The sequence below is a fragment of the Corapipo altera genome, unplaced genomic scaffold (assembly GCF_003945725.1).
Source record: "Corapipo altera isolate COAL_440 unplaced genomic scaffold, ASM394572v1 104, whole genome shotgun sequence".
NCBI classification, from domain to species: domain Eukaryota; kingdom Metazoa; phylum Chordata; class Aves; order Passeriformes; family Pipridae; genus Corapipo; species Corapipo altera.
Genome location: NW_020884920.1, coordinates 1101712 through 1173800, shown reverse-complemented (window position 1 = coordinate 1173800; position 72089 = coordinate 1101712). Strand labels below are relative to the sequence as shown.

The 72089-nt window shown below is 41.3% G+C and overlaps 1 long non-coding RNA gene across 1 annotated transcript; it reads left to right on the top strand.

Annotated features, from left to right (window-relative positions):
- Positions 1-15154: 15154 nt before the first annotated feature.
- On the top strand, positions 15155-67726 carry LOC113953484. The gene is made up of 3 exons (XR_003529890.1): positions 15155-15297; positions 32438-32577; positions 67023-67726. It is a non-coding gene; the product is annotated as an uncharacterized LOC113953484 (long non-coding RNA).
- The last annotated feature ends 4363 nt before the right edge of the window (positions 67727-72089 follow it).

Sequence of the window (72089 nt, the reverse complement as noted above, 5' to 3'; positions counted from 1 at the left end):
GGCAAATATGAAAATATTCTGTATTTGCAAAACAGTGATTCGATGCCAGTTACCCATCAGATATGATCCACATCACATGGAAAGTCAGGCCATCATAAACATCATAATATTACATAAACATTAACAAGAAATAAATAGCTATCAAATTATATACAAACCTCTGCTTACAGATCCATACCCTGACACCTCTAAATAGTTTCACAGTTTTGCACTCTAACCTTATATTTGAATTGCAAACATTGGTAAATGTTGATGTCTCAATAGTTATAATGCAATTTAACACCTCACTATAGGAGCATACACACATTTTCAAAGGTAGTTGTGGGGTTTTTTAAATCTCCTGGGCAAATGTTCTCCCCCAGATTGTCTTACCATCAAATAATTTTATACCCACGAGATCATTTTTGTTCCCCTTTGCCCACACAGGGAAAGATTGTGTTTTAAGTGAAAGATCACCCAGGGAATTGCCTCTATCTGATTCCTTCTGGAAATGGATATGAAAAGGGAAATTCTTCAGTTTTGCAGATACTCTTGTCCCATTTCTCAGTATCAGGGCAGACTTTTCTTTTGCCCAAACTGCTACAGCCCTGCTCTACAGTGCAGATATAGATGAGGAAGAGAGTGGCATTTTTGTATCTGAAGACAAAACAGGAAATCATTGGCTTTGTTGCTGCAGTCTTTGGTGGAAACCATAAAGGTTGCATTTGTTTCTTGAGACTTCTTTGTTCCAGACCCATTTAATGAATAAACTCTTTTGCTTGTAGTCTGAGCAAAATAAGCAAATCAGCTAAAAATACCTTTTACTTGCCTGTGATCTAATGGCACAGAGCCTTAAGATTTATATATACTTAGAAGATGAATCAAAACTCTGTTTTCCTGTATCTCTAATTTGTATGAAAATATATAATTTCTATAGAAAAATGCAAGTCTTGCTCTTACAGTCTGATTCCCCAAGCTCAGCTCTGCTGTAGGCTACACTCAACCTTGAATCGATTGCTGAAATAGAAAGGTCCTAAAACCCATCAAAGTAACAAGTTATATTTTGCAAAAATGACAAATAACTTTGTCCTCACAGAACATGGAAACAACTTTACAAGCAAAGCAATAAAAAAATGCATTGTTATTGCTTGAGTATATTATAACCCTCATTTGAATAGAATCTCAGTCTGGTTTGAAATCACTCTGTGCATATGTTATGGAAAGTCTAGAAACATTTTGTTCTTTATTAATGAAGCATGAAGAAAATGATACTGAGCATATTTTGTGAGAAGTTTCAGCTTCCTTATGCATGCTATACATTAAGTCTTCCCTAATTAGATTTTTGTAGGTTTAGAAGCTCAAGAAGGACAAGTACACATGACTATTACTATAATCACATTGGTTTTGCCCCCTAAGACATTTTCTGTTCTTTGGCACACTTCATTTTATGATAACTTTTCTGACAGCTGAATAGAGACGGGGAAGAACAATTAATCTTTTTTTTGCTTGCAAATATGGAAAGAATAATTGAAAGCATGAGGGTTCTGGGGCTAAAAAAGGTGGCTTCTTGCTTAGCCCTGTTTATAAAAGTGTGATGTGAAGAGGAGTGTGGGACCCCTTAGAGAGTACAAATTTGTGATGTGTGTCAGTAAGGATGCTTGAGGCTCTCTACTTCACCCTCCTGCAAGTCCAGAGAAGCTGTGGATGCCCCATCCCTGGAAGTGTTCGAGGCCAGGTTGGACAGGGCTTGGAGCAACCTGGTTTAATGAGAGGTGTCCCTGCCTATGACTGAAGGTTGGAACGAGATGGTTTTTAACATTCTCTCCAACCCAAACCATTCTGTGATTCTAAGACAACCCCCCTTCAGCATCACAGCAGGGAGAGCTTGCCATGGTGGTGAGTCTCTGTTGACATCCTCTTTTGTTTTTCCCAAACTATCAGCTCGTCAAGATGATCTCTGTACTCTCTGGCAGGGCTGGTAGTGCATTGCTGAGCCCCTTGAGACCTCTCCTTTGCTAAAGTGCCCATTGGCCAAATACTGAGGCTTTGACCCCAAGAGAGAAACCTAACTCAAGAGAAAGCCGGCAGCTTTTCCCCTGAAGAAGCCAGAACATTTCTCCTGTTACTCCTAATGGTTTTTTGTGGTGTAATACTAAAATAACAGGAGCTTTGATGTGATACAGGCCAGGCCTGGTATTATTGTCAGCAGTTAAAATTTGGCAAAAAGAAAACTCTGCAGTGTGGTTGTTCCAGACCCCGTTTCAAGCCTTTAGAAACATTTGGGGGGTGAAAAGTTTTAATTTAGTCTTCTCAAGAAGGAGAAACTTTTCTGCTGCACAAGGACCAGGACAGTGAACTCTGTGCAGTGACAGAAACCAGCAGCCGTGTTGGGGCCAGTGGCCAACTTCTGCAAGAGCCCTGCTGTCCCCTCTCACTGGGCATGGACAGTTTGGAATTGCCATGTATGGTTTGTGTGCCTTTCTGTTTAACATGTAATCCCCAGAAACTTACGGCTGTGTTTGTAATTCAAACTATAATGAAAAAGGAAATTAAAGCCTTTCTAATTTATCAAAAGAATGAAAATTGCATTGAGAAAGAAGGGGGGAAAAAGAGTTTTCACTCTTTTGGGATTTGAGAAAATTAGCCCTGCAGTATTTTTTTTCCTGAAGAAAAGGAGTATTAGATATATTAACTTTATTCTTTTGTCCTTTCCTCTTCAGTGTTCTAAATTCTTTGTATTTAGGGGGAAAAAAATGCTGCCATCCAACTCTTAAACTTTATTTCTCACTTTATAGTATTTTAATGCATATTCTTTGTTCTGCAGAGTATTTTCTCAATAAGTGAAGCAGGTTTCTTATAGATAAAAATAATTGTTCTATAAAAAGCAACAGAACTAACACACAATTGACCTGTGTGAAAAACCTTCTCATGTGTGACAGGCAGGGGTGTGCATATGTGCATATTTTTGTATATGAGCTATGTTTTAACACTCTAATTAAGCTAGTACTTAGCATTGGTATCTGCAAACTTTTATCAGATTTGTTGGCTGATAAAAATTTAAAATTATCCCCTGAAAAGAGTGGAGGTTCAGATCCTTGAGTGCTGAGTAATAAAAATGACAAGAGAATTTTAGGACTGTGAGTTTTAAAATTGGTTATTCCCCTTCATTGTATGTTTTCTAGCTCTTTCATTCAGGCAGGTTTATGGTTTCTTATGTAGAAAATATGGGAATACAATATTTGGCTTTGCAAGAATGGGATGCTCTTGCTCCTGAAGCTTCTGGGCTGCTGCTGCCCCCGGCTCGGGCACCTCTGTGTGCAATGGTCCCGGGGAGCTAAAACCTGCATTTACAGGGGAGTGGGAAAAACAATTGCTATCCCCACTCAGCTGTCAGCAAATGGACACTGACAAATTAAAGGGCTCTCCCAAAAGAAATTTGTAGAAAAACTGAAGCTGGAAGTTGGTCTTCCTGAAGCCAGAATTGATGTCTCTGCCACAGGGACGATCAGCGACCATCAGGAGCAGTGTGACATGTAAATAATTCTTGTATTTATATCCTCAGTGAACTGGACCTGGAGAAACCTTTCTCCTCAAGTACCCTACACCTGCTCTATTTTGTTGTGCTGAGATCTTTGGAAGGTGAGGAGAAGTGAGGAAGGGCAGTTAAGTAGTTGGTGTAGTTGGTAGAGGTGTTAAGGGGGCCAGGCGAATGAACGACCTTAATAAAGCAACAGAAAGCCTCTTCAGGTTGAACACAAAGAAGGTGACATGTCCTGTAGCCAGACTCTAAGAGGTTTCTGTGGATGCCTTCAAAATTATGACTGCTGAAGGAAATAATAGAGACTGTGGGTGCCTCAGTGACTGAGGGGACTTTACTGGAGGAGAACAGGTCACAAAATAAAAAGGGTATGACTGCTAGAGAAGAACTTGGCTGTTTGACATGACAGTGGGGTGGTCTGAGGCAGGACAGAGCCAGGGCATTGGGCTGGGTGTTGCTACAGGTCCTGTCACCAAAAAGGTATTGAGCCAAATCAGCACGTCTTGGAGATAATACACCAGACTTGATTGGGCCACTATTTTTATGAGACAGTTTTCAGGAAACAGGTCCCAGTGATAGGAAAGAGATGAAGTGTATCATAGAAATTTAGTGCATATAATCAAAACTTTTATTTCCTCATTTTGGAGCTGGGAATTTATGACCAGAGCTGCCAGGAGGAGGACAGCAGCTCTGCACATGAAGTGACCTTTGCAAACCTGGCTTTGAAAGTTTGCTTTTAGAGGGTATGGAAGAAATTTCTGTTTTCCACTGCTGGAAGGAGGGAGGAGTGTTCTCTGATTGGTACTGTTTTATCAAGAGGCTCCTTTCCTTAGTGCCACGTTGGTATTTAGCAACTTGTTTCTCTAGCCTGTCTCACCACAGGACAGCAGGAGCGGTTGGGCATTGAGGAACTAAACAGTGGGACTGGCACCCTTTGATTGGCACGAGCAGGACTGTCACAATTCCTCTGATCACCGCCTGGGTCCCTTCATGACACTCTATGTAAATGCTGGATCTTTCCTTCGTGTTCCTTGCTGTGCTGTGCAAGCTTCCTACCCCGATATGAATATTGAAATACAATAATTCCAGTGTGAGCTGCAATATATGTTGGGAATGCTGAAAGGTGGGTTAGGAGTTTGGCTATGAGGGAAAACCTGAGCAGCAAGGTGATGCTGAAGTAACTGAGAGCGAAGATGGTGTGCAAGCCTGTGAGAGCAATGTCTGCAGAGAGAAGGTTTAGACAGTGCAATCTCTGAAAAGCCAGAGCAGGCAGCTGAGGGAGGTCTGTGAGGTGACGGGTATCACCTGCTCTGGATAAACTCAATCTCAGTGCTAGTACTCTACTTTTAAATGCTTGCTACTTCTGTACAGAGTTTAAAAGACAAATGAGCACCACCAACAAAAAAAGCACAAACTGTAGAAACACTTGCATCTGCATTTAAAAATGTGTTGCAGTATGCCCAGGGAGGCAGCACAGTGAAGGTGGCAGTGTGTGGCTGAGCGTAGGATGGCAGCTGAATCCTGGCAGCAGGGCACAGCACAGAGCCTGGGTCTTTGTGGGAGATGCATGTGGAGATGGGAGTGTGTGCACTGAGGGAAAGTGCACCTGCAGGAATGAAACCATCTGAATAAAGCTGTTAACTTACAAACAAATGGAATATCGAACTAACCTAAAAGTGACATAATAGAAAACAGTCAGGGACCATAGCACCATTCAAGTGGCTATTTTTAGCTTGTATTTACTAATTGCAAAGGAGTAAGAAAAGGAGGTGTAATTACAAAGACAAATGTTCTTGATAAGTGGAATAAGCTTTTTTCTGCCTGGTATCTCCTTCAGAGGAACTCATACATTTATTTCTAGTGTTTTTCTAAGGGTAAAAGAGCAAGCTTACTAAATAGATAGTAATTGGTATGAAATGGGCAGCCAGTTAAAGCTGAAAGCACTTGTACCCACTTCCCTCTTCATTATGTTTTTTGTGTCATGTAGATGGCAGAAGTGCAGTAGCCTGACAATTTACTTGATTAAAAGTGACATTGTAAATATAGTCAAAGGCAATTCATATTAGAAACTATTTTTGACAAGAAGGTTGTCCTCTGTCGTGTTATCAGCCTTCACGAGATGAAAGACAATGAAAGCCTAATTTGCATATAATTCCTCTTAGTATTTTTTAATAAGGTTTTGTGTATTATCCAGCCATGGGTTTTGATTTGCACAGATGGAATGAAGTGCTGGAACATTTTCAAAAAACGTAAATGGAAGGTTTGTATTTCGGTTTCACTTTTCATTTCAGCAGCGGTCGTGCAGGCAGGGTGAAGTAAAGAGGAGGTCAAGAAAATATCCATGAGCTGTACAATGCCCTCAGACCATGCTCAGGTCTCCCACTGATTTCATTGTCTGTCTCCTGGCACAGGAATTACTGAGCCAAAACGCAGAATTTATATTGCTGTCCCCAAGGCTGTGTTCTTATCAATCTTTTTGGGTTTGTTTTTTGTTGTTGTTGTTTGTCTGGTTTGGGTTTTGTTGTTGTTGTTGTTTTGGGGGGGGTTGTGGTGTTTTTTGTTTGTTTGTGTTTTTTGGGTTTTTTTGTTGTTGTTTGGTTGGGTTTTTTGGTTGGTTGGTTGGTTGATTCTTTTTTTCTCTTTTTTAAAAAAAAAGCAAACCAGAACGCCCTTGATCCCCCTCAAAAAAACCAAAACCGATTAACCAAATGCAAATTCCCATGCATGCTTCAGAGGCTCAGCTATTCCAGACAGTCCAGCTTCCCAGGATCATCACGAAGAACTAAATATTAATCATATTTCATGTACTATTATAGAGACTGAAACAAGTAATATCATTGTCTCTGGAAATGGTGTTTGTGAGGCCACGCAGCGTCTCTTATGCTCTCTTCTAGAATTTGCTGTTTATTAGTCCAAGGACAGATTTCCCCACTGCCAGCACTTCTAATCAAATTGGGAAATTTTAAAATAAGATAATGGATGTGAAGTTGGAATTCACGTTAGAGAGAGGCACTGCAAAATCTCTTTCTTTCTTCCATGTTGACTTGGCAGAGATAAAAGGCATAAAACCTTTGTGCCACCAGGAATATCAGATAATTCTCTTCCAGTTTTAAACTCTGGAAGTGCACAACATATGTATATATACTCAAGACTTTTAGCAAAGAAAGAACAAATCAAATTTTCCATGACATAGCAGGTTACTCACTCTGCAACAACTTATTGAATGGACTCACTCTGTTTCTCTACTCCCCACAAACCAGTCAGGGAAATTAATTCTATACAAATCTACAACCAAAATACAAGAGAAAACAACCAAACAAAAGGAGATCCATTTTGATGTTTGAATGGATAAGCCAACATAAAAAAAGATGCTCAAAGCAGCAGGTCTACCTAGTAAATGAGGACCACTGTTACACCTTTCCTGGCTTTAATCACACTTCAGAAGAGGCTGTTTCTCTTTCCTTTAAGGGGTCCCTGCCTCTCATGACTGGCAAAATTTAGGTATGAGTTTGGTGGGAAACAGGGGAATGGCAAAGTCAGCAAAGAAGGATTAAACAAAATATGAGCAAATGCAGAAGGCAGACTGCAAGGGCAGTAGTGCCTCATGCTAACTGCATTAAAATGAGTGGGGGAAAATATAAGTATTCCTGAACAGCTGCTGCTGGACGACAAATACAACGTCCTGTGAGAACAGCAATGCACCTCTTCAGTGCACAGTTCCAACACCACCACCTGCTGTGGTCAGGGAGGTTGAATTAAAACCTGAACAAGAGGAAAAATGACTATTTAGTATGCCCAGATTTCAAGGCATTGAGGAAGGATAATACCCAAGTCGTATCTGTTGGGCAGAGACCAGGGAAGGGAGTTTGTTGGCAAGACAGCATTAGTTCCTCACTTACCATCCCACAGGAGATGCTTCCAGCCTTTTGGTTGAGCACAGCAGCCTCAAAATGTCATTGCCCATGATTCCTAAAACAATGATGGTTTCACAAGCCATTCCCTGAACTTCTTCCCTATTTTTATTTGGGCTGCTTGCTTCCTACCCCGATATGAATATTGAAACACCATAATTCCAGTGTGAGCTGCAATATATGTTGGGAATGCTGAAAGGTGGGTTAGGAGTTTGGCTGTGAGGGAAAACCTGAGCAGCAAGGTGATGCTGAAGTAACTGGGAGTGAAGATGGTGATAAAAAGGAAACCAAAGAGGAAATTCAGGCTGTTCATACCTAGAAAATCTGATTGACAGCAAAGAGGATGGCACAGTATGAATTTATAATGGAAGACCACTGAGGGACGGGACTAAAGACTGAGCAAAATGGCTTATTTTGGGATTGTCACAAACACAAGAGTATGGAAATATTTATCAATCAATGTATTATTTTGAGAAATTGTGAGGGAAAATGATAGGCCATGGGAGGAAAACTGGTTAGATGGGGCTGGAGAAGAGGAAGAATTGCAGTGGAAGATGCTGAAAAATCTAAAACACTGAGGATGGTGTGCTCCAGAGTTTGTCAGAGTAGGACTCGACTTCTGCAAGGAAAGACTTCTTGCATTTCCACAATTCCCAGTTTGTATTTGCGGGCAATGGTACCAGGCATCTGGATCTCAGATCTTTGCGGAGCCAGAAACTTTGAAGGCACTGAATTACTTCCTATCTGCTGGAAAATCATGCCCATTCTCACTTCATGAATCTACAACAGACAGTGAGCTCCTTTATGGCATTTCTGTTTACTCCAAATATAATGAGGCTCTGTTGATTTTTTAAGCTCCCGTTTATGAAGCCAGAGCATAACAAGATCTTACTTGTAAGCTTAGATCCTCCCTCTCAAAGGGAGCGTGTCATTTGAACAGGAAACTCTGCAAAAGGGAAATAAGTGTTTCCCAAATGAGTACCTGTGGAGAGGGAAGTGCGAATCCCCTCCATCAGCTCTGCAGCCCCAGCCAAACACTAAGTGTGTGCGACACAGACGTGAGGGTGGTTTGGGCTGATGGGGGGTTTTGTGGTTTGGGTGGGTTTTTTCTTCTTCTGTCAGCACAACTATCCTTCCATACAGGGTACGAAGTGGCACAGAGTAAATTTTATCCAATAGTAGCAGACATTAAATAAAATGAAGAGAAAAATCAAGAAACACAAGCTTAACACAGACCAGGGGGAACACATGTGGTGGATCTTTACATTTAGACCTTCTCAGTTATTAAATCACCCTCTTTGTTGTCATAATGAAGATTCAGTTCTGAGAGTTAATGTACAGTTCATGCTGTACACCCAGATGGAAATGCAATACATTTTGATAACCATATGGTACAACATGAAAGATAGTCAAGTATAAAGATTATAACAACCCTGAAATTAATTTAGTGTTGAGCTTGATCTAGATCCCACTAAAACCCAGTGTAAACTCTTTCAATGACATTTGGGTCAGGTCTTTCAGATCTTTCTGTGCTCTTTGTGTGTGACTTAAGATTGTATGTCAAAGGTCAGAATAGCTGAGCATAAATAATAGATAGCTTGAAGCATTCGCTCTCTTTAAATCTGCTCAGAAATCACCTTTTGGGATTTCAAGAGGTTTTTTACTGGTTTGCTCTCCCTGAAACAATAATTAGATAATGTTCTGCTTGCAGTTGTAACTTGTGCTGGCAGTAATAAACAGCCAAGTGTTCTTTCATGAATGACCAGGTGAGACTGATGTGAAAATATAGCATTTAAATATAAGATAAAGTACAGCAGATTATAGACTTGCTGTGATCCTAGAGTAGTCTGTATTCCTTTCAACCAGGAAAATAGCACTGGTTATCTAGAAAGCAGGCAATTTTTCCGTAGGTTTTGGAATACCAGTCATTTTCAAAAGACCTTGGATCCTTTCTAAGAGCAAATTGTGGTGACAAAAACACAGGCCTTTAGAAACAAAAGACAGGAAAATTGTACAAGTGAAAGTGATTGCCAATAAAGAGACATTAGCTGAGTAAATATTACCACCAAGCTCCACTTAATTAAATGGTTTGCTAAACACATGCAAGTACTTTTATAGACACCAAATGTACAGGGGAATGCCAACTGACTTACTGGATTCTTGTTTAGTATTTCCTGTTTTCTGGGCTGAAGCGTCTGAACAGAGCTGCTTTGTTGCACTTCCTTGAGATCTGCTGAATGCCAACGTTCATGGGCCACAGTGTCAGTACCAAGCAGACGTGAAAAGCACAGCAATCCTGGAGCAAAATGTGGTTTTGCTCTCCACAAGGCCCTCAGCAACACCTTCTACAGAGTCACACAGATGGAAACACTCCTTCTATGCATGCTTCTGCATTATTCTGAGGTCAAAGCTATGGATGTCTGCCAGGTCCTCCATCTCTAACACAACAGCTCCTGTTAATAGTCTGTATCTCTCTACTTAGCAGTTCGTCCTCTCTGAGTGTTGCAGAGCAGCAGCCTGTCCCTTGAAGAGGAACGTCCATTTGGTCCTGCCATGTCTGGGGACCACCATTCCTGCATAGGTTGCAATGATCATGACAATTCTTTTTACCTGAAATATCTCCTGGACAGAGGTTCCCCCTTTGTTTTTGCCTCCTGTCTGTTTTTTAGCCTGTCTCACCCTGTCTTCCCAGCCTTCTCTGACCAGTGTAGCTGCTTGTTCAGAAGCAGCTGCCTTGGACAGAAGCCAAATTTTTGACTAAGAAAGATCAATTTAAATGGATGTTCATCAGGGTTTAATGATCCTTGTTAGCTCTGCGCCAGGGGCAAGATTGTCTCCTGACACCTCTGTGGGTATTATCGCTATGCAGAGGTAAAAGACAGTAGGAGAGATCTTCATCCAAAATGGAGTTTGCAGGTTGACACAGAGTCCCTGCTAATCACATCTTACCCAGCTGCCTGCAGACAGATTGCCACCTTCCACATATTTCTATCACAAGGTGTTGAAGGTCATTGCTTATTCTCATCCCTAAAGGGGATTCAAGTTGTATTATGGGCATTTATTGTTCCTGAGGATTTCTAGTTTTTATTACGGATGCTTGTAATCAATCTGCATGTTATCTTCTAGCTCAGCGAGTACCAGAGTTTGCTCAGGCTGTTTATTTCCAGAGAGCAGACAGTGTACCTACCACCCAAAACACACAAACAAATTCATTCCCAGTAGGATCATAACCTGCAGTTCATGGAGTCAATTTTTCTGCAGTAACTTCAGTGTTCCGTGGAGTCTCATTAATGCACATTTTTAAAATCTGCACAGATGCCTGAACAGGCAGTGGGAACCTCAGAAAATCCAACCTTTAGTTTTGTATTCAGTGGGACTTGACTTTTTGCAGTATATGATAAGGTGGTGAGACTAATTGCTGTCAGAGTTGAATTCACTGGAGTTCTGCAAAACACAGATTTGTGTGTAGTGTGGCCATGGAAATGTTATGCTCTGTGTGCAAACGCTTGCAGATTCAAGCCTTATCAAAAGTGTCACAGGACTGGTGCTCCCCTTGAACCTGTAAACTTTTCAAAGCTATTAACATTGTCTAATTTAAATATCTCTACACGGAGGTCGTGGTCCCTACTTCTTGCCTTTCTGCATCGGGGTATGTTCAAAAGGGCATCAGTATAGAAAGACTCCATAAAATTTGAGCAGCAAAATTGCTTACTTTGAAATCTCTACCTCCCATCTCTTCTGGAGTTTTTTTGTACATCTTGGTAAAAGAAGTGTAAGGGTACAGCAGTCCTTTTTTTTTTTTTTTAAATCAACAGTTGAAAGTGACTGCTCTGATGAGGCTCTCGGGAGTGCTCTATGTGACAAGATTGTTGGGTTTAAAACAGCTGGTGAAAGTTCTGTGCCACTTAATCCTGGAAGAGTTCACATTTTGCTTTCTAATCCTGAAAGACCTTTTCTCCCTCTTGGATCTCTGCTGTCATTCCTGCTGCTGCGATGGTGATCTAAGCATTGAGTGAGTAGTTCCCATCTTTGCAGGACTGCAGGTGATATTCTCGGAAAGTTAAGTCAAACCTTAATTCTTCTGAGGTGAAAACGTCATAATTCCCCATGATTAGCAGCGGATGGGATTTTCAGTCATGATCTTAAGAGCTGAGAGGATCAGGGAGGACTGTCCTGGTGCAGGAGAATCCATGAGCTGGCCACTGCCCTTCCAGCAGGGGCTGGCACAGAGAGTGACAATGTGATGGGCAGAGGGGAAAACAGAAATCCCCAGAACAAACCTGTAGCAGGGTGGTTGGGAAACACAAGAGAGCCTCCCCTGGGGCTTGCAGATTCATGGTGGGTATTCTCTCTGTCCTGGGACAGTCTCAAGGTACTCAGTAGGTTTTTACCTTGCCCTCCATCCATCTCAAATAAAGCCTATGGGCTCTGTGTGGTTTTTAATTCAAAGGGAAAGCAGTGCCACAGCCTTGCAGTCTGTAAAGTCCTCTAAGATGTGACAAGTGACAGGGTGCCACTGGGTGCATTGCTGTCCTGAAGGATGACAGCACTGTCCTTTACATCCAGACTCCTCCGGGGGGTTTAATTTCTTCTGATAAATGAAAGGCATTAAGAAACCTCTCCTGCCCTTTGAAGATACACCAAGAAAGCTTAAGCACAATGTAATGGGGTTGTTATTCCCAGAGATTACCCAAAAAAATGGCTTTTAAATGGTTTGAAAGTGCACTGCAGAAAAGTCATCAAAATGGCTTGGTAATAAACAGACATTTCTCATCATACACCAAAAGAGAGAGGCTTCATTTCTCAATGGTTGAATAGTAGCATTAGAGATGAGCTATTCTGTGATTTTGTTTGCAGAGTAAATGAATGTCCAAATGTATTTTTACTGAGGAAGAGCAATCTCACTGTTGCTGACAAATAAATGCAAATGTTAGAGCCATAATCTGCTTTAACCAAATAATGCACAACAATTAAGCATTAAATTATTGATGTTATAAAAGGCAAACCAGCCACTAGACACAGGAGTTTCCATGACTTAAAATCCAGTTAATGGAAACTCATTTTTTCCCCATTTTTGTGGAGTGTATTATAAATTTTTTTTGGTTTTGTCTTTGTTTTTGTTTTTTTTGTTTGTTTGTTTTTTGTTTTTTTGTGTTTTTTTTTTGTTTGTTTGGGGTTTTTTTGTTTTTTTTTTGTTTTTTTTTTTTGCCTTTTGAACTTTGAAGTCTATTTAAGCAAGACCATTGGGGAAAAGTTAGTTAAACTGGGAAAGTTAGCTGGCATATTTACCATTTCAGGAGACATATTGTGTTTTTGCAGTGAGAGGTGAATTGAGTTTGCATTCAGAAGAGTAACCTATGCAAAGTCAGCCCTGAACAGCAACAAACCACAGAGGCAAAATCTGGTTAGTGAAAAATAGCTACAGGGCTTGTGAGGTTTATAGTATAATTTCATCTTTAAGACTAGGCAGTCTTCTTGTGTATTGATAAATAAGTATGAGAAGGCCACTTGGGGTTGTTTCTGTGGGAGAGCCTTTCCTGTACAAAGAAAAAGTGAAAGTTTGAAGGGATGTAGGGCATCCAGTGAGGAAACTGTATTTTAAGTTTTATGGGCAAAAGCTACAGTTTGAGCAGCTTGTAGTGGAATCTGGGGCAAAGCTGGTGGCAGGGTCTCACCAGCTGCTTTTCACAAACCTGCAGATGTGCTGTTGCCCATCCCATAAGCATGACCCTGCCTTTGGCAGGATCAGGCCATTAGTGCTAACTGTTGGATTTGGGGCAGCAGCAAGGTTCAATGCCTGGAGGCAGTGGGCACAGCTATAAATCTCTCACAAGAAATAAGTAACATGTTGGGAATCTTTGACAAGTTTAGTAACTGTGCCACAACCTCAATGGGGGTTTTGTTTCTTGGAGACTTGTTTACTTTTTTTCTTCCCTTTTTTTTTTTTTCCCATAAGTCTGCTAAATTATTTAGGGGCTGAATTTTAAAATTAGAAGATGTGGCATTAAAAAAGCGATGAATATTTTATGAAGGGTTCTGGGATTTTGTGGTATCAAAATACATGTTGCAGCCTTGGAGACTCCAGCACAGAGCCACATGAGCCACTCCCTCCCCTCCATCTGACCTGCAGTGCCCATCACAGCTGCAGGGCAGAGCAGAGGGGTCCCTCCATCCCCCAGTGCAGGAGGGAACCCCGTGTTGCCCAAGGAACCCAAGTGCATCACCTCACATCACATCAGATTTCAGTAGTTTTCTGTTGTGGTGGTAAATAGGAACGGAGTGTTTTGTATCAGTGGAGTTCCTCCATATTTTTGAGAATGATTTTTAGATGGCAAATGTGGGGTTTGTTTTATAAACACAACAGGAGAGGCAAGGGGAGCTGCAAAAGCCACTTGATTCTGCTCCCAGCGGCACCATGGGATCAGCAAAGCTACTGGAAAGCCCAGGGGATGCTGGAGGAGCAGGAATCTGTGCAGAAATTGCAGGAATGGGGAGCACAAGTAGGGACAGGATCTTAGGAGGTTACTCTACAAAGAGAGGAACAAGAGGAATAAGATACATGAGTTTTCCTCGAGGACAGCACCAGATATCCTAGAGAGGTGTGTTTGTGTAGGCTGCATGCTGAAGTCTGTCTGTACCTCAGTGCATCCCTTAGCAACCTTTCAAGTCAGAGGAAATGTGCAGTAAGTACTCATGGTTACAGCCAGGTTTTCTCCAGTGTAATTTACCTGTGTTTAAATGTATGTAAAATAAGTTCCGACGACACTTTTTCTTATGAATTAGCAGGTCTCGCTGACACAAATCAGGAACTCCATACAATATTCAGCAAGCACATTAAATCTCCTTCTAACATGCAGCACGCTGAGATGCTCTTCCTTGTTACCAGGAGTACTGGAGGCTGGAGAAATGCCAGCTGTCCCCTCTGATGGCAACAACGACGACACAGGCAGAAATAATTAGCGCTCTGCTGCACCGCTGGTGTGGGTGGTGCTGTTCTTCAAAGCTTCTCTCCCTTTAGGTGCTATGCGGAAATCCTTGATAATTAATCAGCTCTTGGTGACACTGCAACACTAATAAATCCTTAAGAGTTGCATTTGGTGTGATGTGTAGATACACAAACCTCAGTATTGTCAGGACGGTTGTGCTGCAGATGGAGCCTGAGCTGGGGGAACAGCACAGCCCCCCTGAGGTCAGAGGAGCTCAGAGGATGTACCCACACTGCCCATCTGCCTTTGCATGCAATGTCAGAGAAAGTCCTTGTCCTTAAACCTCAAAAAAGCAGGAGCTCTCTGGGTTTCCTACAGTCTTAGATTTCAAGAGTGGGGAAGAAAATATTTTCTGGTAAAGAAAGTCTAATCTGATATAGCAGATTTTGAAAGGGGATAAATTTTCACACCAGGATACAAGCTGAAAGTTTTTCTTATGGAGCTTACAAAAATCTGGGTATTTTTTATTTATTTTCCTGTTTCCTTAATATACCCATCTACCTTTCCTGCTTTGTTTTCCATAGCAGGAGACCCCCAGCTCTGTACAAGGCTGAACTTGGTGGGATGCTGTGGCAAGAAGTTCTAGCAGTTGTCTGGAGTGCTCACCTGCAAGAGTGTGTCACTGTGCTATTTACCAGGCACTTACAGCTGACTGAACACCTGTTCTTCTTTTTTATTTTTTTTTTTTTTTCAGGAATAGGTCCTTAAGAAAAGAATTTTAAGATTCATCCTTAAGAAAGAACCCATTTTCCCTAAGGAAAAGATGAAATGAAAAAAAAATGAAAAATTTGAAAAATGAAATGGAAGTTCTTCTCTGAAGGTCTGATTCTGGAAAGGGGGAACAATTTCATACTGAGAGATGACTTCACATGTCCCAGGACAGGTAAGCTTGTAAACTTAAAAGCATGGGGAGAGAGAGCACCTCAAGCTCACCCAAGCCTGTCTTTATGGTAGCCAAGTCTGTGGGAATCCCTCATTACTTATCATTTCATAGCACCACAAAACAATTCCCTGGACTATATCAGGAGGAGGAGTTAATTTCTTTTTACCAAATTATGCTGCAATCACATTCTGCACCAGAAAATAATTTATTCCTCCACTGCAATGCTGGAGATGTTTTCTCACTTCTACAGCACCAATTTCTCTTGCTGTTGGCATATACTGTAACAAAGAGAAGGAAATGGTTTCAAATGTGTCCATCCTGCCGACATGGATTATAATAAGAGTGGAAAGTGGGCCAACATTAGCTCTCCTAGTGTCAGTAGCATAAGCCTAAGTGCCAAGCCATTTCAATTAATTATGTGCTAATAGTCTCTGGGCTGAGGCAGCGTTCAGCATATTCTATGTGTACCAGTTATACTCATCAGTTCTATTTTTTCCTTTCTGAATAAAAATTAGAAATAATCCTTCAATTCTGTGGAAGTCTTCTGTTGCAATCCAAAAGTCAATGCAGCATTTAGGCTTCATATGTACATTACCATTCCCTTAGGCCATTGTTTAGATGGCATTTGTAGGAATGTTAAACACCATTAGTATCCTGTGTCCTGCTTTGGCACCGCAAAGTCACTTCAGAGCTGTTGTGGGTAAGGTTTACAGCTACTTTGGGGCACCAGGCAGCAAAACCAGCACGAGCACGATGGTAAATAGGACCCTAATAGCCAGAAAGTCATAAGAAAGATTTTTATTTTGTAAGATACATTTTCAATTTATGGGGTTTTGTTTGGGTTTTTTTTTGTTTGGTTGGTTTTTTTTGTTTGTTTCTTTTAATGTCACCTCTTTCCCTAAGGGAATGGCTGTCTTGGTCTCTCAGGAACAGGCTGATTGACAGTCCCTTGTTGCAGTTAAAGGAGGGATGTCTTCTATGGACCTTTTTCACTGTGAAAACAAATATTTTAGAAGAGCCCTGGACTGCTCTGGAGAACTCTTAGTATGATTAAATATAGAAGTGGAAGGACAGCAAAATCACATGGTCCTGTGGCAAAGTCCCAGGAATTTTTGGTGGTTCCTCTGGTAGAAAATTGCTCTGGAGAAAGGAACTCACAATTCAGGTCTGATTTGGAAGGATTTGGGAATTTGCCCTCTGGGTTCTGTTTTAATTGTTGTTTAGCTGTAAATATTCCCTCAACCCAGAGAGGATGGCAAATATCAAAATCAGAATAATTAAATGATTGTAAGTACTAATGAAGTTTCTATATAAGCAAAGACATTTGAAGCAATAGGCTTCAGAACCATGTCAGGTCTTTATATCTATGAGATTGCAACTTAAAAATGAGACATACTTTTCTCCTACCTCACCAAAGCACAGATATTGTAAGACTAAAATATCTCTTCTGTCCAGGTAGGAGTGCACTGTAATACTCAGTATATAGAAAGATAGTAAATGTACAATAATTATGGTTATTTTGACTATTTCTCTCTCAATTAGTATTTATTTTGAAAAGACAGTGTTCTGTGCAGGTGCTCTGAGGTAACACTGTTACCCCAAGGTGAGATTATATTTGTAGATTTTCATACAAGGTGATGTACATGCAGCCCAAGAATAAAGTCAAATTTTTTCTTTTGGTGGGCCTACCTTTGTCTGTTAAGAACACTAAAAGGACTCTGGTCAAAAATCTGCGTTCCTGATCCTCATCTTTGTTCCCTATAAAATAAAGTCTCTTTGATTTTAACTCCCACACCCACCTCAAAGGCCTCATTTAGGGTACACAACCCCCCAGCACATTTTCCCATCACTGCCCCATTTATTGATGGAGAGCTGTAATTTCAGTTAAGGCTGCTTTGTTGCTTGAAATGAAGATGAGTAGAGCAGGAGGACGACTGTGGAAGGTTCTAGTAGTAAATATCCAGAGACTACTATCCCTGTCAGAAGGGATGGATGTTTCAACAGCTAGTCAGCCAATTTCACGCTAAAATTAAAGTTGTCAGTCATCAGGTGGCCTGCTTGGTAGATAAGTGATATTACAGTTTCACATACCCAACCTTTTTCTATTGGTCAGAGTGTGATGCAGAATCCTTGCTGGCATGCCATTGACACATGAAATGTAGCAATTATTGCTAGCATTTTTATTCTCAAGGTTTTTTGGCACATTGAGTTCAGATTCCCATTTGCTTGGTTTAATACATGTAAACAATCCAATTTTTCATCAGTTCTGCTCAAGAGCTCATCAGTGACTGCATATGGGTGTAATCAACTAAGCATCGTTTACTAAATCCAAAGCTTAGTTCTTCATTTCCATCAGTTCTCACTTCTTTTTAAATTTCCTAGAACAGCTCCACATTTTTAAATAGCGTTACTCAGGATTCTCTTTTGTTTGTTTGTTTTACTCTTACTGATATCATTTCAGCGATTCTTTTCTTTTTAGTGCTTGAAGTGTAATTCTACTCTCCCCATGTAATTTCCTTGCAAAGCCAGATGGACAGAAATGGTTCCATGCCATGCTAAACCCTCCATCTTATTTATACAAGATAAATCTTGCTGCTAAACAATTCTGAAGAATGTGTTCATTATATAATATCTACTGAATTTGTCATTCAACTCATTCTTGTTTCATCTTTCATCATTCTGCTGCTCTTCTCTACACACATGTACTGGAAAAGGGGAAAAAAAATAAAAGCTGTAGAGAAGATGGTGACAGGAATCTTGTGAGATGGATGAATTTGTCTACTCTGTTTTGCCCCAGTGGTGACAAGCAGATTTATTTTCTTTTTGGTCACCCTTTTTTCCTCTTCTCCCTGAAGGATACAGAGATCCCTTGGGTTAAGCAGGAAAGCTGCTGGTACCAGTGCTGGAGAGCAGAGCACAACACCTGCTGCTCTGTGTCAGGACTCCCAGCTGACTTGCTGTGCTCAGGACTTCATGTGTCTAAATACTCCTGATGTGCACCTCTGAAAATACACGCATGGAAAAAACACATTTATTTCATTAGGAGAGTACACCGGAGGTTTTGAGAAGATGTATTTGTAGCAAGTTATCTGTGGTACATATCTGATATCTTTATTCAAGTACAGCTCTTCAAAGCAGTCCTTCAAAGGGCAGAAATTCCCATTGTGGTGCTCAAAGATGAGGCTTCAAGGCAGAGGGAGTAAAAACCCTCCCACTGCAGTCAGACATCTCAGCAGATATCAGCATTTCTCCCTCCTTCTTGCTTGCCTATTGCTGCCCTCTTATGCTAATTATGCTTCTGAAGACAGACTGTACTCCTCAGTTAGTACAGTGGCAAAAAGCCATTAGTACAAAGACAGTGGCTCATTTTTTTTACCCTTTTGCCTCCACAGTCTGTCAAAGCCTTTTAGCTCAACTTCATGTGTTCTTTGGGCCATCACCAATCTCAAAGACCAAGAGAAGGACGACCTGGGCTGTGCAGCACTAACAAAGGATCAGTCTTTCTGCTCATGCTTTCACCCCAGCCCACATGCCCTGGAGCAAGGTTGTACACCAGAGCCTATGCCTGGGTAGGAGAAGTTGTGAGGGGAAATTTCCAAGAATTTTACTCTCTGCTACAGATATTTTCACACATGCCTGGGTCAGCACTGTCCTTAATTGAAATCATCCTGTCCTCAGAGTGCTAACCCCCCTTCGTGGGAGTTCCTTCCCTCCCTGTGCTTTCTGCTTGCATGTTTGTAGCTGAGTGTCACTGTTATGGGAAGTGGCATGCTGTCTTCCAGTATTTTCTACCTCTTTCAACTGAAATATTAAGGCTTTTCCCAACAGGCCTTCCTATTTCTCCCATTTTCTGCATAAATACTGTATAAAATGCTGGGATCTCTCTAATCTGGACCCAAGTGCTTTGTGATGAGTATTAAGAGATGTCTTACAAATTACAAATTATCAGTTCTATCTCAGTGGTAAAGACTTCTGCATTTTCACTTCTTTTTCCCCCTTGCCTAAGACACTGCCTCCCCATTTTTACTAATCTTGATTTGAAAGTGCTTGAAATTCTGCTTTCAACAGCAGAAGATAAAAATGGAAAGAGAAAATGAACACCAGTTCCTCCTGTCCTGAAGGATCAGACTCCTCAGCTTCCCTTGATCATTGTTACTTTATTTGTTTCAACATAATTCCTCGTTCAATCTTACTATTCACATGTTTTATTTTCTGGGCTATTGTGTAGGACTGCTGTTTCAAGGTTCACTTATAGTAGCAGTCAGGAAGTCATGTTCTGTCCACAACATTCAGAATTTCCAGTTCCCAAATGTCATCTGTAGGAAAAGTTTGTGTAAGGAAGTACAAAAAAGGTCTGGAAATGATTATCTAAATCTGTGTAAGTGGGTTGTGGAGGCCACACAAGAATAGCCATCCCTGTTGGGTTTGAGATGGAGGAGGAAAGATGTGCTCCAGCTCATGAGTTTCCAGTAAGCAAGAGGAGTGTTGTGTCCATCAGCAGAAGTATAAACTGAGCTTGTACTTTACAAATTACTCATTTTCACCAGTCGGTCCTAAGGCCTTGATTTAGCAAATACAGCTGAAATCATTCTCTCCCAGCAGCCTCACCACCCCAGTTACAGCTCAGAGCTAACACATGCCTTCATTCGCTGGCACAATTAAAGAAAATACCCTGATTCCTTTGACTGCTTCTTAAAATAACTTCAAAGGGATTTTTATATGGTGAGTTTCTTATGGGGAAACACTACAACCAAACAGCAATGTGTTTGTAGAGTCTCATCTCTGAGAAGGAGCCGTGTTGCTGCATTATGGTCATGGTAGAGCCTTTACTGTGATGTTCTAGAAGTCAGGTTGAAACCCCTGGTTTGACTCTTAAATCCTATGCCTATAACCCAATAACAAACTGGTTTTGAGCAGTTTGTTATTGCAGTGATTTGCTACTTGATTGTACAGATAGTTAATACAAAGGGTTAATACAACTTGAATGCTTTATTAATGAAAAAATCATAGTTTACAGAGCAATATGGTTGAAAATCCTTTTGCAGTAAGAAACTAATACAGCATTTATACTGTTCGATAAGCTGGTCATGTACAAATGATAATGTAAACATAGAAACCTACCACTCTATTATGCTATTTCCTCTCTAATCATTATTTATGCACCTGTTGTCTAAGACTTCAGTTATTTGTTTAGTAACTATGTATTAGTAACTGTAGTGGTAAAGGTACCTTTACCTTTATGGATTGTTAGGCTTGGATCCAGTACAGAATAAAAATAGAGCTTTATCTATTCATACTGTTATTTTATCTATTCATACTGTCTTATGTCACCTTACATCACTTATGCTAAGGCACAAACTACCCCCCCTCCCATCTTTAACTATGGAAAAAGAATAATAAGTCAGAGGAGCTAATGAACAGCACAGTGGAAAGTTCTTATGAGGAAACTATGGGAAAAAAATGTGACCTTAATAAAACAGAAGTTGTAATCCTTAAGCACCATGTAAATTGTTTTTACAGCTGCTAAAAGGTTGAAGAACAGATTGAAGTCCCTAAGATGAAGCACTGCCATAAAGAAGCAAGTAAAAGACCCTCCCTAAAACACTCTAGACTCAGGAGTCACAGGAATAGGTAGAATAGTGCTTTGGTTGCTTCCACATATGGCTCAAAGTGTCTGTAAGCTGCAAGGCCAGTGTGAGGTGAGAACTGCTACAAGCAAAGGCTGTTAAAGTGTTCAGGACCAAAAGATGTTCTTGCAACAAGGACAATGGTTAAGCAACACTGAAGAGTGTTAACACATTAATACACTGCAGGTTTCTTTGAGATTCAAACATGAGAGTGTGAGGTGCATCCCACACAGGCACGGTGAATAACCCAGGGCAGTGGTGGCTCTGGTTGACTCCAATCCAAAAGCTGAGTGAGCAGAACTGTGACACTTCTGCTCTTATCAGGTGTCCCTAAAAACATGACCCTTGCTGTCTGCAGGTTACCATTGTTTGTACCCAAGCATGTTAGAAGGAGAGAGGCTGTTTACTCAACGGAGTTAAAATCTATGATTGCTGTTACTGCTTTGTTTGATGAAAATTACAGAGAATTGTTTCCCAAGGCTGTATTAGAGCTGTGGTTTGATCACACTGATAGCTGGTGCTTTAACAGCCATTGGTATTAGCAATTATTTGTAGTTGCTGGGACTGTTTGCAAAACTTCTCTTGCCTCACACAATCTGTTGAGAAACAAGGCTGTTCTCTGCTAGATCTCTTGACCTGAAAAGATCTCTAGTCTTTTTAAGTTTTTTAAGTAAAACTTCAGATGTATGAAAAAAATATAAGCAAAAAGGGGCAGTGATTTATTTGTTGGGGTTTTTTTAAGATTAAATTCAAGTCGACCACCTTTTTATGTACAAAATGAAGCATCTTGATAGATATGGACCACTGTTTCTCTTGTTGTTTTTCAGATTTTTTTCTTATTTGCAAAAGTGAGTTGACATTATAAAATTGCCCCTTCACTTTGACAGAAAAACTGTCTCCTGCCCAAACCTGGCTATTATCTCAATATGATGATAAGGCTTTTTTGTCATTCCATTCTTTGAGAAACAAGTGTCAGCTCACTTTGACTCACCACTGAGTCAAAATGCCAGTTTGCTTCAAAGGCAGCCTGCACAGAGCCCCAGACACAGAGGCTGTGAGCCAAGCACAGCGATCCCACCATGCTCAATCAAGCTGTGATTTTACAATAGCAATGACATGCCCATGTTAGTGGACAACAGATAATCACAGAACATTCCGGGTTAGAAGGGACCCACAAAGATCAACTCTTAAGTGAAGGGCTCACACATGGATTGAACCCACAGTCTTGGTGTTATTAGCACAAACTATAACAAGATCTGTGAATTATCCTCTGTCCCTGCTCAGAGGTTCCTGAATATCTGAACTGTGGCTCTAAGAGCTCTTCCTGTGCAATTCAAGAAATTATTTTTTTTTATAAGCAAAAAAATATTCAACAAGAATTTTGGGTTGGGAACACAAATCCACTGACCCCTGACTGTGTTTCCCAGATCTCCATCTCTCACCAGCACTGCCTGGTTTCACTTTCAAGGAGTTGGATCAAATAACAGTTCAATTGTCCTACACTGAATTGCACCCAAGCAGTGCTGGCAGTTTAGTTAACTCTCAACTTGAAGCCTCTAATGAAGGTGCTTGGGAGCAGACAGTGGGAATAACCCAAATGATGGCAGAGTTGTTCCTAACGGGGCCAAAATGTTCTCCAGAAGGGAGTGGTGTACAGAGAATGTCTCTGCAACTCACTCAGTCTGTAACCAGCTGTGCAATCCAGAGTACACAGAGCAGGGATATCAGCTGGAAAAAGGTACACATGTTAGGTTGGACCTGGTACAAATTACTTTAGAAGGAAACTTCCTCATACAAAAGATGAGTTTAGGCTGGAACACAACATAAACATTCTTTTTCGGTGTTTTTAGTGAATTTTGACAGCAGAGACCCTGTGCTAGCCTGTTCAATCATGTCAGATATAATCTTTAAGGATTTTAAAGGAAAGATTCCTAGAGGCATTTCCTGGATAACAACAAATCTCTCAAGTGGGCTTGTACCTGCAGAACAGGAATTGACTAAACCCACCAAATTCATGGTTGCTTACTTATTGACCACAGCCCATGGGCTGTTTCAGCCCCTGCTTTAGCCTGGGGAGGTGGAACTGAAGGTGTGAACTTAATTTCTCTGGCAATTCTGTGTCTGTCTCAGGCTTTTCATAGCTGATTCACACCTGAACTAAAGGCAGTGTGATGATGAGGGTGACTGAGTACTGGCATGGGTTGCCCAGAGAGGTTGTGGACTCTCCATCCTTGGAAATGTTCAAAAACCATCTGGACACAGTCCTGGGCCACTTGACTAGAGGTGACTGCTTGAGCAGGAGGGATGGACCAATGACCTCCACGGGTCCCTTCCAGCCTCAACCACGCTGTGGACTGCTCAATTCTGTGCTAGTGAGCTGTTCTGTTCAGTCCCCATTTGCTGAAGTGGATCTGCTTTTAGGTGGGAAGTCTAGGAAGTAAGTGACTATCATGCTGGTAGGTGGATGGTTTTGGAAAGCCCACATAAATGTTCCTCCAGTGTAACAGAGAAGTCTCATTCTACTTTTACCTCTCTTCTTTCTCCCCATAGGGAATCAGTGTGGTGTATTCAGCCAACTGGTCACCTCTGTGGATGTAGAAGAGGGTGAATTCTTCGTAATTTTTATTTGATTCATTTTGCATCTTTTCTTTCTTCTGGCCACCTAAAATTCTACCGAGCAGAAGACAGCTTCCCTGGAAATGAGTCATCATAACAAACCTTTCTGTGAACAGTTTTTGGGCAGCAGTGTATGGTATGTAGATAATTTACAGCATTTGCTGTTCAAGATTATAACAGTTTTTATTGGGCCTTCCAGTCTTGGGCAATACTATGATGCCCTTACTGCAGAGACCGTAAATAAATCAGATGTTTACCATGATGAGTCAAACATTATGACTTTTAAAAACTTCGTTTTCTGAAAGTATTTGCTCTTTGCTTGAAACATATTGTTCATCCTGACACATTTCCTAAGAAATCTGCAAAAAAACCCCAAAGACAAAACAAATACAAAGGAGGAAACATATGTTTTAAAATGGGAGACTAGTTCTTCTGAAAATATTTGTGTGTTTGTCTGAGTCTCTAGATATGAGCAACTTTTTCATTTTATTGAGACAGACTTGCATCCCAACTAGATTTGACATGAATAAGTAAGAAAGACCCTCCAAAATCTGGTGCTACAGGAGAAACAACATGTTGCTGTATCCAAAACATCCAGAGGGGAATTATGCAAAGAGATTAGTCATCACTGGAGCAAAGTCTTAATTTCAAGTTCCCAGGGCTGATTTACGCTGGGCCACAGCACCAACTTCTCTTCCTGTGCATGTTCCCTGTGCAATAGGAAAGGGCTTCTACCTCCCTGCACCTGATGTTGGATGAGACTTGAATCTGATCCAACCCTTGACAAACGTGTGTCTATCTGTGAATTGCAACAGCAGAGAGCTGATCTGAGGGTGGTCCTGAAATATCAGCCCAGGCTGGTGACCAGAAAGACGTGGAGCCCTGACTCAAAAACTGACCTGTCAGCTGTGAATTTAGTTGGCCACACTCATAACAACATCTACGTTACTGGATGGGAGTAAACTAAACACATCTGAATTTCTGCATAAACTGAGATAACTCAGGATTGCTCTGTCACAAACCTGCTGTGAACTTTCAAATATTGACTGACAGTACCCTTTTCTGGAACACAATAAAAGCTGTAATTATTAAACAGCTTGTGGTTGCAGAGGAAAGTCTAAAAACGTGATGCAAGGGTATATGGATGGCTGAGAAATTGAGAAATAATAAGAAAAAAAATCAAATTAAAGGAACCACAGGCTATGTTAGTTTTAAAAAATTCATGACCTTGAAAGAAATTTAGGGACGGTCAAATTCTTGAAGCAGAATTTACTGACTCTGCTAATTTGTCTTTCTGGCAGTTGGTGCTGACAACAAGCTCATAAAGTTGTACATAATTTTAGAAAAATAAGCAAAGAATAATTTAGTGTGTTCTGTAGCTTCTATTGATTATTTCTGGGCTTGAAAACAAGCTATAAAGGAGTTAATGCAATTGCTACAGGGGCGACTCCACTGTCTGTGCTCTGTGCTGCTGGAACCACACCACCATCCCTTGATGGGACTGAGCTGACTCATGGTTTATCTGGAAAAGGAGAGTTTCCCATCTGTGTTGCTTCTCACTTCAGTTTAACTCCCATAAGCTGCTCAGGGAATTGCCTTCTGCCTCATGATCCTGGTGGATGGCACGTTTTGGGTGTTGTGTTTTCTTCTCTCCCAACTCTGACCGACCCAGGGAGCAGCCCAGGATCTGCAAGCATGGATGGCATGAGGGCACCTGTGGGCACTCAGCCACACATAGGGACGGGCAAAGCAAAATGAGTGGGTGTTCAACAGCCTGAGCCATGCAAGGGCTGGAAAAGAGAATTCATTGAGGAGGGGGAAAGGGAAAAAAAAAAGTTTGGGTCTCCAAATCCCCCTCAGCAGGCTGGAAGGCGTTTCCTGTGGGCTCCCTTGGGAAAGGTTGTGCTCCATGGAGAAAAGAGCTTGTTCCTACATACTGGCAGGGGAGCACACTGGGGCAAGAATGGCTGCAGAGAGAGAAGAAAAAGAAAGTCAAATATAGAAAAAACGAAACTGAGAAAGGAAGCTCAAAGAGGGAGAAACAATGGCAGCGCTGTCAGGAGCCAAGGACCCGAAGACATCGATCTTATCTGTGCAAGTAGGAGGGGATCTGATAACACACAAGGTGGTTGTTGTCTTTGCACTCTGTCCCGTGTCCTTTAATAGGTATATGTGAAACCTGCAACTCCACAGCTGGTGTTTGGGGCTGTCAGCCCAAGGAGCTTTCACTTCCCATTCATTACTGCCTGAGTGAGCTGCTGGGAAGCCACGGAGCACAAAGCAGTACCACTCATGCTGCTGTCGCTCCTATTTTCTGCTCCATGAGCCACAGAGGAGCAAAGCAAAGCAAGAGGAGGACAGGGGAACCAGACTGCCTGGACACCTCATCACAGCTGAGATTTACCCTTCTCTAAGGGAGCTGATGGAAGAGGTTATGGCTGGGTTGCTCTACATTGGTTCCATTTGGATTTGGAGGATTCACTGGTTTGGGCTTGTTATTGAGCAGCAAAAAAAAAAATAAATCTTTATTTTCTACTGTGCTGTACAAGCATTTTTGATGAGAGGTGCAGGGCTGGCAGAGAGAGCCTTCCTGAGCATATCCAGATGGGATTGGGCTGGCACGTGCCTTTCTCACCTGTGTTGTTGCAATGGGCCATTTTGCCTGGTGTGGGGGAAACAGCAGGAGATTTCTTTTCCCTGATTAAGTGAATAATTAGATCTATTTCAGTATTTAAAGAGATTGCTAAACATTATAATTTCAAGAAAGCCAGAAGAGCCAGCTTGGGTTGATGCCAAAAGTGCTGTGTAGCCCTGAGGGTGGGAGTGAGGAACCTGACTCCAGGCTGTACCAGGGACTTTCTCAGTCTTTTTAAAGGTAGTAAATTAGGCTCTTAAATGTTGTTCTGAATGCTGAGAGCTCAGGCCCAGCCTAAGGTCCTTCATTTGCATGTTGTTTCCCAAAAAATATCTTGTTTCTGCAACTGCCCTTTAGCACATCACTGTGTTCTGCCTGTGTTTGTCAGCCAGCCTGGAGGAGAACATAGCAGCTTCTGGTGGTTGTTCTGTGCAGGATCAGGACCTGGGATCTTCTAGAGATTGTTCTTTGGTTTCCACCTGCAAATTAGGAGTTCCAGCACCTTCCTGCTTCAGGGGTGCGCTGCAAACTGAGGGCTGCTGTAGGTTGTGAAGTGTGAAGATGCATAAGGTAAGAGAGATATACCAATGTGTTTGGGGTTATTTGTTAGAGTCTGCTCTCTGTATTGTTGGAGAATGAGCTAAGGCACAAAAAAAAAAAAAAGAAACTATAATTTAAAAAATTATTTCTGTGGAAATTACTGTTCATCTCCTGGCTTTGTGCTCTTTTCTCTTGGTCCTACCCTTCTGAGGTTTTGTATGGCAGCACTGGGCCCCTGGTCCCACCTGTGAGATTGAGCCATGACTGTGCTTACAGACTTCCTGATGCAATTTGACCTACAGGGCTTGATTTTGAAGAGGCTTTATTGATTTGTCACTTAGTAGAGAAGTGATAAGCCATCCTTTTTTCTAGTGGAGATCCTCCTGTCTCTGTAGCCTCAGCACAGCATCCGCTGCAGCCACGTCTCCTGCAGAGAGGTGAAAGTTGAACGTCTTTTTGGAGCAGACTCTCAGGGTTTCCAGGCCAAATCTCAGCTCTTTTCAACAGCCAGTGAAAACAAAATGTGAGCTCCTGAGGTCTGGGATTTATTTTGTTACTTGTCTGTGACTCCAGGCACAGCAGGACCTTGATCTGCATTGGGAGACCTGACGCATCACCCGAATAACGGAGGGATCGTGGGGCTGCAAGACCCACCCAGAGGCCAGCAGAGTCATGTCTAAAGGTCAGCTCAACTGCATCTACACTGCTCCTTACTGTTGTTCCTTTTAGGTGTCCTCAGAAACACCCTCCACTGCTGGCCCCCTCAGCCAGGGATACAACATCCAGTCCCAGGTGCAGGGAGCGCTGACCAAACTCAGCGGCTTTTCAATATCAGCTCCTGCTTCAGCAGAAGAGAAGTGTCTGATGAAAATGCAGTCCTTATGATGTATTTATGGTGTGTTGCCAAAGGGAAAAAAGCCTGAGTAAAAGCAAGGGATTGTTTTTTTCATTTTTTTTTGGACAAAAATGTTTTGAGGCAAATTTGTGGAACAGTTTCACACAAGAAAGCTGGTCAAAACTTGAAAAAGAAAACAAAGTAATTTAGTCCTTCTTTTTTTTCCAGTCCAAAATACCCCATTTTTAAATGTGTCCATGATATTTTAATTATTTTTTTCTGGATCAAACAAACCAAAAGTGCTTCAGCTTAAGGCTGAGCAAGAAAGCTTGGATTAGCCCCAAATGATGGTGTTTTGTTGTTCAGTATTTCATTTTCCTGAGGCCAGCAGCACAATCATTTGGCATCAATCAAAAAAAAAAAATGCTTTCAATTCTTTGCTCATTTGTGGTCTGATAGATCCTCCCTGCTTCCCTACCAGTTGGGTCTGTCATACTGTGGCAGACCTCCACATTTTTAGGGTTTGTGCCTTCAAGGCTACAACTGCTCTAGAATTAGAGAAGCCAGCCTTTCCAAATGCCTGAGGCACTCCTTCCCTGTCCTGTCTGATTCCAACACCCAATTTGTTCTGACCATGGTTCCCTGTGCCCCCTCATCCAGCATGGAGGAGTCTCACCCCCAACACAACAAGATTAGTTCAATTTCTACTGCTGCAGGGTGTAGTAACTTTAAAAAGAAAAAAAAAACACTTCTGAGAAGTAATTTATTCCATTGTTATTTGGAATAGTAGTTGTAAAAATAACAATGATGAAAACAAATATTAATATTTGTTATTAATATTTGGGCCAGTGCTAGGGGCAGGCAAAATCACTGCAACTGCTGGGAGCATAAAGACAGCTCTGACCCAGCTGCTTTCTGTCCTGGTTAGCAGATGCCTCCTTTGCCTGTGGAAAAGCCCTGGAAAGCACATGCTTCTGCTTCAGAGAGAAAGAGAAAAGGCTGGGGGGCACCAGTGGCTGCCAGAAGTAGGATCCCTCTCACTCCTCTTACCTTAGGGAGGCCAGAAATTGTTGTGGCTACTTGGACATGAAGCCTTGAGCTGCTTCCCCTTATGCAGTGTTTTGCATCCAGGAGTTTTATAAACTCCCATGATAATTCCTAAATCTGAGAACAACAAAACAGAGCACACCTCAGGCTTATGTCTCAGAGCACTTTGCAAATATGTTGGGTTTTTTTAATAATTCCCTTTAACATAGGAAGTGAGGTAAAGGAAGGGTTATTTGGCTGACCCAAATGAATCTGCCAGGCCAGTGGCAAAGCTGACTGCAACATTAGTCTTCATTTACAGAGCCATGAGAGAATCCATAACTCAGTAGCAGTGTACATTTTCCCATCCTCTAGATAAGATACAGGGTAGTCCATCAAAGTGTTTCTTTATTTGTACAGCAAACTGGAGGTATTACTTATTTTGGGGTGTTACTTACTTTTGGATGTTGTTTTCAGGGGGAGGGGGAGTGGCAAAGGGGAAGAATTCATTTATAATGCATCATCCAAATACTAATATTATCAGAGCAGAGGTAACTGGTCAACACTCAACCACCTCAGTGTGCAACCTAAAGCAGGAGTAAAGACCATTGTTGTGTTACGTGGTGGGGCAGAAGGGGAAGGGAGCTGTGCAATGAAGTGCAGTGTGTGATGTATAAGGGTTTTTCTTTTTTGTCCTTCCCCCCCAACACAATAAAATCTCCAGAGATGTCAGACACGGGCAGGGCAAACAGCTGATCTCTGTTTGCATTTTGGACGTGCCTCTCAGTGGGTGGGTTTTCCAAAATGTGTCTATAATTGCAAAGGAACACAAGTGCAGAAAGCTCCTGGGAGCTCAGCTAAACCACTTCCCTCAGCTGGGTTGACTTAACAAGATCAAATACATGTGAACAGGATGAGAAGTCACAGGTTTAAACTGCTGCTCAGGAAATTCAGGTTAAACGTTAAGAAAAACTTTCTAACAGTGAGAACAGTTGAATATTAATAGAAATTGCCGTGGGAGGTTGTGTACCTAGTGCCACTGGAGGCTGCTAAGAACAGGTTAGAAAAACATCTGTCAGGAATGATGTAGGCAGAGTTGGTCCTCACTTGGGGAAGAAGTATGAATTAATTGTACCCCCAAGTTCCCTTTCAGCCCAATTTTCTCTCCTTCTGCAAAGTTGCATAGTAGTGGTTGACAGATAAATTATAATATTACAATTTATTTTTCTTTTCTAAAGTATATATTTTGAGTTCTCTCTCCAGTGTAGTATGAATACAGGTTTCAGTCAGGAAAGGTCCATAAGCAAATAAATCTCAGAATTATTAAACCGGCAAGCAAGACCAACACCATTTTTTTTAAGGGAATGACTTTTCAGCAGGGAAAAAATAAAGCCTCAAAGAAGGTGTATCAACCTGGGGATAATCACTGCTATATTAAGAAAATAAATCTAGAGTGTATCAAAAGTTCATATCTTTGGGGAGAAAAGAGAGGTAAAGAAGAGAAAGAAAAGCACAGATATCATTAGAACAAAACCCTAGAAGAGGAAAAAGCCCTAAACAAATTAAATTATACATCTAACAAGCACAAACAGACATCTACTTTCAAAAGAAATTTAACCCAATTCTTCAAAGAAACAAAACCCAGCAGTAATTAGTAAGCGCTTTTATCTCTTCTGGATTAGAGTATCCAATAAAGCTGAATTCCTAGAGGTGATGTTCCTCCTCCCCAAAATATGAATCATTAGAAGATGTTGTGCAAGGCTTTTGCTGCTTCAGCCCAATAGGACGCCACTGAAGTCGAGCAGCTTGGGCTGTGCTTATTCTGCATATCAAAAAATCAGTTGTGGCCAGACCCCGAATGCAAAGACGAGAAAAAGAAACTTGGGGAAACTGGGACTCCTCCTTTGATGTTCTGTGAGTTAGGAATCAGGCCTTAAAATCCTGCTAATCTCCAGGGTTTTGACACAATACTAAAGTTTTGTAACTTCTTCAGGAGAGTGAAGTGGGAGTGTAATGTAGGAAGGAAATATGGTAAGAAATAAAATTCCTTCTTCTTTGCTTGGGTGCATGTGCCCTGGCCACAGAAAGTGAAAACAGTTCCTTGCTTATAAACTGAACATCGTGCTATGGCCAAGACAGGTAAAACTCTGTGGAAGCAGAGTGCAGACCTGTATTTCAGATCACTTGAAAATGCAACTTCAGAACTCTCAGTCAGAGAAGGATGTAGATCCCTGCCATAACTCCAAGGCCTTGGGAAAGCTCTTATTTACTTTTTGTGGAAGTTTCATGCCAGGACTAAGTGACTTCTGCTTGTCAATCAGTAGCTCTTTTTTTGACATGAATAAATACACCATAAAACCCTGACAGAAAACTTGTCATGTCTCACCCATGTGTGCTCACGCAACAAGTATTTCAATGTGTATTTGACTTTTCTTTATGCCTCTGAAGTTTCCAGTGCATCCCCTGATCCTGTAAGTGAAATGGGAGGCTGGTGGTCCAGGAGGGATTTGCCCCCATGTGTGACCATGGTTTTGCTGTGAAGTGATGGGCAGTGAGGGTGGGAAAACCCAGCTCAGGCAAAGCTGGTGCTGTCTGCTGTCCTTCCAAAAAGGAACAGAAAAGTGAATCATCATAGAAATATAGGTCAGGGTAGAAAAATACAACTCAGGAATGTTTTCAAACTGCTTTGGAAAAAATGAAGGTCAATTCCTGTGCTGCTGCCTTTTGACTTTTCAGTCAAGAAACATAGTCCTGGTAGCCCAAAATCTGCACACTGAGCTGAGTGGATGATAAGCACCCAGATAAAGTGTGGCAGAGTTTGCCAGATATTTTCTCCAGCCAATTCCTTCAGCCCAAACATGCTCATCACTCTTCTGTGGATTTAGACATTTCCCAGTGGGTAGCCTCTTTTCCTTTTGTTCCCATGCTTCAAGAGACAAAGTTAATCTGTCTCAGCAGAGGTGCCCAGGCCCTGGGCTGTCAGCAGGGTTCATATCAGTGCAATTAATCATCTGGTAGTTGCTGTTCTTTCATTTCCTTTTGCTAACTTGTGTTCCCAGCTGTCCTCCCCTGCTTTGAGGCAGAGATCTCTCTGACTGACCTGTATGGGCAGCAGTAAGAGGCAGCTTCAGGCTGTGCATGGGAAGGGAGAGCTGCTGTGCCAGTCCTGTGGTGGCTTTAGCTGTGCCTGAGATGTGGGGCAGCTCCAGCCATCACCAGCTTCTCACCAGTGCATCAGTTCCTGCAGTCTTGGAGCCTCTGCAGCCCAGGACCTCCCCAGGAGTGGGATGCCATTTCAGAACTGAAAACTTGTCCCTTGCCCAAACTTCAGACATGTACCCTTTGCTGCTATGCCTGTTGCAGCTTCCCATGCCACAAAGCTGGGTAGTTCCTGTAAAGCCAAAGAATTTCCAGCTTTTTTCCTTACATTAATACATCACAGATAACTTAGGGTTTGGGTTTTTTTTCCAGACACATATCTAAGTAAGAAGACATGTTTCTTTCATTCTCCACAGTTATCACACAGAAGACATACCATTATTCTGTGATCCTTCTAAAAATCTTTCTTTTTTTTTTCTGTATTTCTATTTCTAATATATTTTCCTTTATTATTGAGATAAATTCCTGAGATTAAATGAGCTGAGGTTGTGTTGGATAAGCTTATTATTCTTATTAATACTGAGATAAGTTTCTGTAATTAATAACAGGTGTAATTATTAGTAATATTGTCATTTACTGTTTATATACTGTTGTGTGTGCACAATTCTTTCCAAACAGGTAAAAATTATTGCTGTTATTTTATTGCAACCACCATTGGTCTGCCAACACTGCTCCTTTCTCTCATTCTCTGTCTCTTTTCAGGAGGTTTGACCACATCAAGCAGTGCCTTAGGTGACAGAAACCTGAGGAAAGGTGGGATGTGGATGTCCTGATGACAACCTGAGCAGCAACACGGGAAGCAGAAGTAAAAACATGAAACTAATGCTCTCTCTGTATCCTAGGTAAGTCTCTAAAGGGAGGCAGAGGAACCCATATACATAAAAGTGATGTTCTTCACTATTACAGAGTGGTGAGCCATTATGAGGGTTCATTCTGTGCCCTGGGTTCTCTATGGAGGCAGTCAGGACAGCCACAGCACTTGGTCCTGCAATTACAGTGTCTGGTATGGAGTGGGTGTCTCAAGTGCCTGGGATTTTTTAATAATTTATTTCTATTTCTACTTTATTTAAGCATTGTGGTATCTCTCTGATACATTTATCGATCAAAGTGGCACTACTTTTGCAACAAGAAAATCAGATCTCATTTAACTTTGTCTGAAAAGTAGAACTGGTAAATCAAAAATGTGTGCAGAGTAAAGGCCATGAAGGTGAAGACAGAGTGCTGAGGTTTAGTGGTAGGATGTGTCTGTCTGTTGTAGCTACTTTAACTGTGCTTCCAAATTAAAAAGGAGAGATCCTAAAAATAGATTGCTAAAAGCCTTTTCTTATTCCTAGGCCAACTCCAGAGAGGCATATTCAAATCCAGCCAAAGGGAGTGTCACATTTCTGAATTGTACCAGGAGCTCCCTTGCTCTGAGTCCAAAACTGATCTCAGAAGCTCAGACCAAGCTGGGCTAAGCCTTCCCAAGCCCAGTATTCCTGTGACCCCAGCTGAAGTCCTGGCGAGCGGTCAGCTCCCTGAGCAGTGAGATGCAGAGCAGTCGGATCAGGTGCTGCCTCTCTTTGCCACATTCCCACGCTTGTTCTGTCATCTGCAGAAGGCAGCATTCCCACTATGCTGCAGCAGAGATACTGCTCGGTGGCTGCTGTTGCTGATCTCCCCTAATTACCAGAAACATTGCTTTAAGAAGTTACAACTTCCTGGCATGATGTGAAAAACGAACCGTTTAAGAGTTGAGTAATAGGTAATTGCAGGCTGCAGCATCTTTAATCACTTTCAATTTTAAGTACATTTTTGAAGAGCGTGGCTCATTATTACCTGGCAGATCTTGATGGAGTTCTACATTTCTGGTAGCCTAGATCACAAATGAAAAAAAGAATTTTGCATACGGGGTGTAATGGTTGGCAATTACAGCACAGCTTAACTCCCTGCTCTGCTGTGGGCTTTCCTGTGACTGTGGAAAAGTCATGGAGACATTTGTGTGGAAGGACTATAGTGCTGCAGAGCCTACCATTTTAGATCACCTGAACTCCAGGTCCTGTGAAATCTGATCCATAAGGCATATAAATTTATTATAAGAAAAAGAGTGACCCATGAGAGGCTGTGTGTAGACACAGAATTTTAGACATTAGCCAGCAGAAAAGGCTGTGCATCAGCTTCATGACTGCTCAGAGAAAGGTGCTGAACTTCTGAGACCTCCAGCCAAGAGCCTACTAAGTCCAGTTAGTTTAGATCTGCACTTCTTGCAGTACAAATCCTACGTATAAAATGAAGATAAATCTTCTCATGGAAATGCACTGATAGCAGGAGCTCAGCTTTAGCTTTCAAGCAGTGTATATGCACACATTTAATAGAGAAGGAGAAAAATGGACATATTCTTTTCAGTTACTATCCCCACAGCATGTTCTGGCTCTTCTCCCATCCTCTGGCTGCTCTTCCTCACCCAGCACAATCATTGACCAGCATGTTTTCAGCCCAGGCGATACTTTTGCCTGATACTTTGAAAGCAAAGAAACGACACCACCTGGCTGGAGATGAAGCCTGGCTCCAGACAAGGCAGATGTCACTGCCCTTCATTCCATTTTCCTGAGAGTGGTGTCTTGAGCAGCAGGACACACACAGTCCTGGGTGCTGCCCTCCAAATGGCCTAAAATAATTGTTATAATCCCCTGTTGACTTTGTTACTGTTCATCTGCAAATGCCCTAAATTTGTTACCAGCATGTTGATGGAAGCTGTTTTCCTCCCACTTTGTATTGCCAATTACATTTCTTGCCAGCAAATGGAGTCCTCTTCCCACTCCTCTTGTGGCAGGGGAAGGATTGATCCTCTGCCCGTAGCAGTGCACAGGGATGTGCATCTGACCACCCATATCCTATGTGTCCAGGCATTATATACTGCAGTGACCTTTGGGGGAGCAAAGGGAGGGACAGCAGTCCAAGGATTGGACAAATTACATGTTTTAAAATAGAATTTATATGCTGGAGTAGGGAAGGAAAGTATTTAAAGGACTCCCCGCACCATCAGAAACCTGGCCACATATATGATTGGCACTTGCACTGCTAATGAGACCATTTCTATTATAATGAGCTCATTACTATTTTTATTGCTATTGTATTTTGCATGTTTCACAAATCGTGCAGGGAGCTGCTTTTTGTTTCCACTTTCTCTTTCTACCTTGGAAACTCTCAGGGCAATCCCAGTGGCTGCATAACACAGATGAATGAATTAAACCCGTGGAGAGACCGAGCGGGGGTGGCTGCTCTTAACTGGTCATGGAGGGAGAGGGAGAGAAAGGAGAGGATTGGAGTCATGGCTGGAAACTAATTCAGCAAGGAGTTATCACACTGTTCTGAAACCCAGTGACATTTTTATGAATGTATCTCCTATTCAGGAATGTCTGCACAAAATTAGTCTGCTCCTGAGAGAATACTTGGTATATAGATTATTCTCTTTGTCAACTGTTTCTTCCAAATATTGATTGGGATCAGGCTTTGTTTCTCTGCCATTTTGCAGTATTTTGCTTTAATAAATTTTGAGTATGATAACACAAAGAAGTGTTGGCTTTGCAGCAGTGTTCAAGTTTCCAGTGTTGCTCAACTAGTCTGATTCATGTCCCTTGAGATCCTCCTTTCCTTTTTTGAGTTCCAAACACATGTGCAGTAGGACAGACCCCAGAGACAGCTTTTGCTGGCTGCCAGTGATCCCACTGGCTTGGTTTGCTTTGGCTTCAGCTCCTTACCATTACCAATTCCAGTTGGCTTCTCAGTAGCCACTTCCTCAGCTTTAGCTCTCAGTGAATAGCCAACACCCTGCAAATAATCCACTGCTGACTTTCAGGCTACTTGGCTTCACCAGTGCAGCATGAGGTGCAACTCAGAGAGGCGACTAAAAGGGGCAGATCCACCGCTACCCTATGGAAGCTTTCAGAAACTTCTGGAGTGAAAATGAGTCATCTCTGCAAATCACCTGCTGGAAAATCATATTGCTGTATCATATGGTTGCCACTAACAGGTGTAATCACAGGAGATTCTGATGGAGCGGAGAAGACATTAGGATGCATAGTTATGGAGCTGGTTGAGACTTGCTCTGAACTCTCGCTAAATGCTGTAATTCCATGGATTTGACTTAGAGAGGACAGACCTGTGGATCTGAATCACCTTGGATGTTACTGATTGTAGGACCAGCATGGTTTAACCTCACCAGGCAGGTGAGATGTACCCAGTATGGAAATGGCTATTTGCCAGAGTGCATTCTTCACCTTTGCCATTGGCCAGTAGTGAGGAAGTCGACTGTGACTGGATCTGACTTCAGAAAAGGATTTTTCTGTGCATGAAACCCCTAGACCAAATATTTTCTTTGCCTATACAATTCAGACATATTTTGCAGTCATGTGTGCAGTCCAAGAATTGCCTAAGAAAATTAAATGTCACCAAAGAACACTAATGTAAAAAAAAAAGTGTGGGAGTACATCTGCTTGCTGTTGGAGCTACCAAGCTGCATTTTGAATTTCAGGTTTGTTATTTTGTTAGTTTGATGTTGTAGCTCTCTGACAAGCTCCTTCTGTCTCACTCATTTCCTCTGTGTCCTCTGGCTGCTGAGACATCATCACTCTTTCAAGCCCAGGGTTAGGGCTGGCCTGTTTTTAATACTCTGAAGACTTTGGTGGCATCTGGCAGTAGTACTGCCAGCTGTTGCAGAGAAGATAAAGAAGAAAGGAAAGAAAGACATCAACATTAAAAAAAAATAATAAAACCAGGCGACTGGGTGTGTTCAAAGTCTCAGTTTCACAAATTTATATTGAAGAAAAATTTGGATAAAGAACTTCTGTGCCTTTCAAATGAACCTTCTCCTACCTTGCTTGAATAGCTCACCAAGGGCAGACAAGATAGAAATAATAAATATATAGAGAGACAGAAAACATGCTGCACCTCCTTCAGGAATTCAGGAATTACTTAAGTGAAACTAAAACCTGTTTTCCCCAGCATCTTAGAAATGTCTCTGTGTTATTGTTCTTTTTTGAGCTTTGTGCTGCACTGATATTTTATGTTTAATAACATGTGGAGTGAAATAGGAGAATTAACAAGAATTTTGCTTCTGGCAAGATTATCTACAATATCTGCTTTTGGCTGGATGTAACAAGTGTCTTTTCTGCAGGTGTCTGTGGGTGCTTTGGGGTTTGAGACAAACTGCTGTGGGATTTGAGATCCTGCTGCAGAAACCAGCAGGAGTCAGCTGAGACTGGTTCCTTCCTTAGGAAAGGAGGGAAAGGAAAGAGAGAGAAGTAAACTGTCACCCTTTTAAATTGGTCCCATACAATCATAATCCCAAGGGAATTCTCTAAAAACTAATGCAAATTGTCATCCATCAGTCTTTCCCCCATGGAGCTGCTACAGGCTTCAAAAAGGAGCCTTTTCCCTTTTCAGCTCCTCTCAAATTCCACCTTTTTTTCCCTGATTCTGATACCTCTTGGCGGGTTCCCATCAGCTCCTTAGTCCCTTGCCAGTGCTGGATACCAAGGTCACTATACAATATTCATACAAATTGTCTCTCTCTACAGGTTCATAATAGCTATAATACAGAAAACGCAAAAAGAAGCTTATCCAGGCTGGTTTGGCTTTTTGCTTGGTTTTTTTGGTGGTTTTGTTGTTGTTGTTGTTGGTTTTTTTTTAAGAATCTGCAAGTTTTTACTTGTGACTGCTATAGTGAAAACCTCAGTGTGTGATCCCAGAATCCGGAAGGATGGGATAAAAATGTGAAGTACATCTTTTGCAAACCACAACAGGGTTTTGGCAAGTGAAGTGTCAAAGCAGGAGCCTAGAATGGAAAAAATCCCACATTAGTGGGTGCTGGTTAGATCTTCCTTTCCACTGTTTCTTTGTATATTTATTATAGTTGCTACCAAAACTCCCTCAGTTATGCAGTCCCTGGGGTTCAATACATCTTACATTGCAGCTTATCTGAAATGCTTGTATCATACAGGACACAAGAGGAATGCTGGGGATTAAAGTGACAGGGTGGCCAGCATATAAAATAGTCAAGAATTCCAATAACTGGATGACAGATTAACTTATTTTTAGAATGTGACTGACAGGTGATGATTGAATAGTGCTGTGTCCAGTTAGCTCTTGTGGACCCGGTAAAACAATAGTGAAGACACTGAAAAACTGATGTCACTGCTGACTGAAGACAATATTCTGGTCCTGTATGGCATTTCTGACATGCAATGATCCAAGTGTCATCTTTTGCTCAGTTTTTTCATGGCTCATTTCTCTTTTTTCTGGTTCTTTTGCCTCTCAGCTCATGGCAGAAGGAGGATAAAATGTCACCCCAGGATACTTCTGTAGCAGTCCCTATTGTGCTTTTCTCTTCCCTTTGAAAGAATGAAAATTCAACACAACTAAGTTATTACTCCATGAGTGCAATAAGAGCTATCCCAAAGACCAGGCTAAGCACCAATATGGTGTTAGTGAGCACTGATTCTAAACACTCCTAGGGAAGATGAGGGCAAAAGATGAAGTCAAATGAAGCTGTTAAGAACAACCATATTTGTGCAAAGTCAGTGCCCCTGGTATTTTTGCACCATTTGTTTTCTTTCATTATTAATGAGGGAATGCTTTGTTTCCCCTGTTCCTCTGGATTACAGTTGTGATTCAGCTGTCATATCAACTTGGAACTGGGGCAGTAAAAAATCACTGTGCATTACTGCTTATTGGACTTGACCTGATGTTCCATAATTTGCTGAAGAGGACTTACAGCTTTCATTCATGTCCTGGTCCAAACTAATTATTGCAATTCTAAGAGAGGCAGTAGTGTAGTTATGGTCTTGGTTTCCTTGTTTATTCCTTTTCTGTAGGTTCTCAACAATAAAGATATATTGCAGTGCAGCAATTCTCTGGGTTACTCTGCCACCTATGTGGAAACAGAACAAAGATAAAAGTCTTCTGTAGACTCTTGGCCTTGATTCAGCCAGTTTGTTTGTTATCTGAAGTACATTCAGTAGCAAATTACACTGGAAGCTGTTCTTTTGGATTTTCTATTTGTGTGAGGCAAGGTGATGTGAATTTGAATTCACGTCAATGATCTCATCAGGTTTGCCATAGGTAAATATATGCAGACATATAATGTTTTCCTCTGGAACATATCTATGGGTAGTCTGCAAACAAAATTGAAGTTTACCTCTTACAGGTAAGTTTTTGAAACATGGCCCTATGCATATGGGTTCTACATTTTGCTTGCTTGCTTGAGCCATCAAAATCAAACCTGTCCTGAGTTCCTCCAGACAGAACCACCTCTCCAAAATGATTCATACTGTGATATTAAGTAACAATGTTGAATTTCCTAGCTAGTCTACTGTGCTATTCAATTAGGGTGCCTCTCCAAATCACCTTCAATAGCATCATTGTAACATATGGGTTGAGATTTAGACTTACGGCCCAAACACAGAAGCAAAGTACATCACTAATTTTCTGCACACACGGAGAACCACAGCACACAGGCAGTGTGCTCAGACAGGGAGACAGGTCCTGTTTTGTAGGAATAGAGCATCCACTTATTTTTTATATAATTTGTAGATATGTAATGAACAGCAGTTTTACTGCTGGAGAGACATTTAGAGTTCAAAATTCACATGTGTTGCTCACTAATCTGCTTGATTTGGGCTGTCCTGAGAAATGCAGTGCTGACTCTGCACTGAGTTCCAAAGCACTGAAGGACAGATGCACAGCAAAGGTTCTACTTTGGGTGGGCCTCTTCTAAAACATGCAGTTTCCTTGTACTGAATGAGGCTGCTGGGCTGCAATCAGCCATTGCCTTTTCTTGTGCTCGTGGCAGACCATAGCCTAGAACCCTCTGCAAAGCAGAGTCTGCACTTGTAAACACGCCATGAAAGTGGTCAGTTTGTCCAACAAGGGAAAAATAACCCTTAAGCAGAACATTTCCTTTCCTTCTTGTTTCCTGCCATGACACACACTGGGCAAGTTTTTCCTCCTTCCATTCCTTGGCCCCAGGAATTCTGCAGTCATCAACAGATGCGGTCTTAACTTCACATTTTAGTCTCTTCATTACCCTTCCCCTGCCTTTTCAATCCACACGAGCCAGGAAAGCCTTGTGGAATGTGCCCAACATTTAAAGCATAGCTGGGTGTTTCACACGCTCCCCAGCTGCGAGCAGGATTTTGGTTCAATTAAGAATAGATCCCCTCCCACTGACTTGGTTCCACAACCTAATTCAAATGTTAACCCTGTAATGCTGATGTTGTGGATTTTCTGGCTGATTTGGGGGTTTTGTGGTAATGTATTTGTTCAAAGAAATGTATTTGTTCAAAGAGAATAGATTCAATCTATAGATACAAACTGGGATTAGTGAAAGAGGTCACCCCCCCCAACCCTGTTCATCTTCGCAGTCTCTCATTTAATTTCAACATCAACAAAGCCTGAATTTTAATATTATTTGTTATATTTAGGGCAGATGACCTACCCAGTCAAAATAAGAGATTAGGAATTCATCTTTTAAGGCTTTATGCAAAAAAATTTGACCCTGGCTCAAACACTTGGAGTCCATTTGTATGTAATTGTAGAATCAGGACAAGAATCTGAAGAGAAGAAAATGAAATGATGGTACTGGAGATCTTTGGGGTCTGATTTAGTTTTTTTTCCCTGCATGACAGATTCTGTACACAGAAACCTTGATACAGAGGGTGGTTCCTTTGTGAATTGGGGTATTTGTACCAAACAAGATTACTCAGGAGCAATAAGAATGACCCCAGCCACTGTTTGCTGCTAGAAACGTTTCAAGTGGATAAGGACACAGAGTTATTCCGTAATGACAAGGAAGGAAGACCACATGCATTAAAGTGACCGGTTAATAATCAATTCCTGCTGTGAAAACTTTTGTCCTACATTTGTGTGGAAAAATGCTTATAAAAATCAGCATTGTTTCACACATGGAAAAAATGACAGTTCATTCAAAAATAAATAATGCAGCCAGCATTTTATGAAATCCCAGTGTTTTAAAATAACACCTAATTTAATTGCACCCATCTTTTAAAATAATTAAGAACGAGAGAATAATCAGTTTTCCTTTCATTGTAACCTTATTGTGTGAATTGTGAAAGCATTTTTTATCTGGTTTGCACCCACAGCTTCAACTTTAAAGGTCATCGTGTTTTATCAAGACATCATTTTGTGACAGCTTTTTTAGTATTCTTAGTGGCACTAGCAGTATGTAGAGGCTGATCTTTCTTCAGAAACAGCAAAAGAAGTAAGTGATTTATATATATAACCTAAAAATAATGGATATTCCTTTCATATTTTAATTTAGCACTAATTAGCTGGGAAGTTTTGCATATGTATTTAGAACAAAGGGAACAGATCTGGCCTTCTGCGTTTATTTTGTTACTGAATTTCAAGAAATTAAACAACTCTAAACCTCAGAAAAAGAAGAAAACTGAACGCAATAAATGCTGTAACAAATGAAATAGTGATTTTAAAATTCAGTGATATAGAGAATGACAAGAAGACTAAAACATTTTTGAGAAGTCAAAGAGCCCAGATTGTGCATCAATAGCTGTATATGTGAAAGGACAACACAGAAAGCAAATATAAAAATACTGAAATGTTCTGGATTACTGGAAACAAATCACTTTTGGAGAAGAGGAAGGCAGAACTTCTTCATATTGTCAGTGGTGCCCACTTGCCACTGATGCAGCTGGTGCTGCAGGCAGCACACACTCCGTAGAATTTCAAAAGGACATTGATGTGACATCTTTGCATAAGAAGTAACAGATCTCAGGTTTCTCAGCAGCACTTGCAGTTGTGAAACTCAGTTTTGCCCCTTCTTTAAATGTACCTGCAAGAGCATTATCCCTGCTTATTTCTCATACAATACCAAAAGAATTGGCTACAAGAAGGGGCAAGGCTGAAAGAGCCGAGAGGACGGTTTCCCAGGCCACATGCACTGTCTGTTAGCTGTTCTTGTACCTTCAGTGAGGCAAATTCAAGAGTATATATAGCAGTGGAAAAATGACCAAAGCACTAGTATGGAAATCATAATGTTGTTGCAGATCCCCTGTTGGATCCAGCTTTTGAAGCATGGATGGCAGGACTGAATAGAGACTGTGGAAATCTTGAGCTGGTTCCCAATGTCAGCAAGGGCTCTGTGATTCACAGGGAAAAACAACCACAGCCTGTCCCTATTCATTTCCCCAGGCATAAACCACGAAAAACTCTTTGGAGTGACCACCCATGACTGTTTTGTTTTGTTAAGGGAGATTGTCCCTTGCTTGAGCCCCTATTAGGACTGCATTGTGAAATAATTTACTCCAGAGCAGCTCATAGACCTAGGTGCTTATGTTCCTTTATTCTTAAGACACTTTGAACATTTTACTCTTCTTCAAAGGATGTTTCTTCTTTGAGATGAAGCCATTTGCTTAATGGTTTAGAGTATTTCATATCCTCTGTTTTCTCCCCAGAAAAACTCTCTTTGTAAATGAAACATAGCCCTAGATCAATACCCTTCTCCTTGCTGCAGGGTAGCATAATAACTGAAAGATGTTCTTATAATTGTTCTGAGGACACAGGGATTGTTTCATTTATGCATGTGAAACATGTTGTTAAGTCATCTGATGATATGAGTTGACTGTGAGATTACTGTACTTGTGGCAAAATGTCAATATTCCTAAAGCATCCTACAGTCAGCAGTTTCAGAATACAGGTTATTTGCAAAATAGCCTCAACACTATAATCCAGTGACACATAAATCTGCTGCTCTCTAACTTCCAGCACTGTCTGTTCCAAATCCAAAGTTAAATGGATTCTACTCCAAGAGCTGAATCGTCACCTAAACTGCAGTGCTTGAAAGATTTGCTGTTACTGAGGAAATTGGTCTCCTACATATTTCTATTCAATAATTTCCCAAAGACCTATCTTCAGTGCATGGTAATACCATATATTGCAGTGTTGTAACTTCTGGAAAGACTAATAGACATGTAATCTTATTTTAGCAGAAACCTGGATGCTCATAGACTTACTTGTACAGAGCAGTAACTTACTGTACAAATATTCCCCCTGAAATCAACAGGAAACCTTGTGAAGGTATTGTTTCATATATTAAAGTATATTCACACCTTGCTAGCTCACAGCAATGGCTTCAGTAGAGTTGCTTCTCAACTTCTATTACAGTAAAGCTCAGGACCTTTTCTGGCGGACAAAGTATTTTTTATTTTGTGTAATAGAAAGACATGGAAATTGCATTTGAACATGGTGACTTTCCAATACATTTCAGGCCTCCTTAAGCCATGTTTATGAAATTCTGGTTGCTGAAAGGATCTTATTCATAGTTACTTAATTCTACAGTTATTCTTAGTTGCAGTGACTCCCTTGGTATGTACAATAACACTCTTGCTCCCCCCATAAGGAGCTGTTGGCCAAGTTTTGTCTTGGATCATTTTGGATAGGAGAGGAAAAAACAGTAATCAAATCTGTTACTTAATAAATCCATATTCATTTCTTAGACTGTGCTACCCATCTTCCACTTCCCTGAGCAAACAGGGAAGACACCATCTCCCCTGCTCATTCCCTCACCAGCTTCCTTTTGCTCTCCCATAATTGCTTTTTTCCTCGCTGAAACTTCTGCAGATTTCTGGATACGGGGTGCACTTTGCTGCTGAACAAGATAAAACAGACATCTCAAAAAGACATGACTGCAGCTTGTCACTGGCTTTCCTTTGTGGCAGGAGAATGGGGGCAGTGACAGGTACTGCCCTTGGCAGGTGGAGTGAGAATCAGCCCTGGCTCTGTTCTTCCCTTCACACTCAGCACAGGAGCCGTTACCATGAGTGGCTTTTCTTCAGCATCACTATTGTACTGTGCAACACAGCTGTCAGGTTCAAATCTTATCACAAGTACTGTTCTTGCCATACCTGGGCAATCCACTCATATCACAAAGGATTTTCAAGACAGATCTACAAACAGCCTCAAAGGGGGCCTTTCCCTGACCTGTGAGAAGCAGTGCACACACCCCCTATTGCACACTGGGGCTCACCACTGCCTGGGCTGTGATGCTTCAGCATCACCTTGGCCTCTCAGGGGAGGCCAGTCCAGTCCCCAGGCATTCCACTCTGATAAGCAAGGCCAGGGACCTTGTCTGGCAGTCTGTTTGTACATGCACTGCATGGACTCAAACTCGTGTGTATGCTCAGCTCTCACCCAGATAAAATAGCCTATGTGATGAATTCCACAGTAAGAGCAGTAAAGAGAAGCAGTGTGAAGAGAGTTTGGAGGACCAGATCAAATAGCTCTAGAGAGCACTTGAAGCAGCCTGTCAAGAAAACGTGGTCATGCATGTGTTTCAGAGGGGGTTTGGAGGGCTCACTGGCCTGTCTGTTGCTCCTTATAGCAAACTATTCTCTCCCACGATGAGTGCTCTGCACGCAAAAGATGCCAGAGCAGGTCAGGTGCCAAAAATCAGGTGCCTGCTCCCTTTATTCAGTTTGCCAAATACAGGTAAGTAATGAACTGCATTCATTTAGTACAAGTCTCTCTCGCCTCCTGTTGATTTGATGTAATAGATGTACTATAGATAAAATATGTGCAAATAGTGCTTCATTGTGATTCAATGGTACGGAGAACATAAAACAACACCCTAACAATGAAAGCAGTTTTAGTCCTGTGCAGATTCAAACTAACTTAAGGAAACTAGATATAAATCTCCTTTTGCTTGCATTGGTATGTGTGTTTCACCCTTATTATTGGGTAAGACCCATGCCTGTTTTAACTGTCTCTCTTTAATTTATTGTGACTTAGATCCTTTACCAGAGCCTCAGAGTCCATCTCATGGAAAGAATTATTGGACTATCTCTCATTCAGGAAAAGCAGAAGGGTTTTGGTAGTTGCAGGTAGGATTTTTGCAGTCCCAGTAAGTTGACACAATATTAACTCTCACCTCACAGAACACAGTATCACCCAACATTCACAAATGAAAATTAAGCAGTTTCACCATCTACTGTATAGCAAATGATGCTGTGATAGTTTCATCCAAAATATGTGAGATAGAGGAAAAAAAGAAATATTTCAAGGAAGATATAAAGAAACAAGAAAGCTCAGGATGCAATCTGAATAAATAGTGGCATTGTGGTCTTGCTGGAATTCTAAACAGAGAGCTTTTATGGCTGAGTGCTGGCTCAGGGAGGCTTGGCGTTGGATACAAAAGTAATTTCTCATATTACTTGATTTCTGTGCTAAGAATTAGGATTTTGTTATTTTCAGATAAACAGAACTACATCAAAGATACCGGACTATCATAATTTTTTTTTCTTCTAAAGGAAACAACAAGGTTTTGTCTATCCCTTAGGGGTAAAAAGAAGCAACGTTATTGAATACCTCACCATATCAGTTTCCTATTTTGTTTGATGAGATGACTATGATTTACAGGATTTCTTTATGAGACTCAATTAAATATAGAATTTATAATATTCATGCAGTTTCTGTGCCAAATATACATAGTGCTGATACAGCAGGGATCTCAAAATATCAACCACCTGCTTAGAAGGAACAGAATTACGAATACATCTCCTTAAACAATAATTCATCATACTCAGAAGCCTAAAGTTAAGCTGCTCTAGAGCCAACACAGCTGCTTTATCAACTTATTTGGGGGATACTGCTGACTTACAATGCTGGATATCACTCTTGCAACTCATGGCTAAAATTAAATTCAAGAATTCAGAAACCTAGGCAGCAGCACTGACCTGGGCACGAAGGACCCTGGCTTTCAGAGGGAATCCAGAGTTGTGAATGACACGTCCACACTGCTCATCCAATATGCCAGGAGACTGAACCGGGTTCATGAAGGAACCATTCAATGTTAATATATTCACAGTGTCTGTGGGAAACCAGGAGAATCTTTGCAAACCTCACTGATGAGGGATCATCCTTGTAGGGAAACATTCCCTCTCCCCAAGGATCCTCATCCTTACACAACTCCCCTCAGCCCCCCCAGACGGTTATGGAGTAGTTTTTCTCTGGCTGAGGTCATCTGAGGTACCAGCTCAACAGAGCCAAAAAGACACCTTTTTCCCTAGGGAAAGCTCCTCTACTCACAATAATGAAATTAATTTTAATCCTCATGGCTTCTTTGTGAGAGGACTTTGATCTCACATACTTCAGCTTTATAATTTATTTTTTTTTTCCCAGACAGGCTGGAGCTACAGAAGTGAGACAGACTGAAAGCCCTCACAGCTGAGCTTGGAGGACTTGCACACAATCTAGGCAGACATATTCCACAGGAAAAATGGAATCACAGGCCCTGAGCTGGGTTCTGGGGGATAAAAAAAAATAACACCAGAGCATGATAGTGGCTTTAAGGCCATTTTCACTGCATGGAAGCAGAATCCTGCTGAGCCCATTCCAGACAGGTGTTAGTCTAATTGGTCTTTTATAACTTAGATTTTACAGCTTCCCTTAGCAGCCAGGTTCACTGATTAAATATCCTTCATTAGGAAGCTTTTCCAAATCTCTAATTTAAAATTTTGCTCCATGTGGAGCCAGGAACCTTTCTGGCCCCTTTGATGACCAGGACAATATTTCAGAAGCACCCTCTTTGCAGACTTTTTGAGAATTAGAAGACTATCACCATGTCTTTTTATTTCAAAGCTCTAAAAATTCAGTTTCAGCCTAATGAAAAAGAACTTTTTCTTAACTTCTTTATAATGCCTGTTGCTCTCCTGTAATACTAAATATCCTGTGATACTTTAGTCCTTTCTGTCCCTTTCTCACCAGCTAAATGTATCTCAGGATGACTGCTTATGTGAAGGGGGCATTGGAAGCTTTCCTAGTCAATAAGTGGGGTGTCATCATGCCTAATGAATGTTGCTAAACTGTTCAGACATACTGGGATAAAAGCCTACTGAGGAATTTTATGTAGTCAGAGTATGAGGAAGTCTAACACTGCAATTACATTGTGTTGAGAAATACCATTTCTACCAGTAGTATCCATGCTTCAATCCAGCTGCTTATAGAAAAAAAGGAAAAAGCCCACAAAACACAGTCCTACTTATTTTACCTCTAGCAGGTTTGCATTATTACTCAACCTCCAAATCTTCATTTTGGGAGCATGTTCCTGACCAAGAAGTTTTGCAGTCAAGTGATGGATTTGTAGGTCCAGCTCTGAAAGACACAGACACATTTGAGGGGATGATTATTGTCTGGCCTTTAAAAATCACTCCAGACCAAATAGATCAAGTCTGTTCATATTAAAGAAAATCTGTGCCACAATGAAGACAGCAACTACCCTCTTATTTATCTCTAGGAAATAACCTTTAGGGTTTTAACAAATAAGGAAAAGGAATAGTCTTTTCATCCAGACCGTTATTGCCTGAAGCATCAAAATAGACTGAGGGCTGTTTTCAGAAACCAAATGCACAATGAACTCAGGATGGGGTGAGAATACAGCAAGAAAACTTCAAATTTATTTGAGATTACTAGAGATTTCCTTATCTCATCCCAAACCCTCTTCTAATTAGCATTTTCATCTCATCTACTGTCTCATTTTACCTTTTGCTCCCAAATAGTGCTGGAGGCTTGGTTCTAGGGCAGCTCTCTGACATCCACAATGTCTGCCTTCCCCATTTGACTGAAGCTCCATGTCAGTGATGCAGAAAATTAATTAGGGCATTTTATTTTCTTTGTAAGTAAACCTATATGCTGTTTCTAAGGCTGCAAATATGGTAACTCTGTGACTGAATAAACACAAAATTAGGCTCCTTTTGCATGACTTCTGAAGCTGATAGCAAAAACAACCATGAAGGAATCTCAACACAGAATTTGCTGTTTTAACCATACTGGAAAAAATTCTGTGTACCAATTAGAGAGATTACTTTGCTCCAAGTGATGCAGAGAACTGAATAATCAGGCAAGTATACTAACCAGATGTCACTTTATCAGACAAGAGGAAGGAGTATTCCACAGTGAACAGAAGATAGTCTCTGGGATGCCCATTGGCTCATGCAAAAATTTGCTTTTATTGCCATAATCACTTCTTCTGTGGCCTCTCCCCCAGCCTTTGCTCATGAGCAGCATGAATAGTTCCACAGCACCTGGTGAGTGTACGGACAGGCAGCTCAGCTGGGCCAGTGGCCACTGAGGAGGCAATGGGTGTGTTCAGGTGATGGACCCTGGGCCCCTGCACTCCCCTCACCTACTCTGCTGATGCACCACAGTAAAGCATTAAAACATCAATAGGGAAAAACATGGATTCATGTCCTCAGCCTTCACTCATTACAAATCTTTACAGGGCATGTTGTGGCAAAACTGACATACCATAAATATGTAAAAAGAAATAAGGCCACAAAAGGGATTAAAAATAACAGAAATGTGAAGGTATCATCCCTGTGCTCAGCAGTTGTTGTTCAACAAGCCTTTGGATATATTAGTCATGTTCAGGTTTTCAGAAGTCATATATTTCACCAGATTAAAACCTTTGTGATATTAGGACTCCATGCCTGAAAAATAGTTCTTTCCACCGATATCTAATAAATATACGTTTGAAGCTCAAGTTGATCTAATGGGAATTCATGCTCAACTGTGCGTGTGATGTTTGGATATAAACAACATTTTCACATTGTGCAATATCACCCTACTGCTATTGTGTCTTTTCTCAGCCTTAGTTATGTATCTTTAAGGTATTACCCTCTCGGGGCAGATTAGATAACTTAAAATGCCTACACTAAAATCCTCTGTCTTTAAATTGGGCTAAGATGTCAAAGATTAGCTATGTGTTGCCCAGTTAAATTACTTTGACTGAGCTAACTTGCAAAGAAATTGCATCTTTTATTCCAAGATAGGCCAAAAGGTTTTCCACCACACATTGTTGGTGAGGTTAAAATGACCAAACAAATGACAGACCCAGAACCTGCTCACCTAGAAATCCTCTGAGTGACCTTGGCAAGAAGTTCAAAGGAGAGTACAAAAGAAAAATGCATCCTACACAAAAGTCCAACACAAAGTCCCTTTCTGCTCAACTCCAAACGTGTTGAATGCTCCCCCAGCATTTTAGCTTTTACTTTGCCCTTGGCTGCTTCAAAACAAGGGAGCGAATCTCAGCCCATTTGAATCATAACAGCTGCGGTGACTTCAATAGAGTGATGAGCATTTATTCCAGCAGGAAGTCTTACCCAGAATCTTTCCTAACTCTAAGATCCCTCTTACTGCTAAACAAGATATTCCATGCCACATTATGCTAATGCAGTGGCATGTTTTCAGCCAGCACAATTCAGTAATTTGTCAACAGCACCACAGTGACAGCGGTGACCACAATCCCCTAACTCAGCCTCCTAGTGCATCTAGTAATTGTCACTGCATTTTGAAATCTTCCATAGATACTTCTCCTTAGTAGCCATAGAATTAACAGATGTGTTAAAATCTATGAATAAGAATTGTATTCTCAAAAAGGTAAAATATTAGCTGTCTAGGGACAGCTTAATCTATGGAAGGCTCACTGCAGTGTGAGTAGTCTTGAGTCATAAAGTGTTTTTAAATAAGAAAAGGCTAGATGGGGCAAGAAGACATATTTGCTCTATGTCTTTATATTCTTTTTATTAAAGATCTAAAAAAACCCTAACTTCAAAACAAACAAGCATTTGTATAAAGCTACATGTCATACTACTGCAATGGAGGATTAAGCAAAGTAGTATTTTTAAAACCCAAAAAGTAAAGGTTTTATTTAGGGGTAGAAGCCCTCTGTCCAACAGAAAGGAACATCCTTGGGCTTCAAATCACCTCCATAACCCAATTCCATGCTTCCCAGCCAGTCCACACTTAAACTCTCAAGTCTCTACCATTCCCTGCCCAGTAATAGCTCCTCTCCTTGTTTTGGGCAAAGGCAGATTAAGCAGAAGGACAAGAGTTGAGAGAAAACACGTCTCTGCAGCAAACACAGCCCGTGGACATCAGCTTCTCTCAGCACTGGGTGGCAATTATTCCTGTGTAATAGGCAGTCACCCCCTGACCCTCTCCTTCAGCCTGCAACACTTCCACTGTCAAGTGTTAATCCCTTTGTTAGCTACTCAGCTGCACATTCATTTAGGAGGGCTAATGACTTACACTGTTCCCTCTCTGCATGATTTCCACGGACGTGTAATTAGAGGTGAATGGAATCTTCAGAGGTGCAGCAACCACGAGAGCCAGCGGCAAAGTCAAAGTATTTGTCTGATTTTGCAATCGGCTGTTTCAGTGAATGAAACCATGTGGTCAGCTGCACACAGAGGAAAAGAAAGCAGAAAAGGAGAAGCAAAAACATAAAAATAAAAAATCAGCCTTTAAAAATAAATTGAAAAGTGGGTTGCCTGGCACTCACAAAGCTCCGAGATGAAAAGGAACGCGTTTAAAAATATTTTTGGCCAGGGTGCCAGAGAGCACGATGGAAGATAAATGCCAGTAAGGAATTTGTTCTTCTCATACAGAGTGAAAAAGTATCTAAAGGTGAAAAGCTTTGTTTTAAAGCGCTTGAGATGCTTAATCATTAGCAGAATAAGTGCGAGGGCTGGAAAGCTATAGAAAAATATATGAAGGTGAACTGAAGAACTTTTTGTGTGCCACAGCACTGGCCTGAAGATTTGAGTATTCTTTTATGTGAGCCATCCACACCTGGAACACCTCAGGAAACATCCTGCAGCCCTTACACCAGGTCAGTAGGGCCTTTTGAAGTCCGAGAGATTTTTCCATATGCATTAATGTCACTGGACGAAATAGAAAAGTGTTATAGGGAGCCACAGTCTTGAAAAAAAAACCCTCTCAGCTCTGATTTCTGTGCATGGACAAACCTCAGAGGAGGTCCCATTTTTCCCACCACTCCCCTTCCACCACACAGGTTTTTGTGGATGATCCCAGCAAGGAAGAATGGCTGTCAGCTGACCATTTATGTTGCTTTTGGTACTGAGACATTGTCACAAGGTCTGACAGTGCTGGCTGAAACCACAGCAAAGCAGGGAGGTGTTACAAGGGGCTCGACACTCCCTGTCAGCCCAGAAGCACAGATTTAAGCCACCACATGGTACCTGCCCACTGCCTCCACATGTGGTGCTTTGTGCTAATTTCTTACTCCTCCTGTGGCTGCAGATTGTCTTCTGCTTCCCATTATTTCTTACCAAGTTTGGGGTTTTTTTATATTAATACGGTTTTTTTAACTCCTTCTAAGATTTTAGGCCTCCTCATCACTGGTTTCTCTGTATGCTGTGTGGCCACCCCTGTTACTGAGGCTGCTGCACCATCTCCCTGCCACTGACCATTTGTCCATTTTGGAGCACAGAGTCTCCCTTCTCCATATAGATTACACAAAGTACATTCTTGGATGATACAGTGTTTGCATTAAATAACACCTACTCCTATTCTCTCAGTCACACAATAGCCAAAGTGATATTTTTATGAATTGAAGTAATACACCTTCACTAGTGCTTTGAATTCAGGAATGTAATTTCATTAAAAATGAAAAAACAGAGTAATAATTAATAATTGTTTTAATTCAGTCTGGGCTTATGAGCTAATATCTCTCACACAGTTGTCTAATATGATTATAAACATAATTTCATGCTTAATGAAATATAAATGAAGCAATTGAATGGCATGCTCCAAAAACATCTCCCTATCAATCAGTTGTCCTCCAACCCTCCCATCTTTCCTGTATGCTTTAGTTAGCTATTTTATTTGAAATGTGGCTTGTGTTTTGGAAAGGTTTGATTTGAGGACTGCAAGCAGCAGAAAGTCCATCATGTCCCTAAGGAAGTCAGCCTGATGGTGAGTTGCCATCACAATTTAAACTGTGTGTGTCATTACTGGTATGAGGCCATTTTATTTTCTGAGATACATATTCAGAAAACTGACTGTTGAGTGAGCACAGTACAGCCTGTCCTACACCCCTGCAGCAGCCAAGAACACACATCCATGAATGTCTCTGCTTTCATTGCAGCCAATTTCCCACCACAGCAACAGAGACAGAATGATTTGCTGTTGGCACAGCAAAAGATGACTGTGGGCAGCTGATGAGGATATTTGATTTTTTGAGTGATTTGGGATCTGCTGGTAATCAAACATATAAGCGTACTCTTCTGGCTATCTTTTAATTTATCATCTTCATCACTGATATCACTATTCACTTTTTGAATTATATCAGTAATTTCTCTCCCATTTTAACCAGCTGGCTCTCAATGCCCAGTGTTGCCATTGTGAAAAACTTTGTGTACAGTTGCATGGCTTGCAGTTACAAATAGGTAAAACTGTATAATATTTGCTCACTAATTTCTTGTGTTTGTATTCCAAGTGCCTCGGTGATGCCCATCCTCACTGTGTGCCTACAGGGCGGGAGGGAGGAAGAAAATTCATCCCTTTGGATCAGAAGTGTAATGATCCTGACATGAGGACAGGGGTGAGGGCAAAATCCACCCAACTAACTCCAAACTGAGTAATGCTTGCTGTGGTATGGGTCTGTGCAGTAAGTATATGTTTTATCTTGCTGAAGCCTGAATATAATTGAATTGGATTTTGTTGGAAAATTAGCCCAGACATGCTGAAAGCTTCACACAACTCGAAACCAGGCAGTTTTCCTTGGTACAGGTTTAATTATGAATGGTTCACTCAGCCCTGGTAATGACTCATATTCACTAACTGGCCTGTATATGAGATGTGACAAAAGTGCAGTTCAGATACACAAAGTATAATTATTTAATGATGAAGTAAAGTTGATTAGGAAGCCTTTAAGCTATTACACTCTTAGTAGGGTATTTTGCAGTCACTGAATAAATGAACATAATTTAATTCTTAAAAGCTGTATAGCTCCTGCTGCGTTTGAAAATGATATGTAGCTAACACGATAGGTTTTCCCATTATAGAATTCTATATGCTACAACAAACAGCATACAGAATGCAATGCAATGCCACTAAGAATAAGGAAAACTATTCTTAGTGACTATCCAAGCTAAAAATGATAGAACTCACATATCCAGTAACAATCATGAACCTGACAAATCAAGCTTGTAAGCCTGTGGTGTGATCTGAAAACCTAACAAGCTTCCAAGAGGAAACTCCATTTTAAAAATACATTCTTTCTTTCTGGATTCTTTTTGATGGGATGTGCAAGACTGAACAGCATGAGAGTGGCTGTGCCACTGAAGGGATATATTTATACATTATGGAGCTGTGTTCCAATTATGAAATTGATCCATGGATAAAAATCCCTTAAGGGTGGCTATTAATGAGATTGTCTGCTCTGAGTGCATCCAGTAATAAGATTAGGTATGCATTTATCCTGAGCAGAGATAAACCAATGACAAGTTTGTGCCAAGATAAGACAGTTTTGAAAGGCAATTAAACACAGGACATAATGTGTGTGCATATGGCTGTGGGAGGTTGTAGAATGGAGAGTTGGTTTTCATCTGCAGAAGTGCTTCTGAGTGTAACAGGTAGGGAGAAACAGGCTTTTCGCAGTAGTGAGATTAAACTTGATCTTAAAAATCAAAATATTTGAATTTTGAATTTACAAATCAGTTTTATAAAATGTGCAGCCTGGCCTTTTTTGGCTTTTTCTCCACTTACGAAAGGCTTGAAAACACCCTTGACAAATATCAGCTGCTCAGTGAGACAAGACTCAATCACCACACTCGGACTTACCTTGGAGTTCAGAGAATACAGCACCTTAACAGCACCCAGACTGCTGCATAGCCTCTCACGCTGCCTAACTCAGGCAAACCAGACATGGTGATGCCTCAGTGATGCTCTGAGACAAATGATCTCTAGTATTTCCTACCGGATTTGCAGCAGAAATACCTGTTCCGTTGCTGTGGCATAGCAGGATGGAAAAAACTTGCACCAGGGATTCATCGAGGCAGTTTGGGCAGTGCTGAGGAGCTCAGCAGAGCTCAGCACCAGCAGGAATGCACATAAAGCCAATGGCTCTCAGCACATCACAGCCAGATGTTTCCATCCCCATCTTATGGCCATTGGAACTGCTTGATTACGCATCACCTTCCCTCAGGACAACTGAAATGTCTCCGAAAATTTTCCCTTATTTTTACGGCACTGAGAAAAGATTCTGCTTCTCACGCTGTTATTGCTGCTGCTGCTCAAGACATTGTTGGGCTGCAGCACCTCCAATAACTGCTGTACACAGGGTGCAGAGAGGCCAGAATCCCTCTGGAAGCAGAAACCTCTCTTGAACGTGAAAAACTCGAGCTCAAATTGAATTTTGAATTACTGGGTTTATTAAACAGACCTTAGAGTCCTGCTTGTGCTTACTATCCTTCATATATCTAAACCAAAGCCAACTGCTCAGTGCCTTTGTCTGCACAGCTGAAACCCCTGGGTATCAGTCTGGACTTTACCAGGCATCAGGTAAAAGTGTGAGGGGGGAGGAAAACTACAACCCAATTTCTGGAGTAGTCTCTGGGGAGATAATGGACAATAACTGGAGTATAAAGGGTACGAACGAAGGCGTGATTTGTGCTGCCTTGGTTTTTTGCATGACCAGTTCAAGGTCACTCTGCCAGCACAAATGAGAGCAGCCTGGAGGCTTCTGTGAACCACATCCATTGGCAAAGCCATTAAACAGGAAGGCAGGAAGAGAGAGGGGAGCACTTCCAATAATCAGCATGAGCACCTGTACCAGGACAGTCTGGAAGAATTCTTAAAAACAAGAACCACAATAACTTGTTACAACAGAGCATCTTCAAAAATCCTATGCTCTGGAAATATTGGCATTTCAATGGTTTGTGAATGCAAAGGAAATTCCCTTCAACATTTTTTTAAAATACAAAAGCCTCCTGTTCAACTGTCAAATACCCATTCTTCCTAAACTAAATTACTTAAGAAATTTGGGTGTCTGACACTTCAACTAAATGTATTTGAAAAGAAAAACCGTATTTCTACTATGTATTCACAGACACTGAAGGGATGGTTGTAAGCTTTTTAAAACCTCCACTAAATGAGTGTTTCTATTAAGTGGTGACTCTATAGAGTATATGCAGAAAATGTGTGTGACTGGGGAGTTCTTGAACATAGCTGTGTACTTCAACGAGCCTTCTGTTAAGAAGTTGCAAAAAACGTATATGTGTATTATTATACTTAGCGTTTTCCTCCCTGAGGAGTTGATTTACGGGTAATTATTTGCTTAACTTATTCAAAGTGGCACAGAATCAAGTTCTTATCTGCTGCAGAAAGCTGTTTTTCCCCCACCCCTCCCAGGTAAAACACCAGGACCCTTTCACACCCATCCTCCTTTGACAAGGTCAAGCACATCCACCCTATTATACTTCTCACTCAAAAATAATTCATAGGCCTGCCTTTCTGTTAAAAAAGTATTAAAATTACTAAGAAATTCAGAAATTTAGTAAGAAATATTGGATTTAGCAGCTCCTCCCATTAGACTCTCTGTTCCCTGCCAGGACAGCTGATTCTTCCAAAGCCTGTCCTTTATGTCACACATGGTCACACAGTGCTGAGCAGTGACACTAATTCTCCTAACAGATAATTTGAATCATCAACTTTGTTTTGCCTCTTGGGGTCCCTCCTTCAGAATTTTAACAAATCAGCTCTCTTCTAAATTAGCATCAAAGATTTATGAGATCTCCAAGCTCTTTCGGAAAACTCTGCTAATTTTCCTCTTCTGTCCTTCCTTCACTGCCCTGTCCTGTAATCAGGATCCCAAAGTGTACTTTCTGATGAGGATTAAGCCATGACCCATGCATGATTGCAGGAAATAAGCCTTTAAAATATGCCTAAGTGCTCTGCTTGTTTGAAGTTACTGATCCTTAAAATAGATGTCTGTAAAAATGTGTAATTTCAAATGTTTCTGCAGATATTGTTCCAGTGTGTGTAACAAGGAGACACATCAAGCCAAGTTACATCAGTTATGCTCCATTATATAATGAACTGAAACAAAGGAATCAAAATACACAGTAATACTTCAAATGAAAATTCAACTCTTGTACAGATTCTTTCCCCAGTTGCCACTTACAAGCTACAGAATATTCTGCTTGATTTTGGGGGTTTGCTTTAACCATTCACCCTGTTTATGCTCTCAATATCATTCACAACTTGAAAGTCCCGAGGGTCTGGTGTTCATCCAACTCACCTCCTATGGACAATTTCTTCCTTTCAGACCCACCTTATTTTCCTGCTCTCCATCCTTTCTTGTTCCCTTCCTGCCTTTTCCAGAGAAGACGATCATGAGTGGGGTTTGTGGGCTGGTCCACCACAGACTGATATAATGGAAATGAAGAAATGCCATTATTTTTTTGTCCAGCACTTTCTGCATCATTCCTAGCACTGTTCCCTTGGTCGATCACACCTAAACTTCAAATGGCTTTTGCAGGAACTATATGCAATAACTCAGAGATCTGGTTTTTAAATAAGTTTTTATAACAAAGCTGTGTGGACTAAGAAATCAGCCAAATCAGCACAGGAACATGGGGCAAAGAGTTTTTTCTTTCTCTCTTGTGGCTCAGTGCACAAAGCAGCCCTGGGAAGCTCCAGAAATCGAGGAGAATAGAGCAAGGCCAGGACTTCTCCAGTAAACCCTGTTTCCCCTTTTTTGTGACCTTTCTGCTCAGATAAGGAGCAAAAACAAACAAAGAATAGATTTTTCTTTTTTTCTTTTTTTTTTTTTGCTTTTTCTTTTTCAAGGACCTTTTTTCCCTATTGGAACATTAGGTATCAAGTGTCTCCATTGGAAACTCAGTGTAAGAAGATGCTTTAGAAATCCTAAGGTACTGTCTGGCATTTTTAGATCCCTGCCACTCACTAAGCTTACCAGCAAAGCTCTTTAAGGTATTGAGTATATTGATAGAAGTAGAATAATATTGCTCCCTCCTCATTAGTCTCTCAAGGTACTTAGAACATAATTTTGGCCTATTTAATGTTACTTTAATCTTAACCAAGTCAAGATAAGGTCAGATATTTCACCTTTACTGAAGTTCTCAGCCCTCTCATGCCTGTGTGCATAGAAACCTGTGAGAAAAACATTTCAGTCATTTCCACAGCAATGATCAAAGAAAATCACAAATGCAATGGACTTCAAAGAAAAGGGCAATGGCCCAGACCTAGCTCTGAGGCAGTGTGCACAAAATTGGTGAGATCTGAGCTAAATTGCTTGAAAACAACTTCCAGTTTGCAGCGCTGGCTATTTAAGGGAGCACAGACTCAAGGTCTGTGGGTATCTGCTGCTCACCAGAGATGGCAGAGACCTGCTGCAAAAGCCAGGAAAGCTTCAGCAAGGGGGAATTTTAAACAGCCTGGTTGCTGCAAAGCTTTGAATTCTCAGGTCTGGGAAATGAGAGTCAAAGGAAGAAACAAACAAACAAACGAAATTAAAAATAATAATAATAATAATAATAATAATAATAAAACCCCCCCCACAATCCAAAGAAGAGAAACAGAGAAAAGGAGATACCATTTAGTGCAGTGCCTATCCTGCTAGGATGAATGGAAAACCATGGAACTGCTATCACATCTGGGGCTTACTCTGTGCCTGTAAAATCCTCTCCTCACCTTCACTAAGAACATTTATATTTCCACCAGTGCTACAGTGGGAGGGAATATGGGCACTAACTGCTCTACAGGGTTCTGGGAAGGCGGTCTATGCTTCCCTTCCCTTCCTCAAGCTCTGCCAAGTTCAGAGCTAGTAGGCATACCACTCCTCAAATGGGAGAGGAATGGGGCTCAGCTGTAGATTGCCTTGTATTTGACATTGTCTACCAAAGGGGGGGTGGTTGCAGCCTTGAAAAGTTGCAGCTACAATCTGCTGTGGGCCAACACCCCCCTCCCCCCCCAGCAGCAATTCCAATGCTGTAAGCTGTTTATTTGCCAGGGTATGCTATTTAAATCCATCTTACTAATGTGCATCACTGACAGCCAAAGGCAATTTTCTGTAGGAGCTTGGGGAAGAGAGGAGATGGGAGAAAAGGATGCATTGCCCCCCCACCCTGAGCCAGCACTGGAAGCCAGGAGGTGAAAACTCAAGGGTTTCATTTAACAGAGTTAAAGCCTCCACTTCTGCACATTGTGGTGCCTGCACATAATCATGGAGAAATATATCTTGGTTAAATTTTTGATGAGCTTTTGGCTGCTCTAAATAATTAACTAGGACCTCTCTCATTCGAACACGGGTGCAACTTTTCATGTTTCAAATGCTTCCTGCCTTAATCACAAGGGAATCACTGGAGTTATTCAGGTCACTTGATATATTTATTTATTTTTAACGTCACTAGTAAAAAAAAAAATTTGAACTTTCAAGCAGGAAAGGGAGGAAGCAGTTTCCTTTTGATCTGATTCCAGGTAAATCCCCAGGAGAAGTGTGTGTCTAGTTTCCAGGAGCTGAATAATAGAGATTGATAGGTTAATCAGTTCCAATACAACTTACAGAGTAACAGTGTGCACTCATATCCGAAGTTTTGACATTCCCCAAGTCCAGGATGTTTCAAAGATGTTAGTGCAGGATATCACAGCATAGTTTTTGAAAGACAGATACATTAATAAGGATGCTTCTGTATCCCCTCATGTAAACCATAGGAGGCTGATCCTGCTTTTGACAGGGTGATTGTATGACAGTCTAACTACTGAAGTTAGTCCTGCTCCACCACCATGTAACAGCATAGAAAATGAGGGCTTAAAACCACACCTTCTCTTCCTTCATTAAGTGTCACAAGGAGCTTGGATGTTGTTTTATGCGGAAACCAGACTATCTTGTGAGTATATAAAGTGGCATTAACTGTATTAAATATTGGATTCAGTCCCTTAATGAGGGACTTTGATCTCCTATCATAAGACTCAGATGTGAAAATTGGACTCTGAAAGCAGATTAGTGAAAAAGCTCCTTCCTAACTACTCCATTCTGTTGCTTCCAGTAAGCCACAGACTGTGCCTGAACTCATGTAAAAAGCCTGCAATATGGAATAAGGAGTGTCTACTCTGCTAGTGTAGCTTTCTGCAAAGAGTAAGATGTAGGTGAGGTAGTGAAAATTTGACTTCAACCCATAATTCAATATCCCATCCACTCACAAAAATGGGACTGCCCACACCACTCTGTCTCATGGGAAAACAAACTTATCTAAAATTGCAGAGGGCTTCAAAATATTACAGACACAGGAACAGGTTGCACTCTCAGCTGAATTTGTAACAAAGGTTTACCCAGGGCTTTCAAACTTATCAATAAATTCAGGATTAATGATCTGAGGTTGTGCCATTTTGTAACTCATTACTTTAGGAACAAAGCTAGTGAGCTGGTTTAGTCTTATATGACTTTCTTTCTATGGATAGTCACTGCAAAAATCTGAGCCAATATTTCCTGATTACTGTTTAGAAGTTATTGTAACGGAATTTCTACATATTCTGCTTTCACTAATTTGTCCCCTTTTGCAATGAAAACTGTCATAACTGCTCGATTTAAAATGCAGACTGCCTAAGAAAGAGCCTCCTGAGAAGTGACAGGCCTGGAGAAGTATAATGTGCGCAGGAGAGCACTTTAAATTGAAGGCAGGTGCTCCCATGTTTCTGCAATGAGACTGGCAGAGCTACATGCTATTAAAACTGGAGACTTACTAGATTTTCTTCAAAAAATGTCCTTTGGTGCTAGCCATGTCTTCAACTAGTTTCTCTGAACTGCATGAGTAGCTGTAGGTCAAAATTTATTCATTTATTTTTCGTTTGATGGTATTGTTGCCAATGCTTATATTTGGCCATAGGTACCGAAAGCATCAATCATGATCAAGATCAAGAGCAATACAACTGGGTATAAACTGCTGCTCAAAAGTTACATTTCTTTAGTCCAGCTGGGCATCCAACCATTAAAATCTAACTCTGAAGAATCATCTCAAAAAAGAGACATTGTAAGACTTTTCTTCTTTCATGAGAGCATTGCACAGACACACTGTATTTGTGAGCCATTCATATGACATGCTGCCACAGAAGCAGAGGGGTCTGCCAACTGCAAAGTGAGCCAAAGAGCTGCTTTTCTTCTCCAGCAATTGCTATTGATCCCAGATGTGTCCAGCTCAGTCAGGTGGCCACACATCCACCAGCCTCCCAGCACTAAGGACATGAGTTTGGCCTCAGGCCTACACATTTGCTTTTCATCGTTGTGTCAGGCCCGTGTGACCTTGGCAGGTCACAAAGGGCATCTGAGACTCCTCCAAGGTTTCCATCTTCCTCATCAAGATGCACGAAATATATCTGGAAATCTGGCCTTCAACCTGCCTGTGCCACAATTCTTGTTCCTCTTCTCTTTGCCTCTTTTCTGTCTGGTCTGGTGTAAATGCAATCTCTCCACAGCAGCTGCTCTCTCTCGAGCTATGTGCTCATGGCAGGAGAGGACCCACTGTTATTTATGAGTCCCTGTACTATGAATAAGAAAAACTAAGTCTCCCACTATCTCAGCATCTGCTTTATCTCGGGCAGGCTGGAGGATCACTGGGCTGAGGCCAACACTAAGAGGTTCAACAAGGCCAAGTGCCAGGTCCTGCACTTGGATCACAACAACCCCATGCAGCACTACAGGCTGAGAGAAGAGTGTCTGGAAAGTGGCCCAGTGGAAAAGGACCTGGGGGTGCTGGTCAACAGTGACTGAACATGAGCCAGGGTGTGCCCAGGAGGCCAAGAAGGCCAATGGTACCTGGCCTGTATCAGAAACAGAACGACCAGCAGGACCAGGGCAGTGATTGTGCCCCTGTACTTGGCACTGGTGAGGCCACACCTCAAATCCCATGTTCACTTTTGGGCACCTCACAACAGGAAAGGCATTGAAGGGCTGGAGCTGGTCCAGAGAAGGGCAACAGAGTTGGGGAAGGGTCTGGAGCACAAGTCTGATGAGAAGCAGCTGAGGGAGCTGAGGGGGCTCAGCCTAGAGAAAAGGAGGCTCAGGGGGAACTTCTTTCTCTCTACAATTGCCTGAAAGGAGGTTGTAGCCAGGAGAGCTTTGGCCTCTTCTCCCAAGTAACAAGCAATTGGATGAGAGGAAATGGCCTCAAGTTGCACCAAGGGAGGTTTAGATTGGATATTAGGAAAATTTCTTCACCAAAATGGTTGCCAAGCACTAGAACAAGCTGCACAGGGAAGTGGTCAAGTCACCGTTCCTGGAGGGCTTGAAAGACCCATCAGTGGTGGAGTCACCATTCCTGAAAGACCTATAGAAGTGTCATCTGGGGACATGGTTTAGTGGTGGCCTTGGTGGTGCTGGGTTAATGGTGGGACTCAATATTCCTAAGGGTCTTTTCCAATTTAAATGATTCTATGATCTCATTCAGTCTTTTTCCAGCTTAATTTTTATATATCTACAATACTTAGGTCATCTACTATTTCTGTGGGCTAATGCACTGTCATACTTTCTATTTCAATAACCCTTGAGTGTGATTTATTAAAATGACAGACCACACTACAGTTTGCAAGGCAGGCCTAATTCATTCCCACTTTTTAATACAGTTCCTCACATCATTTCCAGCATTCAAGAGAATAAGTATTTATTTTAATCACCATGTGCTGCATACGTAATTTTTTTCCTAGGTGAAATTTCCTTTTAATGGAGGCTGGGTCATGAGAGAGCAATTACATAAGTTATGTGCATGTTACAGAATAATTTAAAATCAGCTTTCAGGTCAATCTTTTTTAATTATCTATTTTATCAACTGTTTTTGACTAGCAATTTAAATAATTGTGTTTGCCTAATACCTGGAAGTGTAATTGCTTTTCGATGGCCTTTATTCTGATCCCAGTGTCAGTGCACACTGCGCATGTTCGTATCTGTCTGCACAGTGACAGATTTGTGGTGACAGCTTGTATAACTTATTTATAAAATGACAAATTATTTTAGAATTTCTTTAAGTTCACAGGCTGCAAATATGGAGAAACACCTGCTTGCTGCAGAAAGCTGAAGAGGATCTGCTAAGTCAAAAGGAAACTACATCAATTGGTGAAGACCACAAGGCCAACAAAACCCTGTGGGCCATCCTTATGCTGGTCCAGGTTGCAGGGAGGGCTCCGTGGATGTGATTTTTTAGCTACAAAGTACCTATTGCTGAAGCCAGACATCACCAGGAAGATTCCCAAAGATTTCAGGGCATGGAAGCCTCACCTGGAGTCCAGGGGTAGCAACAGCCTCCTTTCAGGGGTGGTTCAGAGCAGGAGCGAAGTGGAAGTGCTTTGAGTGGCATCTGGCCAACCTCCTTGGCAGAGCCCAGCTGGAGCCCAGCAGCTCCCTGTGCCCAAAGTACCCGTCTGCTTTCCCATGTCATTCTCTGTCCTGCAAGGAAAATACCTCTCTGTCTTCCACTTAGTGCTTGCTTGAGCAAAGACTGCAGCAAGTGGCCCAGTGCTGTTTGGATCCCAACACCAAATGCGGCGAGGCTGTCCCTGTAATTGCAGCAGGATTGTCACTCTGAAGTCACTTTGTTAACATAGGAGGATTAGCTCATCAGCAGGTGGTATCACTGGTAATGGAGTCTGAAATGCCTAGCTGATGTGCTATAGAAAGAGTTACAAGAGCCTATGACAGAAATTAGTCCTCATTCCCAGCAGTAGGAGCAGGAATAAACAAGTGAATTGCCTTGCAGGAGCTATAAGTGGGCAGAGCAATACTACAGCCACAGATTGCACTGCACAACCAGGTAACAGGTACAGAGCACACACAGCCTGCTGTGCATCCCAACAGCACAACAATAGCAGTGCTCAGTGGATGTGAATTGGAAGAACAGGCAATGAAAATAACCCACTACACCCCAGCTGATGGGGGGTTCTGCATCTGAAAATATTATCACATGTGCCTGAATGAAGCCTACCTAGACACATCCTTCTAATAAGTAGATAAACCATTATGCACCTCTCTCAGAAAGCCACTCTCTCAGTCCCTTTCATACATTATAAAGATACTTATCAGCATCACTCAGAAAAGAGACATTGGTTTAAATTTAGCATCCTGAAATCCTACTCAAAGAAACATCCATTTATCAGCTACTTAATGGCAGCTTCTTTTCTAATCTGACATTTGGTTTCATATTGTCTAGCTCAATTCTTGGTTTCATTAAGCAGCCCTGTGTAAGTTAGGATTTTTGGCCCATAATGTTCTAAGCTGTATTCAGGCCACCAGTGAACATCAGTGTTTAAGCTCTGTGCCAGCTCTGATGGCTGTTGTGTACTGGTCAGCCTGCTGGGTACAGCCTGCTGGGTATGTGGCAAATGCCCACTTTGGTGCTAGGCCAAGTCTGGCCTGGACCTGAATGTTTAAAGCTTCAACACTCATAATAAAGCAATATAGCAGCATATCAATTACTGGGAAATTAGCTGCAGAATTGCTGCTGGATGCAAATGGACATAGCATTGCCATTTATTTTCCTACCGAGAAAGACTTAATTTTGTTTTTGAAAGTGACCAAGATATTGGCATAGCGCTTTGTGTTTTTCAAATTGTCTCTATTTGAAAAATGAACTATCCCTCAAGGTAAATTAAATGAACCTTTTTCTTTGTTCTTTCAATCCTTCTGCTGGAAGCCTGGTGCTGTTCAGCTGGAACTGCGTGTAAGCCAGAGATAGACAGGTTGCTCCTTTGAGCATTGATTTCCCAAGAAGCATATAGACAAAAAAAACCCTAGCAGGAATAAAACAATACAATTCAGCCTATCTGCATTGTCAGAAGAAATGCCAGAATTTACTGTGCACATGAAGGAACATGACTTGGTCAGACCATGTGAGGATGCACTCAGTGTCACAATTTCAGGAAAAAGAAAAGAGAAGGGGATAAGTGAACTTGCAGAAAGGATACTAGCAGGGAGACCCAAACCCTAGAGATCACCCCCACATCTGGTATCATGCCCTTAGAAAGTTTCTACCTCCATTTAGACCCACTCATCCTGCTTGCAGCACCAATGTCATTGAACATTGTAGTGTTTCTGAGTATCTTGTTCCTATTAGACTTCTATGAAAATACTATGGAGTGTTTCTCCAACACAAACCCTTCCTCCTGGCTTTATCTGTCTCAGTGAGAAAGAGTGCAAAGCACACATGGTACATGCAGCTTCCTCCCAGCCCAGAACCAGAACTGCTCACTGGACTCACCTTCACACACCTTGAACAGAAGAGCTGCTGCCATCACTTCTGCTCTGGAGACACTCACCTTGTCCTCCATGAGGTTTTATATTCTGTCTCTTTGGTAATGTTTTCTACCTACAAATGCATTTTCTGCTTGTTCCCATTGGCATCTTGTTTATCTATGAGTGTGAACACACGTCTGTGCAAGCATTTGTGCTTTTTCCATATATTTATATATGTGACTGTATGTTTGTATTTCACTTGTAATTGTTTCCTTCTGGCTGCACCGAAAAGCTGTAAATATTCCAATTTCTTCTGACACATACAAGCAGTTATGATTACAACCGTGCAAGCTTGGTGATAACAGCTGACACATCCACTTCTGATCACAACTTCTGTGGGCAGCCTGCCTCTCAGTCTGTATTTGGTAAGGAAAAATTAGAGTTCTTCACAAAAGATAAAACTGTGTCAGCTTGCACTCTCATGCTGAGCTCTGAGACAGGTGAGCTTAAGGCTAGGACTGAAGTTGCACAGTGTTAAGCTGAATGTTACAAACACATTTTTAGGTGTATTAGGATCAGGGAGTTTTATGAATCTTGAAATAAGTTCCAGAATACTACCTATGTAGTAGAATGATATAATTAAAGTGAAGGCACATTGAAGAGGCATAAAAAGTATTTACTTACATCAAAAAGATTTCTTGTGTAATCATCCTCTATCTCCATATAAACAGATACTTGTAGCACATAATCCTGAAATGGTGCAAATCTGAGAAGCATCAAAGACCTCAGACTGTTTTGAAGTCCAGCTGTATTAATATTACAGTTACCAAAAGCAACATTGTGATTAGAGACAGGTCATTTGTGTACTATATATGAACGTACTACAGTGTACATGAATCCAACCCCTTTTGTTTTTAAAAAAAAAAAAAGCTAAAAAAAAAAAAAAAAAAGGCAAAAAAAAAAAGGAGAACTCAGAAGCTGATATTGGAAATTTGACACCTGAACTGGACTGAGAGGAGGTACTGTGACAGTGAAACTCCAGTGCTGAAGGAATGGATGGTTAGATTAAAAGAACAGATAATACAGACAACGGAGATTTCAAAGCCAAGGATTTCTCTAACATTAAAAGGATTTCCCCTTGCACAGACAGTTGCACTGCCAGGACTGCAGAAGGGAGGCTGTTCCCCACCTACTCTTGCATTTCAACAGTGCTTAATTTAGCTTCACTTCAGCCACTGGACCTGAAACTGTCTCAGGCACTTGAGAGGTTCTGTAAGATAAAACAGATTTTCTTATCTCTTTGCTTTAGTGTTCATTGTGTAAAATCAGGAAAATACCTGATTGAAATCATCCTTTGCTGGCAGAGAATAATCACATTTTGTGAAGTTCCCTGCACTTACTGCCCAACACAACATCAAAATGCATGACAGTGAGGTGGCTCCTCCACCAGCAATGAAATGCACACCTTGGCTGCAGGTGTCAAGGGCCTGAGGTCAGGATAAAGCACTCCAGAGGGGCCCAATTATTATAGAAAGATGTTGGACAGCTAGTTCAGGGCTGTTCCAACAGGAGGGCTGAGATGCCAGTAGGTCTGTCTCATCCCGACGTGTTTGTCTTGTGGCATCTGAAAGCATATATTGAAGCAACAGAAATCTCTGCCCATGTGCAGAGACGTGGATACAGGAGCCAGCAAGGAATGGTCCAGCCAGGAGCAGCAAATGAACAGAGCCAGCAAGGTGTCATGAGCTGGTTTTGCCCACAGAGCTCCTATATTTTAAAATCACTTGCCCTCAAAGCTTATGGGGAAATGGAGCCCCAGTTTCCAGAACTGTTTGCTGGGGTCAAACTCCTGGGTTTAGTTCCAGCAGACACATCACAAGTCTGTCCTTCCTGCAGGACCTCAAGTCATGCCAAAAGCTTCCCTGTGACATGCACCAAACCTTCTGGATGAGCAACAGCCTGTCCAGGCCCAGACAGAGCCATTATGATTTATTGGGTCAATACGGCATGGGAGTTCTTTGTGCTCCTGTCCCAATCCACAGCCACTAATTGCACTCCAGTTCCAGGGGCCCTGCAGACTGAATGCAATTCCAGGGAACTATTAGAGCTCTTTCTTGGAAGGGACCATTAAAACTGCAGAGCGAGCATGCAGGTGCCACTTGTACAAACTGTGTCACAAACAGTGCAGAGGGACTTGCAGCCTCTGTAGCAAAAACAGTATGTGAGGAAGCACACAGTGAACAGCTCTTCTGAAATCTTTCCAGACCTGCTGGTTTCTGTGCAGTGCTTGAGTTAGGGCTTAAAAGTAACAGAGTACGTGGAAAAGTCCCACTGCAACACTTTTTGGTAAAATGAGTTGGTTTGAATGGAATGGAGCTGAGTAATCAACCCTGTTCTACCACTGTGCTGTTCAGAGCCATGTACTCCATCTCCACAGAATTACAACAAATAGCTACCACCCCTTTGGGATTCAATATTCAAACACAAAAAAGTCATATGAGATGAATTTTTTTTTAGCTGTATCAGAAAGCACTGGCACTGCTTAATCTTTTGCTGATTGAATTTGGTGTTTAGCTTTTAAAATGGGGACAGGCTCAAGTTCTTAAATTCCAGGAATGTAAACAGCAGGGAAGTGCTTGCAGTAGCTTTGCTGACAGCATGGGTTGGGTTTTGTTGTGATGCAGGAAGAAAAATACCCAAGTACTGGATAAAATTGTAGCTGCATCATCACAGCTTTTCAAACTTTTTGTAAGTTCATTTTTATAAATATGATAACAGGCTTATAGTATGTTTATAAACACTTGTGGCTAATTTTCACATGCTGCCTTGAGACAGATACTGGGCCACTTTTGAAGAGGTATGAAGGAGGTTAATATGGAAGAGCTACACAACAGCTGGTTGTTTCATATAAGATGCTGAAAGTGATGTTTCTTGCATAACAAATCTCCTCTAAGAAACTGAGATTGTTTTTGAGGCTCTAAATGGAAAAGGGTTAAAATCATGCAGTGTTAGCTTTGTCATGTTGGACATATTTTTTTATGCTCTCTCTGCATACCCTTACAATCCATTCTTCTCATTTTCACAGACAGCATAACCCTGAACAAGAAGTAGGCTGTAGGACCACAGTAGAGACAATATACATTATAAAAACAATTCTGTATACAGAAAAATAAAGACAAGATTAGTTTTTACTTCTGTCTTCAGTTCTTACCTGGCTGTCCTTTAATTGCTTTACAGGACATGAAGAGCCATAAAAGTTGCCACCTTTCTGAAGTTGGAGAAATGCGGAATGGGTACAACTTTGTGAAGCACAGAAGAATCTGGATTCAGCTGATGCTGTTCCCATCCCTGCTGTAGTGCTGCCATATAATGAACAGTTCAAAGGTGTCAAAATTTGTAGTATGGCAGTACATATAACTTGTAAAAAAGAGGAAAAACAGACAAAGCTGCTTCCTATCAACTGTCAGATGTGGTAGTTTTACAGACCTATTTTCTGTACAGTTTTAGCTCACAAGAACAACTTAATAATTTCTTCTGGATTTGATATCAAAACCGGGAAATCATATAAACAACCTCTCCGACTGTTTCAGAAGGAGCAAATTTCCCAGCGCTGCAGGGCTGGATACACTTCAAACAAATCATTACAGACACTGGTATTTAAAAAATCAGACACCAAGAATTTTCAGTCTTGCTCAACACCCAACAGATTCCTTTGTTTGAATCCTTAATCCCACCATTAGGCACAAATAAAATTGTGATAAAATTATGTGGGTTTGGACATTCCACCTTTTGCCTGTTTTAAATTATCTTAAATAAATCATAACTAGAGTTACTTTCTGAGAGTAACCTGACTGGATGTAGCATCTATTCCTCTGCAGGTACCACTTGCACAGGCATATTCTGTGCTACTCATTTAGAAGTTTGTCAAATATCTTTCCCTAACAATGCATTAAATATCCAAATAAAGCACCAAAACTGTCTCACTCCTCTGAGCTCTCAATATCTGAAGTTGTGCTGGCTTATTTAGGAAAAGGAAATGCTCCTTGGAGGGCAAGGGTATGGATACAGGGGATGGCATGGCTGGATGGCACCAGCCTGCAGAGGCATGGGAGGATTAAGGTATATTTTGTTATTGCTTCACCCCTAGGACATTCTCGTTGTTAGCAAGGCTAGTGGGTAACAGCTAATTGCTGATTTGGAGATATACAGATGTTTTTCCCCCTAAGGAAAGAAGGAAAGACAGGAATAGTCAGTGGCAACGGGAAGCAGAATTTACTGTGCTGAGGTTATTGCCTGAGCCCTGACTGGAACAGAAGGGAATTCCCTTGGGCAATGTCCTGCCACACTGTCTCTGTCCTGCACCCCTAGGTCAGCTTTTCACTCTGCCCCCCTCCAATATGTGTTACCAACTCAAGTAAGACACAACTCAGCAAATGGCTGTGATTGATCCACCACACTGAGGGACAAGAGGTGTCAGGAGGTGGTGGTGACACCCGGGCACAACGGTCTGAGCATCGATGGCTGGTGGCACGTGGGGCTCAGGACTGCAGAGGTGCCTCTCTAGTCTTTTAGTGAGTTCAGAGTTCAGAAGGGAGTGATCTCTCCAGCTTTCTCCCACTCACAGCACTTCGTGTGCCACAGCCCGTCACTGCTGTCACCTGCCAGGCAAAATTCATTCTCTTTCTCAAGAGCTAATCTCTTTATAGCAGCATTTACACATAAATTAATGAAAGATCAGAATATAAAGATGTTCATTTTTGATTGTTTGCCCATTTACAGGAAATTAAGTTAGAACTGTTTAGTTTTATCATCACTAGACAAAATAAGCATGACAGGATATTTTAGCCTCTGGATTATGTAGATAACACACAGAAATGTCATTTACATTTTCATTCTTTTCACAGAGCAACAAACCCATGCTTGCAAGCAAATTAATATTCGGAACTTAATTGGATTTTTATATTCTCTTTAAACAGGTAATATTGTTTTTCTTCTTTCTATTATTGTATCTGAACACTGGATTTCATTTTGAGAGTGTGCCACTGAAGGTGAGAGGCCCTCTGCTCTAAATGGTTCATTTAACACCATTAAAATCTATGTTTCTTCAACACATTTGAGGATCTAGATTGTTGAATGCCACTATTTCAGTATTGTTAAACAACAGAAAGGGTATGGAAAACTATTTTCCTGGGTGTATACATGAACATACTTCTGTGTATATGTATCTTCAAACAAACATATGTACATACATCATTTATTTGCTTGCATGTGCACAAATACACTCATACAAATGTTTATATATATATGTGCATATATATATGCATGCAAATGCAGAGAAAATGTTCCAATAATTTATCTCTGCATGCCCCTGATTTACCAACTTGACAAGCAATTTGAGGAAAAAAAACCAACAAAACATATATTTTGTTTATTTCTGAAAACCTACTATGCTATGAAAACAATTGAAATAATTAACTTTTCCCTTTTTTTTTTTAAATTTCTATTTATCATGAGCTTCACCAAGGTGGCACTGTTTGATCCTGTATTTAAACCTGATCTCTGATGGCGACCAGTAAAGTCCAGTCTCTGCAACTGCAGATTGCACAGCCCAGGTCTCCAGCTGAGGGAAGGTCTTATTAGGGCAGAATAAGAAATATCGTGGAGAGAACTTCACTAAGGTATTCACATTTTCATTGAAGAAGATACTGAGAATGGGGCTCTGGTAGGAAACAGCATTTTTAAGGGTGACCAGAGGGAAAAGTCACCTTGATGAAGTTATTCCATTCCATGTTACATGGCCACTGCTGACTCTCCATGTCAAGCAACCTGCACTTAGGAGCTCAAGACACAGTTCTGTTTTGTGGCACTGGAATGGAAGGTTTCACTCCATACAAGTAATTTGATTTCAGGAAAATATGTGAAATTAGGAAAATGTTAAATGAGGAGAAAAGTTTTTCTTGGGCAGCAGTTCTCTCTGCTCCCTGGGAGCGCTCTCAGCACAGTGGGAGGCAGGGAGGCCATTCCTGTTGTGTCCCCAGGCAACATGGTCATGCTTTATCCAAGGGTGGCAAAAGGCTTCTTGCAAATATACATATTCCCATTCATCTAATGAACACTTCGTGACCCTGAAGAATTCACTGAAGTGGAAACATGACTCGGTGCTAAACAAACAGACTCGGACTAATCCCAGCTCTTCCTTTACTCCAGTTACTTCTGGTCAGTGCATGTCAAGCATCACACCCACAGCTGAAACCCTCAGCACTGCAAATCTGTGTGGGGTGAGACAGGAGCAGGAAGGCATCACTAACTGAGGGCATAATTATAAAACTGCCAGTACCTCTGGGAAATAACTGACCGCAAATGTCAGCTCATCAGCAGGGCAGGAGCATTCTTGCTGAAGTATAAAATTCTCTACATTAAAACTCTGCACTTCACATCGTATCATTTTCAAGTGCATGGCTTAAAAACTGATCATGCCAGACATCTTCCCGTATCTTTTGTGTTTTCCCTTCGTTGGTGATGCCACTTTCAACACCTGCCACAAGCATGTAGGTGTGGAAATTAAAAATGTACTTTGCCTCCCCTGCGTTGACCTTGCTCACAGATTGTTGGCTGCACTTACATCTGAGGCAGAACCCCCACACATTCAACGCAACAAATTCCTTGCATCACTTGAAGATCTGTCCCTCACTTTATAAGTTGTGTTTATTATAGATTGCAACTTGAGTAAGGAGTTGGAAAAACTTTTCAAAAATTACCCCTTTTCACACAAACCCACACCTAAGTAATAGAGAAGTAAGCAAGGAATAAAAGTCACAGTTTGATGTTACTTGTTCTTCAGTTTTTTTGTCTGGTTAGATCTCTGCATTCTCCGAGAGTTCAGAATCAAGCATATGAGTCTGTCAAAAAGCCTTTTTCTTTTTTTTATATAATAATTAAGTGAACATATAATGGGAAAACCTGCTCCCACTGGGATATCAAGTCCAGCTTTGTAGACATCAAAGGTTTGTCTAATTCAAATTACTTTGGCATAACTGTTAAAATTTGCTCTGCCATGCTTATTCATCTCAGCTGTGTGTCATTTTTGTCTTCTGATTAGCCCAGAGATGAACCTGCCCAGCTTCACTCCCACGTGGTTTCCAGCACAGCTCTGTGTGAGGTGGAACACAACATAAACTGCTCTTCCCAGCCTCTGTGCCAGCCTCACACTCTGCTAAAACATCCAGAGAACGTGGACATGAAAGAGGCCCATAGAAACAGTCACAAAGAAAGTAATTTTTTAGTTTGAAAGCGTTTTCTAAGCATTTTTTCTACTCTCCCTTTTTCTGCTGTTGTTGTTTTTAATTAAAAAAAATTTAGTCTTTTAGTAATAGTCAAAGCTCTCTAAAGCACAACCTCCTATGAAGTTAAAAAGTAGAACACAGCTGAGAAGAGAATTTTTCATTTGTGGCTCCTCTGTCTCCTGCGAGATGATATCCAAAGACACACTTCTACCAAAAGGTTTTTTGATGTGCAGCTATTGTCTTGAGCAAATAAACCAAAGAAGGTACTGGGTTTTGGCATAAAATTCTGCCTCCTCTGTTGGATGCCAGTACTTCCCCTTCCATAAGGAAACACACATCAAAAGAGGAGGATCCATTCCTCTCCTCCTAATTGTCATCCTTTTAAAAAAACCAACAAAACACGATGCAAAAGCCCTTGCTTTTTCTATCACTCTAGTAAGAGTATTACTGCCTTCCAAATGGACAATAAATTCATACTTACCACATGCTTACCTTCAGCTCCTGCCCGGGAGAGCAACCCTGGCACTCCTGCTGCAGCTCCCACCAGCCATGTACCACACGTGAGGAAGATGGGGAGGACACTGAGATCCCCAGGGGCAGGTCTGTTCGAAATCCCCAGTGACCACAGTGCTGATCTGTGTCACGATTAAAAATCCCAATACCAGTGATGGGAAGAATTCAAAGGTCTGTTTAAATTAAACACAAACTACAGACATACTTCTCTTGTACAGTTTTTTGTTGTTGTTTTTTTTTTTTTCTTTTTTAAATAAAGACTTTCTGAGTATACCCAGTATCTGTTTTTCTGGCAGTGGTGTAGGCAGCTGAAATCAGCTCTTTTTATTCTCTGAAGTGACTGGAGTGAGCTGCAGAGTGCTCAGCATCACCAAACCCCATAATTCTATTAGAGCAAGGCATACCCATCAGCTTCTGACTATTCACTTTAGCTAATTGTATTAATAAGACTAAGTGAAATTCAAATACTTTCTGAAAGGAAGAGACATTTATCAGCAACCCTCTGTAG